Genomic DNA, 72089 nt, shown 5'->3' with positions numbered 1-72089 from the left:
CTTGCTGCGTTTTGAGGAGGGTCGATGACACTAAGGGACCACGTCGACTCCCGGCCTGGCCGAGCGGGTCGGCCGCCGGCGAGCATGCAGGCTAACGGGCGTCGCCATGGCAGCGTTAGCCCTCATGCTGATGGATGCGAGCAGCCGGGGACGCCGTCGCCGCGGCTCGGGCCAGCCGATTGGTTAAGAGCTACGACAGCCATGCTAAAGACGCTCATTTACACTTGAATCTCACAGTACAGAAGCACTGGGGTAAAATGTGCCTTTTTGTACATTCTTTTGATTGTGTTCGGTCTCGTTTCTGTTCATTGCTTTAAAGCTCCTGACGTTTTGCAACGGCAACTGACTGTAAATGGAGGAGCGCTTCGCCACGTTGATGTGTGTGTGTGCGCGCGTGTTGGATTCCACCTCATTACCAGAGTGTGTGCGCGTATGTGTGCGTGTGTGTGTGTGTGCATGTGTGTGTGAGTCATTTCCACAGAGACACACTGGATGGAGACTCTTAAGGGCAAAGCCCGCTGCGAGAGGAGAGGCTTAGATGATCCTGCAAGTGAAAAAAAAATGTGGCTTTACTGTACAGCTCTGGGTTTATCTGACTCCATCAGAAATCACCAAACTCCCAGTGTGACAACACACAGCTCGCCGCTGCCAAGGTCAGACAGGAACACACCGGCTGACCTTTCAGACGTCCAGGTTCTGTACTAATCAGCGCTTAAACACTTATTGGATGACTAACTTAGCTAGAGAAAATGTGAAAATTTGCTATATTCATACATCAATATATCAAAAATTGATTGCTTTAGTCATTTAAGCAGCAAACCTTATCTGATCCCAGCTTCACTAAGATTGTGTCACTTTTCTTCATTCATATCAGTATAAAATTAATACGTTGAGCTTTTTTGGCTGCAAGTCAAACTAAAGAAACAAGTGGAAGGCGTCACTTTGGCCTCGGCTCACTTCCAGTGAGACTTTGTGATTATTTTCACTCTCTGTAGACTAATTGACTCATCGATTAATCAAAAAACAAAACGAAAAAAAAAAAGATAATAATTACAGATTAGTCAACAATGAAAATAATCAGCTGCTGCCGTAATTCTACCAAATTAAAGCGTGATGTGTTATTGATGTTATTGAAATTCTCTTTTCCAAACAGATTGCTGCAATACGGTTTAGAATTACTTACTGGACGACTTTTAATTAAGGAACCAGATGTATTTTTAAAGCCGGGCTGAGTAATTATACCTGTTATACTCACGCGGCTTTCTGAAGCATTCGACTGTCACGTTGAGATATGTCTATTCTGAGCATTATGGCTGATCAATACTGCGCTCATTTGGCTGCATTCCACTGACGTTACTGTGACTGGCTGACTGTATTAACAAAGCCTGCAGAGAACAGAAATTTTAATTTCCTCTCTGCTCTCTCTCTCTCCCTCTCTCTCTCTCACACACACATACACACACACTCTCATCATTCATTCTGTGTAACCTTGATTTAATTGCCTGAAAGAATGATTGCCTTTCCAATCAGTTCAATAGTAGACGGTCGAAGTGAAAGACCTGTAGAAACAGTATTTTTTTTTTCTGTAGTACATTTTAAATGTTGTGTGGCAGCGTCCTTGCTGGGTTTCTGAACATGAGCCTCACTCATTTAAGATCTAGTTAAGTTTCACTTGTTCGCACAGTGATAATATCTAGAAGAAAAATGATAAAATAACACAGTGATTAGCTAAATGAGAGCAAACAATAACAGCCTGAAAGTGAAGATGAATAAGAAATAGCTGGACGGGATGAAAGTCTTAGCGATAACAGCAACATGGTGGTGGGAAACAATAGGAAAATTCCCTTCATGGAGAGAAAAAATAGAAACTCAGTAGTGCGAACAGTAATAAATGTGTTTGTGTGACTGAATTAACAAGGGTGAGGATAAATTAATGTGTTGAGCTATTGAGGCAAAACGTAGGTTTTCCCAATTAAATGAGATATAATTTTGCACTATATCTTCTTTTTGCTGTGAAGATGTGAATGTGTTATATATGCAGGGATAATTTGTTCAGCATGAGTCATCTGGAGGTTTTTTTTTTTTTCCTAGGCCAGAAGTAAAGAGAAGGGTTTTTTTTTTCTTTTTTCTGTTTTTTTTTTAATGTGACAGAGTCAGTTTGACAGCAACAGTAGCGATGCAGCAGCTCGATCATTAAAGCGCATCAAAAAAAGCAGAGGCCCGAGCATGGAGCCCTGAGGGACGCCGCATTCCTGTCACTCTAAATGATGCCCATGCTTTTACAAACACAGTCTGTCAAGACCAGCACCACGCAGCCATTTAGTCGTAGCCTTTGTTATTCACTCTTTTTCAAGCTCGCCATCAAAATCTGTGGCAGTTTTCTAGCAGTTGCATACGCAACACAGCGGCTCACTTCAAATGTTTGAATTATTTTGGTGCAAGAAATCATCGGTAGACGGATGCCAAAACAAAACCAGCGTCAAAGACAGTGAAAGATGCACTTGTTAAATGTCTCCACCGCTCCGTGTAAATCCAATTTCTGTGTGCTTAGCTTCACAGACATGACTGATCACAGTTACTTTTTAATCAAAAATCCACTGGCTCTCACTGATCTGATTATTTTTGAAGGATATCAGTATATTGCAGAGTAGCTCAGTATGGTGGAGGTTTACCCCGGCCGGTGTTGCTCCTCTTTTTTATTTCTGTCAGCTGAATGTGATAGGAACAACAGTATCACCAAACCTGTAATCCACATGCTAAAAGACTGGTGAAGGCACAGAAACTGCTCACCACTTTGGAAGGAAGGTGCTTGTTTCATTTGAACTAACATCAATAATGATGTGAGGAACGATCTGAAGTAATTATTAATAATGGAATTACTTTTTAGACAGAGTCATTCGTAAACTAGTGTGATCAGAAATTACAGAAAGTGCAGAGTAACTTTACTAAGGTCAAGGTAAACTTTATTATCCCCGAGAGGAAATTCATGTGGTCACGAGCGTGCATAAAGAAACAGAGATTTAATGAAGACATAACGATCAAGAGCTTGCACCACATGCTTTTTTTGAATAACTCCCCCAACGTTATCAGTTACATACATGCTGTTGTGGAGAAGCTCTTGCAAACAACGCCGTGGGTTGAATGCGCTCATATGGACGCAGCTTGTAATTGCATCACATATTATATTTATTTAACTTGACAACGCACTCAGAGCGAGCTTTGAATTTGCTGCAGGCCATTTTGTTGTGGCTCTTTCAATTTTTGTATTCTGATTCCAGTGACAACACTTGACCCAACCCAGTTTCCTAATGTCCCTTGAATTACCACCATTTATTGCATTAGGAGAGTAGCTGGATTTCTGATGCAGAATTGGACCCTGGTTACACCCAGAGCTGGACAAAAAAAAAAAAAAGCTGCATATTTTTTTTTTTCCTGTTTGGTTTTTCCTAAGCCAGTGAGAAGACATGTACAGTAATGCTAGACTCTAGATAGATCCCTTCTGTTTTTTGTTTTCGTTTTGCTTTTATCACAATGTAATTTATGCAGTCGATTGCTAATAAGGGAGACATCAGTCCTTGTTTTGTAGCGAAGATACCTTTTGTTACTCTGCTGAGGTGGATTAAACACAAAAAAGGTAATGTTTCTTCTGTCTGCTGATGATTTGCCTTAGTGTTCTCTGGTACTCTCCAATTGGCTATTCACTGTAAACTGAAACATGTACAGATTGTATTTTTTCTCTTGTTGTTCTTTTGGCTGTGGTCTCTGAAAAATGACATGCTAATATCCTGAATCCTTGTATATGTATAATTTGGATTACAAATTAAAAAATTTTGCATGTTTTTATCTTTTCATTATGGGAAAACGGTATTTTCCAAATCTTTTGTAGCAACAACAACAAAAAAAAAAGCATTAATTATTAATAGCACACACTCACACACACACAATTACACTTGCTGCAAGACTTGAGGCTGTGCTCGGGCTCAAAAACTGCTGCCAAGCCCAGAGGTGCAGTTAGGCACTTTTCCAAAATGTGCCTCGGTGACGTTTTAAAATTAATCCTAAAGAACTGGCACCCAGCTGAAGTGGAGGCAGTGCCCTGAAACGATAACTACTACTGAGAGTAAGACCCATCCTATTAAAATATAAATTTGTGTTTGAAAGTAACATTGTATTTGACTGTCAGAGGCAGAAATGCCAGGTCATTTTGTGCAGAGCGACTGAAGCTGAAGGGATGGGCCGCCTGCTTCCTGGGAGCGGATCACTTTGATGGTCACAGGTAGTTTTCAGATGACATTTACGCTATTATGGAAAAGCAACACACTCTATAGGGGGATGTGTGAGGTGTTAATCTCTGAAAATGGACTCGAAAAAAGGGAAAAAATAACTCCCTATCTCAAACTCCTGCTCTGTGTATATTTCTGTTCTGGGATTTTCAGCCTTGAGGCTTTCTTCAAGATCAAGAAAAAAGCCCTGGGGCTGAAAATGCAAATAAAGACTAACACATATGGAGCAGGAGTGTGTGGCACTTTTTTTTTTTTCCTTTCACCAGTTTTCAGATGACGTTACATCCTCTGTGCCACAGCGGCATGAATAGCAGATGGTGGCCTGGAAGACGAGAGTACTGGAGCATGTTTGATTAGATACCAAAACGCAATTTGTCAGCAAGGTCTGCGGCGGCTGAAACTGATCCAGCACAAAGAGAAATTGTAGGTTTTTTCTTTTTTTTTCATGTTCTAAAGGTGCAACATCAAAAACGGAGATAAATGCCACAAAATTACAAAGCGCCGCCAGGAGAAATTGCTTTTAAATCGGTGACTTCTTTTTCTTGGACGAGCAGTCGGCGTGTGTCCGTGAATCAAGCATCCATTCTGAGCGCCGTATGTGTTAACCACTCTCCGAAATAACAATGGACTGTACAGTATGTTCAGTATGTAAATGTTACGCATCATCAAACGCCCCTCAGCAAAAACCAGATGACACTTTTCACAGCAGCTTGGTTCCCAAAATCATTCGTCAGCCACACACTGGCCTTTTCCACCAGCACAGTTCAGGATGGTTGTAACTGAGGTGCAAACTGAGGAACCGGCCCGCGTTTCGGCCGGTGTCTGGTCGCCTGCATCGTCGCTGGCGGGCGTGCACCGCAGAAGACCCCTGCAGCTCAGAGCCCGAGCCCTCGTACCTGTTGGAAAAATGATGATTCTTAATCTGAACCCTATCAGGCTCAGATTATGTAGGTTAAAATCTGAAATGTTTTATGTTTTTATTTGTAGACGTGAACACAAGTGTGAGGGAATCTCTGTTTGGTGCTGGCAAGAACATGTTTATCCAGACCACAATTTTTTTCTTGGTGGTCGTCTTCATCTTTCCTTGTAAAATAATATGCCCATTCGGTTCCCACTTGAGAACGACTATTTTCTGGTTCCGGCTGAGAACCAACTTTTCCGTTTGGGAACCAACCTATGTTTGGTGGAAAAACAAAGGACGGTTCAGATTTTGATGGACGAGCCAGAACAGAAGTGGTTCTTTGTAGGTGAAAAAGGTGTTCACAACATGTTTGCATCGTAGATAAAATCGTCATTTTAAATAAGTCTTGGTTTTCTGCAAAAAAGGAAACAAATCTGCCAGTGGGATGAGATAATCCCACTTGTTTCCAGTGCAATTTCACTCGTTTCAGGTTTGTTTGTTTTTTTTTGTCTGGGAAAAGGTATAAATGTGTTGAAACAAGGCAGAATGAGGCAGATCTGCCGCTAGGATCAAGAAAATGACACTCGATTCAAGAAAATTATGCAAATAAATTGAGTAGCATTGGAAACAAGTAGGATTATCTCATCCCACTAGCAGATTTTTTACCTTGTTTGAAGAAGATTTGAACACTGAAGATGAAACTTTTTTGCAGTGGAGGGTATTGAGGGCAAAAACAAAACGATACCGAAAAATAATACAGTAAAAGACATCACATAAAACCAAGTGTATAAAAGTTAATTTTGCCTGAAGCCTGAACATCTCCCAAAAAAAAAAAAAAAAAAAAAAAAAAAAAAAACATTCTGTTGGAATACATGAATATGTTTTATATGTTTTGTTTCGTGAGTTTGGCTGCTGCTTAATAATCCAGCCAGAGAATGAATCCCAAAAACACAACGCTGAGAGAGAGAAGGTGTGAACACGCAAGTGACAGGCTAAAAAAATGCTGTGGAAACAAGAAACACAAAAGAACAACCTACACACACACACACACACACACACACACACACACACACACACACACAGACCGGGCCCCGGCATTGGTATTCAGTGTGTGTTTGTGTCCTGGTCTAGTCTTCAGCAGTGTCTTTCTTCGCTGTGGAAGCTTTAAACCTCCTTCTTCCTCTGGCCTTTTATCTGCAATCCAACGTGAAACACACAGAGTGTCTGCGGTTTCAGGCCCAAGGGCACGTCAGCAGTATCTTTACCCAGCAGCCTGCCAGCCACACAGGCAGAGCAACAGCAACCAAGATGAAAGGGGGGGAAAAAGACGGGAAGAAGCCCAGCTCTCTCCCTCAGATCAGACACAATTAGACAAACACACTCGGCGTGCTGAACGGTTTGTGTGTGAATGCGCCGTAGTGAGAGTGTGTTGCAGTGTGTTTAGAAACGCTCTGAATACGCCGAAAAGGTACATTTGGTTTTCAAATTTACCTTAAGTGTGAAACTCATCACTCCAGAAAGGCCCAGAAGTTTGTTTTTAATAAGAATAATAATGATAATATGTTTGTATGAGACACTACCATTCCTGGATTTTCACCTCTTCACTCCTGGAATCAGCCTCAGTGTCACTATTCATTCTTATAAATATGATCTGATATACATACACACTCAGTGTCCACTTTATCAGCTCCACCTGCACAGTCTAATCTAATCTAATCTAATCCAGCTGTTGTGCCATAAAGTTTCCTCTCCTGCTGCCTGTAACGCTCAGCTTGTCTTGTTGTCACGGTAACAGAGGTGTTCATTCACTTCTATGTTTGGCATTGAGTTCATAGTTAGTGCTGCTGTTGGACTGGACTGCACTTTACTGACAGCTGTTTCCACTATTCTGTCCCCCCTCATTGCATATAAACAGGGAGGACAAAAAATTGGAAACACCTCTCAGTATAATGCAGTCCAGTAGCAGACCTCTGCAAACTACAACCTCAGTAATAAACACAGAATTAAAGTGACACATTCTGCACAATGTCAACACAAACTGAACACTATAAACTTTGTTAAAAGGTGGAATTTATGGCAGAGCTGCTGAGCTGAACTGCATCAGACTGGACAGCTGGACCACTGAGTGTGCGTGTGTGTGTGTGTGTGTGTGTGTGTGTGTGTGTGTGTGTGTAATGACTGAAATGATGAATCCCATCATGTTTTCTGGAGAGAAATTTGGCCAGACGTCGCTGATTACAGTGAGAGAGTGGGTTGATGTTAACCACAGTAAGGATGGTAGCTCGTGTTGATAAATCCAAAACCAAATAAATAATGCATATATGGAGTGAAAACTGAATACCCAGCTCATTGTCTTTGTCATCAAATTAATTATTAAGAGGAACAAAGAAGTAACTTACATTTTTTCATTCAAAACAGGCTGACATGGAGAGCTCACAGACCCTTTTCTATTTATGTTGAAAAGAAAGCACGTGGTGTTATCCCGTCCCACTGGCAGATCTTTCACCCTGATTTAAGAAGAACAAGATTTAAACACTGATTATGAAACTAAACAACTTCTTAAGATGGAGATTTATTTATTTAACAGTGTAAAGTTTAAGATCCTGGCCCGGGGACCAAATAAGACCCACAAGTCCAGGGGGAGAAACAACAGATGAACAACACATGATTAAAATCAAAATATTATTATTGTAATTGAAATATTTGCATCCAGTTGTCATCAACTATGTGAAGGTTTCTAGATGAATTGATAAATTAATGATTAAGATAAAACATGATCAATCATGATTATTTGTCTTATTTCAAGTCAAAAATGTCTTATTACTGGTCAAAATATCTCATTACACTTAAAATAAGACATGATCACCTCAGAAGTAACTTGTTTTTAGACATTTGTCTCTTGTTTCAAGTGAAAATTTGCTTGTTTCATTGGCAAAATTTGTTTCTTGTTTCTAGCTAATTTTCACTTATTTCAAGTGAATTTTCACTTTTTCCACTGGCAAACTTTGCCAATGAAACAAGCAAATTGAAACAAGTGGAAAATTGTCTAAAAACAAGTTACTTCTGAGGTGATCATGTCTTATTTTAAGTGTAATGAGATATTTTGACTAGAAATAAGACATTTTTGACTTGAAATAAGACAAATAATCTTGGTAAGATTTTGCGTTTTTGCAGTGAGTTGCTGCTGCTGATGTTAGTTTATCAAACCTGCTGTCAAAAAAGCAAAAGGTTGACATGGAATGTAGATTTTTTTTTTCCATTAAAGATGGAAAGAGCAGTTATTTTATTTTTTCCAAGGAGATAAATGGCAAATCTGTCTTCTGGATCTTTGTTGCATGTCTCTCTTCTGCTTCATTCATGCAATCTCTCACTGATGGGTCAGATACGAATTGATTGATTTAAAACAACAAATCAGAAAGCAGCCTAAAGTATCCATATGTCGAATCAAGTCTTATTGACATTAGCAAAAAATTATCCGGTCTCTTATTTGAATGAACACAACCCACTGCCTGATCTGAGTCTGCCACCTGTGATCTATGCGGTCTGGTCGAGTAGTTTTTAGCAAATGTTTGCACACACACACAGTACAGTTGCTTCAAGCTGTACCTGAGTTTCTGTGCATATGAGTTTCAGCAGCAGGGGTTGATCAGTCAGTCAGTCAGTCAGTCATTTAGGGACATCAGATATTCTTGGTGCTGTTTTATGCAGGTCTAGTAGGTGAAATGTCGGTGAACTTGCAGTGGAAATGACTCTTAGGAGCTCCAAAGCCTGCGGTGTAACTGAGGGCGTTTCAGGGCCTAAATACCTGGAGCTGCTGTTGCCTTTGATGCCTCCGCTTTTCCTGACAAGCTGAAGGAATCAGACACGGCTTGCTGGACCTTGAGGACGATGATGAAACAGGCGCAGCAACTGCACAACACAAAATCGATGTTCTTCAGGAGAGGGGGCTCGGTGCAGGAGATGTCTCCTCTTGTGCTGGTCACGATGCATCCGTGAACCGTTTAAATCAAACTCACTGCATCAGAAACTGGACAAATGAAATCCAAGGTTGATTGTGTGAACAGGTTCAGTAAGTACCTGTGGAGTAAGTAAGTACCTCTTGGAAGCTTCTCAAAAATCCTGGAACCTCCTTGAGGGTCGTGAAAACCTCCTTATGCGCTCCTGGGCTGTTCTGAAGGCCCACAAGAACCTCTGCGACGTCCTTGGAGCCTCTTTAAGGTCCCTGAAACCTTCTCAGTCCCTCTAGAACAGGGCCACTCAACCCGAGGCCCGGGGGCTGCATGCGGCCCGTGCTTCATTTTTATGCGGCCCACCACTGTCATATAATAAAAATATTATTATTCTATCTAATTATCAACTTTCAGTCTGTGGACAATCTATTTCTATCTATAAGGGGTGATAATGCATAGACTGTTGTGCTGATGTCATGAACCTGTTTTGACCTACTGACCAGAAGTGGGCGTGTCTCACCTTACACTCCCACACCGGTCACGGTAGTGTCGGGAAGTGGTGTGTCAGGAAGTGGTGTGTCGGTGCTTTCCACATTCTTTTTTCTTTTTTTCTTCAATCAAAAACCAATACTGTTGTAAACTGAAGCAAATGATTTACTACAGGGACAGGAGGTGTATGGATTTAGAAGTGCGCCCTACTCTGCACGCACGTGCACGCTACTCTGCGCCCGTCTGGCCGTACCCAGCTCAGATCGCGGCCCAAACCGTGCTCTGTGTGTAAGGCCCTTTAACCTGTGAGCAAGCTGCCCATTCTGTTCACATTTTGGGAATGAAGCCTCATTTTGTTGTAACTTGATCATTTCATCATTAATCATCGCATGACAATCTTTTATTCAGTGAGGTTTGGCCTTGGATGGAAATGGAGCTGTCTTCTGTATGTTTCATTCATTTTTAGACTAGTCATGTAGCCTGTGACAAAATTATTGTTTACACGTCCAAAACAGGACAGACATGTTTAGCTTGCGGCCCTTGGACACAGCTGAGTTTTGCTGAGGGGCCCCTGAGCCGTCTGAAGTTGAGTGGCCCTGTTCTAGAAACTCCTCAGGGATCCTGGAATCTCCTTCGTGAACCTGCAGCAGCATCCTTACGAGCCCAAATCTTTTCAGCATCTTTAAATTTCCCTTCTTTTATCTTCTGTGTTTTCCCCAGAATGATGTTCTTGTCACGGCAGCAGGAAAAGCCTCTGAAAAAGCCTCTGAAAACTCTGCATGTCAGAGATTGATAATTGATGATTTCTTCAAAAAAGCTTAAAAAAAAAATCTGCCAGTGGGATGAGATAATCCCACGTGTTTCCAACACGGTTTCACTTATTTCAGGAATCTGTTGAAACAAGGCAGAATGAGGCAGATCAGCCCACTAGGATCAAGAAAATGACACCTGACCTGAGCAAATTCTGGAGACAAGCTGATTAGCGTTGGAAACAAGTGGGATTATTTCATCCCACTGACAGTTTTATTTATTTTTTCTTTTACCTTGTTTGAGGAAAAACAAGATTTGAACACTAAAGATGTGACTAAGGGAGTTGTTCTGCTTTTTTTTTGCTGGGTGTTGCCGCCTCCTTCAGCAGGATGAACTCCTCAGGGGTCGACCACAGAGCATCGCTATCTTAATCCTCACTCCTCCTCTCTATCGCTCTCCTCCTCTCCTCCACCTCTCCGTGCTTCAGGCTTGAACCGATATGGCTTGTTGAAGGCCGATGCTGATGAATTTGGAATAAAAAACAGCCAGCAGGAGATATTTTGCACCCAATATTCAATGTCTTTCACCAGCACCGGAAAGAACATTCTGGTTTGCATGGCTGGTTTAGTAGTACACAGGTTATTAGCTGACAAATGAGCTGTTTCTCCAACTGATTTTCCTGAAAGCCTTGGCCAGTGTTTTATTCTTTCTTTGACTGACACACATCACTGATTCTTGGGAATTTGGATAAAACAGGTTTTAATTTTGAAAAAAAAAAAGTGAGTTAAATTATAAAATCTGAAGGTATATCATTATAGGTCAAGGTCTTGGCTGTTCAGCAATGTACCGGTGCAACCTCCTCATTTTGCATTTTTTTCATAAAATAGGTTTTTCCAGTTATTAGGCTACTTTGTTTTTGTCAACACCATCACCGTAATGTTTTTTTTTTTTAATTTGAAAAACATATTTATGTATTAAAGAGACTATTACTTTAATAACTCAACAGCACCAAAGAAACATATTGTAAGCATATTCATTTAAAACCAATATAACTGCCTCTGACGGTGGTGACACTAATCTGACGGTGGTGACAGTCGCCTCATTAAAACATACATTTCCAAAATTTATACCACTCAAGTCAATGGCTTCTTGCTTAACAACTTTATTTAACTATTTGGTACAAAAAATAACAATCCTGAGCTCTGTTATAAGCATTTTTCAGACTTCAGTCATCACCGTCACACAGAAAACCTGACGGTGGTGACGTCTGACGGTGGAGACAAAAACCTGCTCTTTCACATGATAAGCATGAGTTGTTCACATTAGCCAGCTTGTTTTCGCCCTGTTGCTACCTGCACCAGACCTCTTCTTAAAAAGTATACATTTATTCCATAATCTAATTTAATATTTTTTATACAGAAGTGACGGTGTTGACATGTTATGGTTGTGACAGTAGCAGTGTCCAAAAATATGAAGAGATTTAAGAGAAAATAGAAAACTTCCAGGAGCCTGAGCGGTCTTGAAGCATGCAGTAGAGCTGAAGGTTTGAAAAGGGCTCCTCAGGAATGTAATTGACCTTGTAGTTTTTTTATTATTATTTTTTAAATAAATATCTGACGGTGGTGACGAATATCTGGGACACATTTTGAGCAACCACATAATAATAGTAAATATTGTTCAAAACCCATCGTTTGTAGTTTTTAATACATATTATGATGTACTCTTTCATGTGGTAAAGATATTATTCAATGACATTATTACTTTTTGTTGTTTTAATCAAGTTGAAATGATTATCTCCTATCCGAGGACAAGTGGTTTTGTAGGCCATGGGCCAACATATAATCATTAAATTAATACAAATTAAAAATAAACCTATAAAAGAACCTTACAAATGTGCAAAGGACCCCCTGATTATGCCCTTGATTCTTTTTATTCATTAAAACATTGTAAATTTCCAACAGAAATAGCATTTTTCTTAGTGGGACATGATTTATCCAAATTCCCAAGAATCAGTGACATGATAGCAGTACCGCTGTTTGAAGCTGGATTGAAGCCGCCTGTGGCGAGTATTTGCTGCTGCTATTCATCATCTTTAAAATTTTCCTCTTTTATCTTCCATGTTTTCTCCAGAATTTTATCTTTAATCTTGTCAAAATAGAAAAGAAAAAAAAAAAACATTCAGACCATCAAGGACCACCAGAACTCTAGAAATATGACTGACTTGATGTTAGGAGCACAAGCTTGATTTATTTTGGAAATTTTCTGCATGTCAAAGATTGGTACTTGAGCCTTGCATCCTAACAAGCCAACAAGCCTTCAGCGTGAAAGTCTTGTTTTTCTTGGAGCAAGGTAAAAAATCAGCCGGTGGGAGGAGATAATCCCACTTGTTTGCAATGCTAATCAACTGGTGTCCAGCTGATTGTTTTTTGGATCAAGTGTCATTTTATTGATTCCAGTGATGAAGTGGAGGCCGATCTGCCCTGGGGTCCATTCACACACAGCAGCCCTTTGCACATGCAAATGCGTTATTTTTAACGGTGGAGTGCAGCAGGTGCTCTCAAAGTTGCGATGCAAATTTTTTTTTTTTGGAAATACAAAATACGCGTTCAGGGCACAGTGAGATAAAAATCCTTCCTTTCTCTCCTGGCACATCACAGCATCCTGACCGACGGTTTCTGGCTCAATAGAGGAGCGACTCATGATGGGCAACTTATTCCTGGAGTTGTATGACCTTTCAAGTTCAGGTTCCTTCAGTCGCTTGAGCTCTGAAGTTGGAGCGCCTGGTGAGGACACCACATCGTATTAAACAGTGGGTCTGTCTCAATCAAAGGGCCAGATGACTACTAGGTTTACCGGAACTAAAAGTTTAGTGAATTGGGACGGTGTAGCCTGCGGAGGATTCCTACGTCATTATTATCGAGGCTTCGAAGTCGGTTTGGGAGGTGTGTCAGTGAACACCTGTGCATGAAACAAAACGATAAGCAGCTTCAACGCTCTCAAGATGGACAACATCGATTCTGTAATTTTATGTATTTTATTTTATTTTGTCGTCGTGAAGATGCAGAAAATTAAGATAATTGTTACACCTCACAAATTGCAACAGACTATCCCAATTAAAGTAATTGTACACATGGCTACATTGTAACGTACCTGATGTGCTGATGGTTGCTATGGAAACATCATGCAAAATGCCTATCTAACTCGCCGTGACGTAAGCAGCCTACAAATACGACCTAGGTAGCATACAACCTTTGAATTGGGACAGAGCCTTCGTGTTAGCTTTCTGCTTCCGTCTACTAGTTTACATTTAGTGTGAGATAATTACCTAGTGGGCACATTAATTACAATTGTAGTTCAGTAATAGCTCCCCTCTGTGGGAAGCCGTTGCGTGGTGATTTTTTGATTTTGATTTGAAAAGTTTATTTTGAACAACAACGAAACAAAAACAACAAGAAGAACAACAGACAATGAAAAGTTATGTTCAAAAAGGAATGGGAAGAAGTCAAAACTGATGTAATCCCACCCCTCCTCCCTGCACAAATAGCTCAACTCAACTCAAACTTTATTTATAGAGCACATTTAAAACAACCGGGGTTGACCAAAGTGCTGTACAGATTAAAAGCAGCACAGATGATAGCAATAATTACAATAAATAAAATAAAAATACTAAAAATACAAAAAAAATAAAATAAAATAAAATACTAAAAATACATAAACACAGTACTATAAAACAGAATAAAACAAATTAAAATTAAATAAAAATTAAAAAAAAAAAAAAAAAATAGCTGATGAACTTATCCTGCTTCTTGAGAATGACTACTATCAGACTTAGACTTTCTTTATTGTCATTGCACAAAAAAAACACAGCAGTGAGATTTTGGGAACGAAATGTCGTTACAACAGAGATGGAATTGTGGGGCAGTTTAAATAATTAATATTAACAATTAAAAATTAAAATTAAAATTAGCCATCATAATAATGATAATAATAATAATACTAACAATACTAATACTGCAACTGCTACTATCACTACTACCAGCAGCAACAACAATAACAACAACAATAATAATAACAATAAGAAGATGAAGAATGAGAATAATAATTATGATAATAATAATAATAATAACTATGAACATAATTTATAATAAATATACACCAGTTAATCCATTTACATTTATAGAAAAGGACAAAGACAAAGGGACTTAACAATAACAAAACACAACATAAACGAGAAGAATCAACTATTAATGAACAGAAATAAGTATAGTCTCTGTCTCTGCGTAGTGACACAGAGACAAAGTAGTTCCACCAGTTAGCAGGCAAAGAGCGCTGATGATGCTTCCCAAACCAAAGTGTTGTTGTTGTGCATCCTTTATCATGTTTTTGCAGCTTTGGGTCGTCGCTCAGCATCGTGTTGTTTACTGGTCCAGATCCTCTTCATTCGTTCTCGCCACAGGGAACGAGCTGACAGGTCAAACTTTGCCAGAACTGGCTGAGACCCTTATTCTGCTTTGTTTAAACATATTTTACTCGTTAAGATGGAGATTTTTTTTTTTTTTTTTTTTTGCCGTGGCGATGCATGCTGGAGGCCAGTATCCTACCCGCGTGGTCAATGTTTGACCCTTGCCACCTCCCCCGTTGTTCTCCTGCTCAGAGAAGGCCTGCAGCTCCTCATTCTCTATGTAAAGCACAGGAAGCATTTCTGCAGGAGATGAAACAGACACTTCATCTCACTTGTGGCTTTTTCCGCTGCCTGTGAAGTGGGAGGCTGATAAGAGGACACGGAGGCCTGGATTTCGGGGGTTTTTGGGGGCCGCTGTTTCCTCTCTGCGCTGTCTGCAGGAAGGTTTGAGAAACACTCATTAGCATGTTAAACTGGAGAGTCGGTCGATAGCCTCTGTACTTCAATAATCCTCCCTAAAAAAGAAAAAAAAAAAAAGTTAAAAAATCCCCTCTATCTCATTCCTGTTTCCTTCCCTCGCACTTCTCTCTCATGTGATGGTCACAGGATTGCTTGAAGGCCACCGACTGACCTTTACACTTTCTGATGCTGTACTCACTGTATGTAGCTCAGATTAATGGCCAAAATGTCAAGGAAAACGTGAGTCTCACTCCTTACTGAGTAGGAGAGTCATCCCATGATTTTGGAAAGAAAGATACAGACCAGTGAGAAAATGAGACAATGAAACTGAGAAAATTCAGACACGTTCGACCCTAAGATCGGTTATTTTTCCAGACTAGAGATCAGCCTGTGTGATCTGGACTCTGGACCTAAATGTTTCAGTGGTTTCCAATATTTATTTTTTCAGGTGTGTAGCCCTGTTTCACAAAATACCTTTCCCTCTGAGCACCACAAGGGTCACCGAATCAGGTGTCAAGAACTCATGCGGACATTTTCATAATTGACTTTCTTTCATTGTTGACGGTCGGAGCCTCATTTGATTCTTGTAAAAACAGAGGGTATCTCCAAGGGACATCACAGGTACGAGGGGAATTAGCTCGTTCCTTAGCAAACAGTTAAACCAGTAAAGTGTTGACAGGCTCTGGAGTTACTGTGGTCTCTCAGGTCTGCCTCTCTCCTCCACAGTCGAGACAAAAAAAAAAAAAAAACGCTTCAGAGAGTCCGCACTGCAGCACGATGGTTGTGCAAGACGTTTGCCTTCGGGGCTCTCTGCCAGAAAGCCTCTCTATTTCTGTCAGAAAGCCTTTATTAGGGTTAGGGTTAGGGTTAGGTGTTAGGAGGCGATACACTCGATATCTCACACCTACCCCCATCTCCAATTTCGGCAGTGCAGGCGGCTCGCGAGGTGAGTTTCCAAGAGAGAAAAGGCACTGGCCCATGTCTGTGCCTTATTTCACCTGATGCCCGGGACTGGGTGGCAGGAGCTGTCAGGCTTGGTCCAGCCTCATGAATCACCCCCTCACCTTCATCTTTACGTGGTGCAACAAATTGGTGTCCTTTGTCCTGTCAGATAAGCTTGGTGTGTTGTGTGGAGTTACTACGGGGCTGTTAGGAGGAGCGGGCCCGTGGTGAGGGCTCTGTGTGGACCACAAACCCTGCCAGCCCTCCCCTGCAGCCCCAACACCACCACAAAGGTCAGAAACCATTATAAAGACTGCAATTTATTATTAGAGAACCTATTAGAGACTGTTTTATAGAGCGGGGCGGTCATTTCTAAAGTCTGGGTTTGGTTAAGGTTAGGGTCAGGTTACGGTTAAGGTCTAATGTGTCACTTTAATCCTGTTTTGACATGTTTAAAGTCAGGGTTTGGATTGGTTGGTGCATAATTCAAGAATTATCTAGGGTCAGAGTTTGGTTACGGTTAGTGCCAGGTTGTGGTTGAGGTCTAATATGTTATTTAATTCTCTTCTGACATGGTGACGGTTAAGGTTTGGATTGTTTAGGATCAAGTTAAGAACAAAATGGGTGGTTTGTGCAAGATATAATTTGAGAGTTTTGACAGGAAAATCAAATTTACCTTTTTTTTTTTTTTTTTATCTTGTGGTCAGGTTGGCTTGTTTTTTATTATCTTTGCTTTCAGGTTGCTCCTGTTTTATACAGGTTTTCAGCAAGGAATATTTCACCCGTGGTGTCACCGTGAAAACCCTGGAGTGTTTACATTCACATTTCCACACAAAGCCTCTCTGCCAGGAAGCCTTTCTCGGGGTGAGAGCGAGGGTGAGAGCCCTGCAGGTAAATAAAATCTGAGAACGAGACAAAACCGGATGCTGTCACGACGCAGCGTTCACGAAAACGTGTCCCCCTCGGAAAACAAAACCCAGGCAGGTGATTGCAGTGCCAGCTGTGCATGACTAATTTATTAGCAGCACCCCAAAGCGTGACGGAATGTACATGTAACGGTGACAAAACCAGTCCGAGAAGAAATCGTGACACATGGAGGATGCATTTGCAGCTGGCATTTACAGTATGACTTATTTACACGGCTGCAAAGCGGATGCAAACGTGGGAAAATGACCGAACATCCACGGTCAACTCCTCTATCGGCTGCAGGCTGCAAAAATACAGAGAAGTGGGTGGAAGCATCTGGAAACTGCCTGGTCTGTCTTTTAAAACATAGACGATATATTTGATGTATAGTTTTTAGATTGTAACTCGGTTGATATGGCAAAGAAATTATGTTAAGATAAAAGAAATGGAATTAGCAGATCATAGGAACAACATTTCACATAAGATTACAATAGAGGTCTAATCCAGGAGTCAGTGGTGAACCAATGGGGACATTAGCTTTCAACATCAGTGTGACACACACACACACACACACACACACACACTCCCGCTGCTGTGTTCCTGCTGCAGCAGCATGATGATGTAATGAGTAAAAAGACTGTCTGACAAGCAGAAGAGCCGCTTTAAAGCCCCGTGCATCCATCCTGCTGAAGCCGCTTTGTTCAAGAAACTGGGTTCCCTCAGGCTCCACTGGGGCCTTGTGTGTGTGTGTGTGTGTGTGTGCGCGTTACATTCTCTGCAGTGTGTTAGGCTATATGTTCTGTACACACTCCCTCCTCCCAGTGATCATCCGAAACAGAAAAGGCTTTATTCTGTGATGTTTTGTCATATATTATGATGCAGTTGGTTTTAAAGTCGTGTTTTTTTGTTTTTTGTTTTTTTTTTGTTTATTTTTGATGAGCATGCTGCTGCAATATGTTTTTCATCTTGAATATTTTGAGACATTGAGGATGGGGGAGATAAAGACCGGGACAGCATGCTGGGATTTCAGCTGTTTCATGGTAATTTAACTGGTTTCAAGACTAATTTACTGGCATTTTCTTTGATTGAATTTCCTGTTTTAAGTTGGCTTTTTTTTCCCTATAGCCTATTAAAAAAAAAAATTGTCGTGTGTATGTGTGTAAACTGAATAGAAGCAGAGCTGTACATGTAAATATTCATTTTTTTGTGTGTATTCTGTATGGGGACAAATTCCCATGTTTCCTTTATATTGTCAAATTCCTGCATTTGGTCATATCTTGCATGTATCCTGATTTTCTTTTTTATATTGTCTCAGTTTGCTCTGCTGTTATTTTTCACATCTTCATAATGCTGTAATCTCCATGTAACACATTCTGCTGCTGAAATTGTTGGTTGTATTATGTTAGACACCTTCCATTTGCTCTGTTTTTTTTTTTTTTTTAATTATTATTATTTATATTCCATTTTTCTTATCTTTGCTGCTGCAACACCCAAATTCCCACTTCCTTAAAGGATCGTTAAATGTGCATTATCTTAGTTTCAGTTCAACTTTATTCATCTTATCTGCTCAAAATGAATCATACTGAAAACAGATAAACTTCTCAACTGGCCAAATTTTGGCCTTTTATTAGCTGGCCAAATTGCCTCCTGCTCCGCTGAGATTATTTCAATTAAAATGCAGCAAAGTAAGCTGGGTAAGTCTGAATACAGGATAATAAAAAAAAAAAAAAAAAAAAAAAATCAACTCTCTTGTCATTTTCTGCAGCGTAGCATGTAGCTCACTCCAAGCAGCTCAGCTCTGACTTCCAACACAAGGGCTTTGCATCTCATTAGCGGCCAAAAACAAGCCTGTCTTGGTGGATAATTAAGAAAGGGATTCTCACAGTCACTTGGCCTGCTAATGATTTTTAAAGACTCACGTTGGCTCGCTCTCCTTCATCCCCCTCTCCTGTCCTTAAAAAGTTTTGCCTCAGCCGAAAAACTTTGATGACCTGCTGAATTCGTCCACGGCCAGCGCCAACTGTGATGCCTACTTTGGCTGGCTGGCTGTTTCCAGCTTCTTAATTCCCAGTTTCCTTCCTTTGTCCTGATATCCGGGTCACATCGCTCGCCCACACACACACACACACACACACACACACACACACACACACACACAGACACGCACGCTTTAAACCAGCAATTAGCAGCACCTCTGCCTCTAATTGGCTCAAACACTCTGCTGTCCCACATTTCGGGCCCTTAATATTGACAAAACTCCTCGCTCTTCCCTCACACACTTTAATTAGACTGATGTATGCACCTACTTTGACTGTTATCACATCATTGACAAACGGATTGATGATGGGAACAGATGATAACAGCCCCCTGAAGGTGCAGTGGGGGATTACGACTGATAACATCCGCTCACTGGTGTGATAATGGACAAACTGGGTGATACGTGAGTTTGCCGATAGAGCACACAGGCCTCAGAGTGGCTCAGTTAACACGGGAGCTGCACTGTCTATTCCTGATATGACAGGTGTGATAGTTTATTCGATTCCATGTTTACTGTACAAATCATCAACACTACCCTTACGGAAAGGAAATATATTTACCAATATATTAAATGAAATATATGTTAATATATTAGAATATATTACATTTAATATATGGAATTACAAAATATTGAAATATATTTTATATTTGAAAATGTCTTAGCAATACATACATACATAATGCAGCAACATGCAGCATACATAATATATTGGTGAAACATATTATGCAATATATTTATATATGCCGTCAATATATTGTAATGTATTTCAATATATGGAATAATACATAAGTAATCGCGCATTTCAGATATTGTAATATATTGCATATAAATATATATATGTGTGTGTTTAAATCCCGTAATATATGTCATTTTATATTTATAAATATCCTCCATTATGTATTTAGATTTATATGCGATGAATACTGGGTACATATATTTAAACATACATGATCTATGACTTTCCAATTATATGGGAACATGTATTGGAAATATATGTACAGATATATGCCATGCATGGTCCATGCATATGTCATGGTTGTTTATTGGAAAATATGCAATGTTAAAAAAAAAATCTTAATATATTTTTATATATGTTGCGATATATATACATAGATGGTATATGCGTATATTGCAGTATATTTGAACATATAAAGACAAACTATTACATGTAAAAATATAGTGCCGTTTTTGGTCTTCATTGCAAAATATTTTTTTATATGTATCAATATATAGACATGTATGGTCTATGTATATATTTCAGTATATTGGAAAATATAAAGATTAGTTCCCATATATGGAAATGTATTATCCAATAGATCACATGATATTTTCCAATATACTGCAATATATTTTTGTTAAGTAAGGGTATCTTGATTGTCGATGGGAAGATCTGAATCTAATTAGACACTTTGATAAGAGGCGTGGATCATATTCAGGATGCGTGAATATGATTCATCATCAACCCAAGTTTTTCAATGTTTGTTTTCCCTTCCATATTTTGTAACTTGTGCATAAGAAAACCTAAATGGAGACACTGGAATTTTTAAAAGAAAAAGTTTTTATGCTCGGCTGACATGGATTAGTTGGCGTGTTGACGGATCGTGAAAAGAAACTGCGATAAAGGCTGATGGAAAGAGTTTATCTGAGTAAACGATGAGGAAACAGGGACTCTCGGTGTTTGCTTCCATGCTGCTACACGACGGTATATGACGGTATATGGCGGTGGACGGGAGAGCTGTGCACATGATCTGTGCATGAACAAGGAAACGCGTATTAAAGGGACAGTTCACCTTGTGTTTGTCCTCGTAATACATAACCGCCTGCAGTCGCTTGCTTTTTTAAACAATCCGCACCGTGTAGTTGATGGAAATGGATGTTGATTTGCTTCGTGGCTTTACATTTTTTGCCGATGCACTTGAATATATGCAGGTGACACTAAACAGTTTGAATATGTCAGGAGAAAAACTGAACATTTGTCACCCAACACGCGGACGATACACCTTTACTCAGGTCACCTTTCAAAACTGCAGTTTCCGTGAGATGTCATGATGTGAACGTTTTTCTGTGAAAAATTCAAGCAAGCCAAGGATACTTTATTTTTTTCCCTTTTATTGCAGAAGCATGGGCAAATTTCAAGATAATAAATACAGACGCTGTCTACCTTCTCAAAGACAAGAAGCCGGACTAACGACATCGTCCAGTGAGAGATGAAAAACAACGAACGCCAGGAGGAAATTATTTACTTCACGGTTGCTTGCTCACTGTTTTATTTTATTCTTTATTTATTTTCTTTTTTTTCTTTTTTTACATTGTTAGTTTACACCACTCTGCAAAACATTCAATTTCTGGGACAATAAAGTTGAACTTGAACACACACACACACACACATACATACACACACATACACACAGAGAGAGAGACAGGGGTAAGTCAAGGCCGGGACCTGAGCGGCCGCAGCAGTTTCCAGCCCTCTGAGCTCATTATATTACACACAGCCAGAGGACACATAATACCAAACACAACACAACACAACACACACGCATACAAATAACAGGGCCATACACTCGGGCACTCGGTGAAACAAAACATGTACAGTCACTCAGCACTGAGTAGTGAGGCGAATCCAACGTTATGATGCAGGCCAGTAACCCGGACACATACACAACACTGACTCATACCACACACACACACAGAAGGAATCTCACACACACCTGTACATGTAATACTCCATGCCTCAGTTCAGCTCATTGCAGCACTTTATTACCCGGGACATGTCAGCAGTCAAAACTAATAATATTAATAACAATAATAATTAGAGTTAAATCAATTTATCAGCTGACTGCTCTAATTGGTCGGTATTGTCTCATCACAGAAACATCAGATCCACGTAAAAATAACAGCACATACTGCAGTAATAAAGCACTGGTGATCGTTTAAAATCAGTGTTGGCTTCAATAGATTTGCCCCAACACTGTAAAGCGGTGAGTCGGCTGAGCGGCCAGTCACAGCTGAGCAGACGGTGCTGTGGACTGTGTGACGAAGTTTATTGTTCAAGCCTCCAGTACTGAGCTGCATTACAGCTGCTTCATTATAAAATCTGAGGAATGTTTAATACAAATTGTGTGTTTTGATATATATATAAAAAAAAATGGGTCAGTACATCATTATCACAGGTTTTGACTGACAGATATCAGTACTGAACCCGAAACGCAGCATCCAGACTGTACTACTACTACTACTACTATACTATAATATAAGATAAGATAAGATAAGATATTCCTTTATTAGTCCCACGGTGGGGAAATTTCCCGCATCACAGCAGCAAAGTGGATAGCAATAATATACCATAAATGTAATTACATGTAGATATGTTTTTTCCACACACATATATATATATAGATAGATATATACATATAGATAGATAGATAAATAGACAGACATAGATATAGATATAGATATAGATATATATGTAGTCACTTTATCAGCTCCACCTGTATAATCTAATCTAATCTAATCCAGCTGTTGTGCCATAAAGTTTCCTCTCCTGCTGCCTATAATGCTCAGCTTGTCTTGTTGTCACAGTAACAGAGGTGTTCATTCACTTCTGTGTTTGGCATTGAGCTCATAGTTAGTGCTGCACTTTACTGACAGGTGTTTCCACTATTCTGTCCCCCTCATGTACAATGCATGGGGAGGGACAAAAAATCAGAAACACCTCTCAATATAATGCAGTCCAGTAGCAGACCTCTGCAAACGACAACCTCAGTAATAAACATAGAATTAAAGGGACACATTCTGCACAATGTCAACACAAACTGAACATTATAAACTTTGTTAAAAGGCAGAATTTATGGCAGAGCTGTTTGTTAGAATGGATAGCTGGACCTGAGAAAATGGACACTGATATATGCATATATCTATATTTAAGTATATATTTATGTATACACATATGTATATTTTTCTCACATATATTTTTTAGATATATTTTTATTTTTATTTATTTATGTATTTATTTATTTCATGCCCCTCTGCCTGTGTTCTCTATGTTTCATTTCTCCCATTTTCCCTCCAGAGTTTGATAAAAATTTCAATAACTGCCCATGCGCTATTTTTTATTAGAAATAGTAACACCAGCAGTCTCAGCCCTCTTACTATCTCTGCTGTTTCCCAACGGTCAGCAGAGCAGGTTCCATCAGACATGCCGTCTCCTTGGTTACATTTCCTCGGCGATTGGCAGTTCTCCCTGCGAGTCGATATGAAAGAGCCTCACATTCAAACTCAGTATTTTGTGTCTCCGCCAGAGGATTACGCCATGCAGGCAAAGCAGCGTCATGTTGCAGGTCTTGGTAAACTAAGTGACAGCAGCCTGAGCTCCAGATGGCTACATAAACAAAATAATAAATTAAAAAAAAAAAAAAAAGAAAACTAAGTAATAACTGTGTTTGTTTGAAACTTCCATCCTTCCTCATTGTATTACACAGGGGCATGTTGTTGGTAAATGAGTTTCTTATCATTGAAGCCTCCCTCCCTTTACAATTTGTGCTTTGTCTTTAATATCGCAACTCCATTCTTCCATTACTAGACAGCTGGTAGACTTGTATCCAACATATTTTTTTTTTTTTTACTTTTTTTTTGTCCAAAAGTTGGTGTTTCAGTTGTTTTCCAGATGATCGAGGCAGTTTTTAACCCAAAGGAAACACACGCTGACCCCCCCTCTGCCTACGGGTGGCTGTGTTGGTCAACACTCTCAAAATCTGTTGGGTGAAATGAAATGAAATTTGGAGAGCACAGCCACGCTCCCCAGAGGATGGACCCTGTCAGTTCTGATGACCTTGTGTTTTCCCTGAAACACCAGCCTCGGGCCAAAATGCAAAAGTTGCACACAAGATACAAAAACTGGGTAACACTTTAGAATAAGGGTACAAATCATGCTTAAGCCATTAATATGAGGCTCTTTTTTTTTGTTATCAGAGAGGCTGAAATGAATGGTCCTGAAATAAACGTTTATAAGAGGAATCCAGCTATTTTTGGTTGCATATCAATTAAATTATAAAGTATTTATGAATTAATGTTCCATCACTGATGATCTATTAAGTGTGAAGTAATCCCATAAAATCATACTGACTTGATCATTTCAGGAATTCATGATTCATCCAGTATTAATTCATGCATTAACACATCATGAGTCATGCATTACTTAAACATCACTTAGGCATATTTACCGTGAAATGTGATGAAAGGGCATGATATTTGGTGAATTTAATCATACTCCCCCCAAAGAAAGATTCCTCCCACTCCCATTTCACTCTGGCTGTGGTGACCTGATGACCTCTCATCTAGCGCCACCCTCAGGCCAAGCATATGACTTCTGCCTATCTCAGAATGTAAAGGATGCATTGACAAGGAATTTGCTGAGTCAGCTCATGTTACCCACAGGATGAACCTTGTCGATTTTTGCTGACCCCATGACCTTTCCTTGTGCCGCCTTCAGGCGAAAATGCGCAAGTCCAGTCTCCCAGTACTTGCATTCCCCTGACATGAACCACGCCAGCAGGGCACCAGCGATGGAGAGCTTTTTGCACTTGAAAACGTTAATTCAGACGGGAACAGTCCCAGGATAAGCAGCCCAAAGCAGACAGGTATTTCAGAGGAGATAATCAGAGCTCGCTTAAACTGTTTTTTCACCCAAAAACATAACACTTTTTCATTAAAGCCGTTCTATAGATTTGGCCTTTACTGGGCACACTATGGGCACGCACATGAACATAGCTCATATGTTTTTTTAAAGCTCCCAGGTCCTTGAAAAGACCGAGGGAAACAGGTCGGCTGTTACGATACGCTTGGCTTCACCGGAGGATCCAGCAGAAATATCCCGGGCCGGGTGCGAAGCCAACATCATCCCTCTCCCCTCCATACAGACTCTTCAACATTACAGGCTGACTGCGGGCAGAGCGAGACGGCAGCTCGCTGAACTCTGCCACAGGAGGTCATCATTCTGTCAATTTAATTATAGAAAAACAATGGTGAGTCCAGCAGCGGCGGCCCATCGCCTCCTGCTGCTCCTGCTGACAGCAGCAGCCTGCAGGAGCATCCGCTCGGACCTCAACTCTGACATTTACTAAACTCTGTGTGGGCGTGCATGAGTGTGCATGTGTGTGTGTGTGTGTGTGTGTGAGAGAGAGAGAGAGATGGTGAGAACAGATAAGCCTATTCTCCAGGCTAATGAAGCCGGCTGACAGGCCTTTTAGCTCCTGGGCTCCAGAGAGGCAGGAGGCTGAACACTATGACACTAATTGCAGGTATATAGTCACTGAGCAGACCAATCAGAGCTCATTATCTCTGCTGTGTGTGTGTGTGTGTGTGTGTGTGTGTGCAGGTGGAAGATGGTGAGGTGCTGTAGGAAGCACAGAGCATCATTGACATTATGCAAAGATCTTAAAATACCGGTTGATCCTGTCTCAGATAACAATAGTAATTGCAAGGAAATTGCAACCTGTAATACAAAGTAGTTGATCGTGTTACTTCTTACGTTTACACTGTGGAGGTGGAGGAGCACAGAATCCATTCAGGCTGAGAAATCAGGCGAATCACATGTAGGCAAACAATAAAGCGAGTATATTAAAGCAGTAAATTTTAATGAATTGAGTTTTTAATGTAACCTTAACAAGCCACATAATGGCCATGTAATGTGAATTGGTAGAATGGGCATACTAGATTTATTTATTTATTTATTTATTTATTTATTTAGAGTAAGGTAAAGATTTTTTGCAAAGAGCACAGGATGAATCTCCTGAGTCCAGATGTGACGTGCTGCTGTTAGCAAAGCAACAGATGGTTGCGCTGAGTTTTACTGGAGGCGAGCGAACACTTTTGCAAAAGCGTCTGTTTCGGTTTTGATTGGTCTTTCATTTCCACTTTGGTCCTGCCGGTGACTGGAACTTTTAAATGAAAGTGAAAAAACAGCACATTCACCGGGTTTTAAAAAACAAACATTGTGCAGATTTTTGAATTTTATCCTCTTTAATTTCCACTTTGTTTCTCTTCATCTTCCTCCAGCCTGCTGCACGGTGAAGTCTGAGTTTGACCCTGAAGACGAGTTTCAGGGAAATAAAAAGGCTTCACCATATTCCTGTGGAAAGATAAATTGCTTCAGAGCTGCAGGCTTTCAGTTTGAATTGTGAGCTGCTGACGGTGTTACGCCGCCGAGGTCATGCACTGATCAGTAAAGCTGCTCCTGTTACCCTGGACCTGACCCGGGACCCGAGCTTGATCGGGTCCAGATTACATGGAGTCAAACTGGGTCTGGGTCGGGTCCTTGTTGTCCTTGTTTTGTTGTCAGGTATCAGAACTGAACATCATGTGAATTACAAAAATTGGATCCAAGCCGATGTGCAATGAACTGTTTGAAACATTACAACATATCCTAGAAATCAGCTCATCATGGGAATAGAGGCTGTTTTTTAAATGCGACTTTTCGTTAAGATTTTGTCCTTCAGTCCACATGGAAACAGTATTTTTTGATTGCAGAAAATGCAGCTTTGGCAAATTGCAAATGCGCTTAAAACTGTTTTCCTTTGATGGTGCGGACAGTGAAAACTAAACAATTTGATAATTCTGCAGAGCCACTTTGATTATGCAGTTATTTTCAACAACCTGTATTCATTTGTGACTTCAGGAGGAGCTCAACCTCCTCGTCTGTCCAAATAAACCACTCAGCCTTGTGTTTTTTTTGGCATTTCTGCTTTATTTGATAGTTACAGAAGAGAGACGGTAAAAGCCAGTGACCTGCAGCAAAGGGCCTGGACTCGGATTCAAACCCTGGATGCTGCATTCAGGACTCAGCCTTGGTAAGTGGTGCGCGCTCTACCAGGTGAGCCACCGGGACACCTGACTCAGCCTTGTTTTTATCATTCCGGTTCCTTTTCCATACACTTTTGGATGCTGTTAAGATATTTTGAGGCAGATTTGCTCTTGAATTTGTGGCTCACTCTGGGACGTCAACTCAGGGACAGCAACTCCTCCGGTTTTTGCACATGCTCATATCGCAAAGAGGTACCCAATTTTTGCATTCTCAGGTGTACAGAGATATTTTTGAATTCATCCCGTGTGCCTCTGTGCGGATGTGGCCAATGGAAACATCAGTAAAACAGTTTGAACACAATTCGCCTCCCTGTTGTCCCCTACAGGTATGGACTCCTTACTCCCAGCAGCCAAAACCCGAAGGTAAACATGTCGCACACGTTCAAATCCTCAGGACAAACTAGACTATTCTCCGTTTCATCATTTTATGCTGGCCATTTCATGGAACATGGCAGCGCTGCGGGCCGGTGGCCTTCATCAGAGCGTACGCTGGTTCACCACCACAAACAAACACCTGGCAGGAGCGCCCATTCACCGATCCATGGACCCTTTGCTGAAAATAGAAAGTAGTTCCCCTGCCACACTGACAGCACAGCGGCTCGAGCCATGTCCGTCCGTCTGGATCCTGGTTTGTCTGAGCCTCCGGGCATGACCGGGCCCTGGAACGGTGTGTCCCCCAGGGCCTACAGGCTCCAAAAACAGGACAAGGCTGGTTCTCATACGGGCAGTCCAGGTCTGGGTCCTCTGGGGGTTTGGACGTGTGAAGACCTCTGATGGACAGGCTAACTAAACCGTGGGCGTTTGGTTTGGATTACTTTGCTTAAAGGGAACAGCAAAAGATTAAAAGAGTAATTTACAGTCAACACATTAAGGCGATGCACAAAAAAAGATGCTAAATAATATCGTCCAGCTGAAAAGAGGAATAACACGATGGAAGGAAAAAGTCCATGAAGATTCATAGTGTCTTCACTTTATATCGATCACAAAGTTTCATCTGTATCAGACACGAAGCAGGTTTCTTCTTACCTCACATGTTTCGGCGGTAAGCTTCCGCCTTCATCAGAGGTGTCACTAGGTGGTGTGTGACGTGTCTTCATCAGCTGATGTTGTAGCCTACCTGTCAAATTTGACAGGTCGGCCACGCCTCTCGCCGTCACTCCGCCGCTTGAGTACGCTGTCCCAGGTTGTGGAAAGCATGTAGGCCCCCTCGGCAATAACAGACCACTGCAAACGAGAAAATCACATTATCGACTGGGAAAAAACGAAAGTCATCCGCACTCAAGACAACAAACAGCAGCGCTGGATAATGGAGGCGGTGGAGATCAGAAAACGAGCGCAAACAACAATGAACCAGGACGAGGGGGCCTACATGCTTTCCACAACCTGGGACAGCGTACTCAAGCAGCGGAGTGACGGCAAGAGGCGTGGCCGACCTGTCCAATTTGACAGGTAGGCCACGCCTCTAAGCGTAACATCAGCTGATAAAGACACGTCACACATCACCTAGTGACACCTCTGATGAAGGCGGAAGCTTACCGCCGAAACATGTAAGGTAAGAAGAAACCTGTTTCGTGTCTGATACAGATGAAACTTTATGATCGAGATGGAAGGAAAAGGCGAGTTCAAAGCAGGTTTGGGACGTAAAAGCGGCGAAACACTCGGCTCGACTGATTTTCCAAGGCGGGCCGTTCCACAACTTCTGGCCTTCGCCGCGAAAGCTCTGTCCGCTTCGGTTTCGCCTAAAAAATTAATTCTGTGAGCGAGAGCTGCCTCTTCCGCTCTTCCACTTCTTTCTTTCTTTCTTCCTTTCTTCCTTTGTTTTGTTTTTTTTTTCCTCCCTCCCCCCTTCTCCTCCTCTCAGTTTGTTCCCGGTCATCTGATGTTTTTTTTTTTTTCTCTGCCAAACAGGATTATCATTCCACGGCAGCCGCAGCGTTTGATGCATCAGGTTCAGCCAAGGGGAATGATGTAACTGTACAAACACACACACACACACACTTGCACATGCTCATGTATTTATACAGGCTCAAACCCGCGCGTCGTGCATGTTTGCGGTGCGTATATCCAGAGGACAGCCTCCACAGCAGCGCGCTCACACAGGAGAGCTGCGTCCGTCCGCTCCTCCACAGGCAGACACACTCTGATAAGCAGCCGGCTTCCACCTCCAGCAGCCCTCTGCCGCGCTCACAGCTGACTGAAGCTTTGAATAACACACATCCTATGGAGAGTTGCCACGACGTCTTGGAGCTGTCTTCTCCCGCCGCAGAGAGAGAGAGAGAGAGGAAGACTTTCTGCCAGTTTTATATTCACACCATGCTCTTCCTCCTCCTCCTCCTCCTCCTCCTCACACCTCCTCTTCCTCCTCCTGCCTTCCCTTCCCTTCTCTCCTCGTCAAACACAACGCCTGGCTGCACAGAGACGCTGGCAGCCTGTAGAGGAGGCATGTTCGCGCCTTAACGAGGTCTTGATGAACTCGCTTCGTTTGCATGGTCGAGCCGCGGGGCGTCCGTGCGGCGGCGCGCACGAGACAGAGATAAACAGGCCGATGTGGCGGAGGGTAAACGTGTCCACACCGAGCCAGGTAAATTGGAACATGTGTCTTCTTATTACCAACACAGCGTACTCCAACACTGGAAATGTGTATTAAAAAGGTTCATTTGGCCTACAAATGAATGTTAACCACAGCTTTTCTTTTTAAAAGGCCTGTAAGGTCAATTGCAGCAGCTGCAGCCTTTTTGACGTCACGCCAACATCACGTGACACCTCTGATGAAGGCTGCAGCCGAAACTTGTCAGGTACAAACAATTTACCTTACACGCCTTTTAAAAAGAAAAGCTGTGGTTAACATTACTGGAAATGTGTATTTTCTAATATGCCCTTAAAAGTCGATGGCCACTATTTGAACGATCTGAGCTCCCGGTCTGCAGAGCGTGGCGGAGGTGCATTCAGGGCGTGTCCAAGTCCACTTTTGCTATTTTAATGACAGAAAAGAAGCGTTGTTGTGCCAGGTGCCTGGTTCAAAAGGCTTGTGCTTGAGTCTCTTCATTAATCATAGCTGTGTTTTGGGCGTAACATGCAGTAAACCAATCATAAAACTGTTCCGCGCAACAATCACAATTTAAAGTCAATTCATGCCCGTTCAAAGTCCTCGTGCTTTGACAAACTGTGCATTTGATGGAGAGGCCACGTCCGCTGATCCCGCCTCTTCAATCCGTACGTTTTTGATATTGCCCTCAGTATCAATGACAACTGCAGTCTGCTTCAGCTCCTCGCAGCGTGTCTGTCGCTCAGCCACAGCCATGCAGGCAGCCGGCACTTCGTCAGACTCAAAATCACAGTCCTGCTCGAGCTCCGGGGCACTGAGAAGATTCTTTTTGGTCTCCTCTTCTTCTCGTTTCTTCTCCTGCACTGCACACTGCGGCTGCTGCAACCTCCATGCCCACGCCACGTCTCCCGTCCCCTCTAACAGCCAGGTGTGTCACACCTTGGTGGGCTGCTGTTCTAATGGAGGATTCTCCAGGTAAGAAGGAAGGAGACGGAGTGAAAGCTCCCGAGCAGATCATCTACGGCGACGGCAGGACTCCTGGATAAATTTTAATTCAGTGGTCTTACACTGCCGTGTGGACGGGAAAAATGGAGAATTTCTACGCTTTGCTTGCTAAAAGAAACACTGACCGGTCGACCACAAAGAGGCAGCGTGTTGCCAGAGACTAGTTTTGAATATCCTGCGGGTGTTTCACAGTAAAGTTTCTACTGTTTTGTTCTACTGTCTATGTTTTTATGATCAGTATGTTCAGTAATATTATTCCTCATATTATTATTTATTTAGCCAGGGAGATCCCATTGAGACACTAGATCTCTTCTTCCAGAGAGTCCTGGTCAGGGAGTACTGCAGCCTGTGCCAGTGATATCCGACACAGTGCAACTCAAGTCAAGGAAAAGATGCAAAACAGCAGCAGAGTCCAAAAGACGATGTTACCTGCAAAATACAGCCGAAGGTGCTGCATCTATTAACGAGCTTTTCTTTTTTCTGCAGTGATTATTTTCATTTTTAGCTATTTATTTAATTTGTACAAGTTTGTTCGGCAGTTACACTCTTTTATTCTTTTATTTATCTATTTGAAATTTGTTCATATGGTTCTATTCTTAGATTTTTGAAGCCACAGGCAGTTATACTCTTTTATTCCTTTATTTATTTATTTGAAGTTTGATATGAGCTCAGACGCTCATTCCTGTACAGAGATTGTTTTATTGTCCTTCTTTCTCTCCTTAATGATCTATTTTCTTTAACTACAAGGTAACTATGCTTAGGAACCATCTGAAATCACCATGCACCATCATCACAATGCAAAGTATAATTAGAGATGGAGTAATGTATATAATCATTATTAATAATATTGTTATTATCCTAAAAATGACTCTGGTGGCCTTTTGGATCCCAACACAGATCCTGCTGCTCAGAAAAGTCTTTGTGTCCATTTCTGTGTTTGATTAAGAGACTTGACTCGACATCAGAAAACGTCCCTCGCCCGGCCGGAGCGCCGGAGTTCAGCATGAGGGTCGCGTTCCGCCCAGAACTCTGCTGGGATCCATAATGAGGTCGCCAGGCGGCTCAAATGAAAAAGAGCGACTCGGCTCAGACCAAAGAGCCGTTCAAAAGATTCGACACGACACTAAGATCTTCCTGCGGCCTGACACCGCTCCTCTCTGGCAGAAAGAGTTAGAAATACTTTTTTTTTTTTTTTTTTTTTTGATCCCTGACAGTGACAGCGGTACAGTCTGCTTCCTAAACACAGCGAGGCTTCATGGCTTCATGACAAATCTTTCTCCCCAATTTTAATTATCTGATCAGTCAGGGAAAAAAAGTCTGGCTTTGGTTTTGTTTTTGTTTTAAGAGGCTTCCCGTGCTTCTGTAGGTTGATGTAATCTCTTAAATAACTTGTACTGGCTTTCCCATCAAGAATAAAAACTCAAGGGGAAACTATAGACTAAAGATATTGACTATTGGTGGAAAAAATACCATCTACTGGCAGCTTCAGTCTTCAGAAGATATCAGTCTGACCCTAATCCAAAGGCTGAGCACCACAGCGGCGCTCAGTTGGTGAAGTCAGTCAACCTGCCGTCTGAAAATCAGAGGAATCAGAGGGAATCCACGACCTAAATGAAGCCGCTGAGAGCCGGGATTTCAAACTGATGCCTCCTTTCAGAGCGAAACCCTGCAGCCTCGCAGCACAGAGCCGCCGCCGCGCCACAGCCGGAGAGGAAAACAACACAGTGTCACTGCCATCACTGCTAAAAGAGAGCCTGGTATAAAAAAAAAAAAAAAAAAATCCATGAAAATGGGGGAAAAAATGGGTATATTGCATCATAAATGTGAGGTATTTTGTTGTGAGTATATGATATTGTGGCAAATGCTCAATAAAAACATTAAAAAAAATTAAAAAAAATATCTCGGCCGTGATACAATATATGATACGATTATGGGTTGACACTTTGAGATTTTAAGTGCAGCAACAGTGAAAACTGAGCATTCTACAAAAACAGTATAATAACACAAAATGGACGTAGAAAATGCAGATACTAACCCAAACCCTAAATTTGGTATCGTCCATATTGTTGCCTTTTGAGATATTCATATCTGACATGCTCATGTCTAGATAAAGGTTTGATAATGAATTTAATGTAATTCACAGCACATAGTGCAACTTTTAAAATAAAACAGACCAAACGCAGCAAAATAAAAGCCAAGCTCACTTCGTCCTCCTCCGTCTCTCTTCAGTCCCTCCACTTGAATTTAAGTTGTAGCAAATTGATTTTTTTGGACTCTGCAAACTTCCCCTCGGGACTCAGAATCAAACATCTGCCTCTTGTGTTGGACTCACAGTTGCATGTAAAAATCCCCAAATCCTAAATCTGGATCACCACCAAAATGTAATCAATGGTTCTGCGGCCCGGTGCCAATCGATCCGGCGAAACATTCAAGGAAGTCTGTTCATAAGTTTTTGAAATATGCTGCTGACCAATAAGCAAACAAACTGACAGAGATGAGGAGCCTCCTTGGCAGTGAAAGCACAGCGGCGTCCAAAAAAAAAAAAAAAAAAAGAAAGAAAGAAAAAAACAGCCTTAAATCCAAAAGTATAAGTCCTGGCCTTCAAAAACCCGTATTGATTTATTGTAAGTCTGCTGCTGCTGCTCCCAGGAGCCTCGGCTCCACCGCCGGCTCCGGCCTGCAGGACACACAACAATACACACCACAATGCACACAACAATACACACAGGATACACACAACAGGACACACCACAATACACTCTTCACTACAAAAAGACAACACAGGCTGACAGGACAATCGGAGCCCATACATTCACTGACATGATGTCTTTTAGCTAAAATCTGTTAAAAAAAAAAAAAAAAAAAGAAAAAGAAAGAAAGAAAGAAAGAAAAAGAAAAAGAAAATAAAAGAAAAAGAAAGGAAAAGACAGAAAAATAGGAATTTCCCATTTCCTCAGCTCTTAAAGTTTTAGGAGCCATTCAGCCGTTACCCCTCTGAAACTGAAATAAATTCCCTTTATTTCCTTGAAAAATAATGAAAAATATTTAATGTACATTAAATCACTACTTCATCCTATGAAGAACTCTTTTGTTTTTTTGGGTTGGAAAATGCAGTTTGCAATAGCAATTTTAAAATTTCAAAAATTTTATGTATTTACCTTCATATCTTTATCTTTCATATTTTAATATATATATTTTAAAATATAGATTTTTTTATGTTGTTTTTGTTGTTCACTTTTACATTTTTTATTTATTTAGTTTTTATTTACTTATATACTTTTTATTTTTATTTTGCTGTTACATGGATTTTTCTTAAATTTTATTTATTTTTATTTTTAATTATTTTATTGTTAATTTTTTTAATATATATATATATATATTTAGAAGAGAATCATCTTTCTATTTTTTTTTTTTTAAAGAAATAAAGGAATGCACTAGCAAGCATTACGTTGCATATTATTTAAAGTGCATAACTCAGTCACTGTCACTTTTGAGGTTCATAAAGCGACAGCCTCAGCTGTGAAGCACATGAAACACCCGCATGGATCACCTTGGTACTTTTCACAGTTCGGGCAGAAGTGAAATCCTTTCACCGGGTTCACAGAATAAAAGAATAAATGATGAAAAAGATTTGATCACATGAGCGCCACGTTTATCTGCGTATTTAATTACAGCGACCTTGAAAGACGGAGCGTGTGCAGAGTCGAGACTTCATTCAGGCCACGATCTCTGCACCTGGAGCCGCGATCCCACGTTTAACAGCAGCTCTGCAGGGAGATCTGCTCTGCTCACATCACATTAAATAACATCACATCACATCACATCAATCAGTTTATCAATCAGACTGTATTTGTATAGCCCTTTTCATACAAAGAAAATGCAACACAGCGCTTTACACAAAAAGTGAAGATAAAAGAAACAAGATCAATCAGTCAATAAAACTATAAACAGTGGGGAAAAAATCAGTAGATAGTAAACTGTTGAAAGAAAAACGGTCTAGAAAATACCAATAAATAGCCGAGTTAATAATAATAAATACTTGGGATAAAATTAAATACCAACTGACAGTAAAAACATTAAATACATAAACAAAATACTTCAATAAATGAGCTTTTAAAAATAAAAAATAAAAACATCACGACATGATCACAGCAGGTCATGAAATAGTGACGTCAATTGATTCGTGTACGTACGAATCTTCTATTTTTTCATGTCTAGTGACGCAAATTTTGTATTTGTTTCGTGAGACTGACATGAGCTAGCGTTAGCTTTAGCCACTTTTGACTTGGTTAGGGTTAGGAAAAGGTCGTGGTTAACTTCAGGAAACGCTGGCTAACCTGTTAGTCAACATACACGACATACAATTTTTGACTTTAATCTCAATTTTTTTCCCCCTTGGAATACACCCAACACACACACACACACACACACACACACATACACCTCCCCTGACTTGGTAACTTTCCTCTAGAGTAAACCCCTTTATCATAGGGGTACAAAAGATTTCACAACATTTAATCAAAATCTCTTGATTTTTAAAATGTAAATTTTTGTTGAAGCAGCCGCCTCATAATTCTGTTTCTGCAGCTGGCAAAGTCCTCAACATTCAGAAACCACACAGCTGATAAATGTCTGTGGAAAGTAAGTAAGTAAATAAGTAAGTAAGTAATTTATTTATATAGCACTTTTCACAGATAAAGTGCTTTACAGGGCATACAAGGAATAAAAAGCAAAGGCAGAGCATCAGGTCCAAAAAAAAAAAAAAAAAGGAAAAAAAAAAGAAATTCCAGAAAGCAAACATTTCCCCACTGGGACTAATTTTCCTGGTGGAGAGACAAATTCCAGCGCACGATTTTATCCCAGTGATGGAGTAGGCTACTGGTGTGAAGAAAGTCTGAAGTCTCTGAAAGTTCATTTTCATATCGTAGTGGAATGAATGGGAACCAACAGCTGGAGAAAAGGGAGGAGAAATGAGATATCAGACTTCTAACATATAAAGGATGAAGTATATAAACTTTGTAGATCTTACATGAAACACACACTGGGGTGGTCCTTTAATATGAGGGAGACATTCCTGGTTAAATATTGGCTAAAAAAAAACAAAAAAACCTTAAGAACTAAAGAAACTTAAGCTCTTGGGTTCTTTCTTCTTTACTGATGGATTCATTCACAGCATCGGTTTCAGTGTTTTCCTCAGGATCCTCATGGGTTTCCCATTAGCAGCCGCCCAGAACACATTCATCAGGTGCCAGACTGATTTACATCAGCGCCGCCTGCTTCTCACAAATCACCAAGCCTCTCTCCTTTTTGCATCGCTCATTTTTCGTGGACAGACGGGAGGCACGAGGCGCCGGGAACGCCACGGCCACGCTGGAACCACAGCTGCATCGAGCGTTCGCCGAATGGCCTCGTTTCCAAAATTTCAGCACCCTGATGGTCGCAAAGGGAAGCAACGAGATGAAATCCAGCGTAAAGTGTCAGTCGGCTGTTTGCCCGTGTGTGTTTGGCCATCACACACAGCCTGCGTGGATTATTCCATGTATTGTTGCCAGGTTTGAGTCAAGCATTTATGCACTTTACCTGCCTTTCACAGAATCAGTGTTTTGATCCCGAGTTTTCTTCACGTCGCTTCAGAGAGCTGTTTCTGCTTATTCCTGGTGGTTGGATGTCTCTCGCTCAGCTCAAACACATCATTTAGATCAATAATAAGGCGATTTTTCAGGGATGTTATGTAATGTAACATGAAGAGAGGCACATTTGGACGTTGCGGAGTGAAGTCAAAGTGTGTGAACAATGTGTTTGGTCGGACTGCCGGCGGCGCGAGAGACTTCGATTACATCCACGAGCCGGCGTGCAATCATCATTTATTTCTCTCCACTTTGGTATCGCCTCTCATCACGTTTACATCCTTGTGATGTGTGAGTGTAGCTCGCAGGGAAGCACTAATTAGGCAGCATTGATCGCAAACAAACACAAGGAGCTCGATAAAGCGACTTCACAACCGATGATGGATGGAACCGTTTTTTCCAAGCGATGTTTTCGAGGCGTTCAAAAAAAAGTTGCTGAGGAGCGGGAAGCCGTGGATTCCCGGTTCATGTTGCACTTTCCAGCAGGACGAGCGTTCATTAAACAGAATCCTAAAGAAATCTTTCACAATCGCTGCGAGTTGCCATGGGTGTAATTTTACTTTATCCTATCCTATTTTATTATTATTATTAGTAGTAGTAGTAGTAGTAGTTCTTTATTCCGAGTAAGTAAAACAAATAAACAAACAAAAAAAAGAAAAGAAAAGAAAAGTAATCACACAGTAATGGACAGGCATAAAATAAATAAGCATAAAAATGAAAACAACACATAATGATTTAATTGTACCTATCCGGAAGGGAGTGGGAAGAAGTAAAACTTATCTAGTCCCACCCCTCGTCCATAAGTTAATTACATATTATTATCCTTTTCCACCTGAAGCATACTTTAATTCATTATTTATTTGGACTAGTTCTGCTATTATATCCTAATTACCAATCATATTTATCTTTATATGCAAATAACTTGTTATAAACCATGGCCAGAAATTACATCAAGTATTTACTGTCACATTAATCTAATCATAATCATCCTAATATTTTTCATCCTTATCTTGGAGTTATACATAATCAGTTATTAATACACATATATATACATTCATATATATGAATATATACACATAATTATTTGTGTGTGTATGTGTGTGTGTGTGCTGTGCAGTATCTGAGACATCGCTGGTTGAAGCTTGGGGTTTCTGTGGCCTGTTGGTGGCGCTGTGGTGGACCAATCAGTTTCATTTTATGAAGACTGTACAGGTTCATCAAATTTTGAGATTTAGTCCTCACAAGTCGTGTCATCATTCGTCTCTGATTGGTCAGCATTTCCAAGACAAAGCTATGATCAAACAAAGAAATGGGGTTTTCCAAATTCCTTCAAAATATTTACTGACATTTGTACGTTTGCATATGAAATAAAGGAAAACCTACCACACATTTTTTTTTCCTAACCTGAACGCAATTTGTCTAATGAGTAGCTCATCTGGTAGAGCGCGTGCCTCTTACCAACCACAGGGGGGCGTGGGTTCGAATCCCTCGCTGCATGTCTCTCTCTCTCCACTATAACTGTTAAATAAGGCAGAAATGCCAAAAAAAAACTCAAATTGCTGACATCTTAATGTTGAAACAGGAGTGACCTTATAATTTGGGGTGGATAGTGGCGGCAGAATTCATTGGATCCAGTCGTATTTAAGAGATAAATGTGTGTAGATTAAAAAAAAAAACATGGATTTTTGCTTTTTAGACCAGAACACATTCAAAAGGTTTGCAGTAAATACTATGTCTGACCTCTGAGGTCAAATGAGCATGAAGCCTTGGGCCCTGTTGGCCTGGTGGTGGCGCTGTGCGAGGGTTTTATAATCATGATGCCAGATCCCAGAGTCAAAATCCATCTTTCCCCCAAGTTTCATCCATAACAGGAGCAGAGACTCAGAAATCGACTTGACAGATGGACGCAGGCCAATCCACAGCGCCGTCCCTGGTCTTTATGAGTGCGTTTTGTTTTCAGGTGGAAAAAAAAAAAAAAAACCTCTCTCACATGATGTCTGCTGAGTACTTCCTGCAGATATGAGAAGCGTTTGTTTTTTTACGGGCTTCGAGCCAAAACCTCTCACACGCGGCACACAGGAGATGCGGTGTGTTTGCACTGGCAAGCAAACGCTCGAGCGCTCAGCTACGAGCCGCTTTCAGAAAGAATTTCTCTCACTTCTCACTTCTCTCCGCTCTGTTTTCCGCCTCGCATAAAACTCTTTGTTGAGACGGGCTCATGAAAGGGAGGAACGCTGAAGCAGGAGCTTAGCAATTAGGTTTAATTACCAGGAGCCTTCAAAACGCCGTGGAGTCCCTCTCGGATCTCGGATAGCGTTTACCGAGTTGAGAGTGAAGACAAGCAGAAGACTTTAATTAGCGGCAGGGACTTAGCTGTAACATCCCGACTTGACTGCTCCCTGTCTGAGCTGTTTTATTCCCACGTGTGGATTATTCACATGGTATCCGCGGTGGAGCACCTTCCCAGTGAGCAGGCGCTGGGGTGAAACCGGTTTTCTCTGGAGTTTCAGCTTCAGCAAACACACGCGCGAGGCCCGCGGCGTCCCGCGGCGCCGCCCGAGGGCCGCCAGCACGGCTCTGCTGAAACATTGATGCCCTCCTCCGTCTGCCCCGCCGAAGCAAACAGAATGGACGATGTGTGAACGCAACACACCGCTGAACAACCTCGGGATGGGTCCACCCCCTCCGGCCCAACCACACACACATCTGAGCTTCTCTCAGACCGACGTGTCTGATCTGCGGCCGATACACACACTCTGTCTGCTCACTGGTCTCACCTTACTTAAAGTCCTGCACAGAGGTGGGGGGCGATACATATGCAAGTTCATTAGAGCCACTATTCATCAATCAATCAATCAATCAAACTTTATTTATAGAGCACTTTTCATGCCAAAGGAGCAGCCCAAAGTGCTTCACATAAAAACACATAAAAACAATGCAACACATAAAAACAATACAACAAACAATAGACACAGGATATATCCCCCCCTTCTCCCACACATAAATACACACACACACACACACACACACACACACACACGCACACACACAAATTTAAAAACACTAAGAAATTAAAAAACACTGAGGAAACGCTATCCTACACTCGCCACTTCGAAGTGAGGAAACACTAGAGAGAAGATAATCCATATTAAAAATTAAAATTCAGTAAATATCAATAAAAAATAATAAAAAAAATCATACTGCAAAAAAAGAGCCATCAGAATCATTCATCATGCCGGTTATCTTGAACACACCAATCCATTATTCATCGAGTCTAAAATAACAAAATTGTATGACACTGTAGAATTACAAACAGCACAACTTCTATACAAAGCCAGGAACAATTTATTACCGAGTCACTTACAGAAACTGTGTCATGAAAGAGAAGGAAGGTACGATCTAAGGGAGCCATTAAATTTTTAAGATCCAGACATGTCGAACTACAGTGAAAAAATTCTGCATAACAAATAATAATGGAGTAAGTCTGTGGAACAGACTGAGTGTGGACCTGAAGCGACGTCCAACCATCCACCGGTTTAAAAACAAATATAAACAAATGATTTTTGCAACATACAGGGAAGAGGAGACATGAGGTTGTGTGTATGTACATAGGCTATTGTGTATGTGTGTGTATGTATATATGTGTATATGTATATATATGTGGATGTATGTGTGGATGTATATGTATACAGTAGCTATATATTTTTATTTTATTTTTTATTTAATCCATTTTGTGTTTTTTGTACAGAAATTACAAATGAACAAATTATTTTCTGACTGATTATAATGAAATAGACATTATAATGAAATAGAGATTAGGGGGTAGGATTAAATAAGTTTTTACTTCTTCCTACTCCTTTTCGAGCATGTTAATGATGATAGATGCATCTTATTTTATTTTATTTTTTATCTTACTTTATTTTTTTGGACCTTATTTATCTTTATTTAGTATTGATTTTTTTTTTTTTATTTATTTATTTTTTTTATTTTACTGCTGTTTATGTTCGAAATAAAGATCTCAATCAATACCTTCCATTCACTAAAACACAATCTCATCTTCAGTGTTTAAACCTTGTTTTTCCTCAAACACGGTGAAAAAAAATACGAATGAAATCAGGCCCAGCCAAAACCAAAACCATTTTCAGCGTGTTTCAGTATCCTCCTTTCCAACGTAATAAACACATCCGTCTTTCAGTCTCATCCTCAGTGTTCAAATCTTGTTTTTCTTCAAACAAGGTAAAAAATCTACCTGTGGGATGAGATAATCCCACTTGTTTCCGACGCTGATCGGCTTCTGGTTGGGCTTTTAAAATGACTTCTTTGACTTCGGCGGCACTCAGGTTATTAGCCGGCAAATGAGCCGTGACTCAAAACTGATTTCCTGATTTAAACCGAATTATGGGAATTATCGCAGGATATTGGTAAATTCCTCCCAGACAGTGAAAACACATTTAAACATTCGCGCCCATGCTTATGGATTTTTCAAGGCTGATCCTGATGAAGCTGCCCGTCTTGTGTTTTGTGTCGATATTTTCTAACTTTAAAGGAATACCAGTATGTTTGAAGACTCTGACCGCTCCGGGTAAATATCGCCTCTGGTCCTGCACACTGTTCAATACATCAAACAAGCTAAAAAATAATAATAATACTAAAATCTTCCAATGGGATGAGATAATCCCAGCTCTTTCCAATGCTAATTTGCCGGCTCAGCTTATGTCCAGAGTTTTCGTCATTTTCTTGGTCTCAATGTGGCTGCTCTGCCTCATTCTGCCTTATTTCAACATATTTTGACTTATTCCCAGAAAAAAAAAATCCTGAAACTGCATTAGAAGCAAAATTGGATTATCTCATCATACTAGAAGATTTTTTTTTTTTTTTTTTTTTGGTAAAAATTGAGTAAACTCTGATTGAGAGAAGTGACTTGTGATGCTAACAGCCAACTCCAAAAAATCAATAGAAGCCATTAGTTTTTCGGCGTTTTTGTCTGGACTGACCGTCGTCGCTGTTCGCTCAAATATCGCTCAGTTTGTCTCATCCTGCCTCCTGATTGGTTCTTATTTCGTGCTTGGTGAAATTGTCTGGATCATATCTTGTTTTTCTGGGTTTTTTTGCAGTGGGTTTGTTATGATGGAAATGATGCAGTTTGACCGAGGCTTTCCAAAAACGTGTCCGTACGAATCGCGGGGCAGAAAACCGAATCGTGATATGAACGACATTTTATTCTTCCGCTGTAATCACAAATGAGACGGCTCGTTCAGCGGCACTCCACTGGGATTATATCATTTACACTTTGTCAAATTTTTTTAAAATTGCTTGCATCCTAACAGGTCGACTCAGTGCCACTGTTAGAGATTTGTGACTCAGAGGTAAACATAATTCTGTCATCATCGTTTATCAAATTATATTTGATGTAGAGCTGCTCAGCACTACAATGGTTGTCTTTCATTATTATTATCATTATCATTAGTATTATTATTATTATTAGGAGTAATAGTAGTTGCTATTACAGAAGAATAACAAATGTGGGAGAAGCACTGAATAATAATTTTGCAGATCTTTTATTTTGAAGATCAGAATAAACAGACAGGCAGTTAGGAGCTTCAATCCAAAAAATGTCTGTATCATAATTTACCATTTAATTTATCGCTGTCTCATTGCTTGTAACACACACACACACACACACACACACACACACACACACACACTCTCCAAGACAGACAAAGCGAGAATGAATGAAGAGAACAATCCCGGCTGAACGCAGGCCGCGGCCCAGAGCTGCAGTTCACATGAATTAACGAAACGTTAGCAGTAAGTAACACTGAGAGCAATTCTCCTCATTTCCATCCTTTTTAGACGGCGTGTTAAAACGCTGAGCGATGGGAGGAATGGAAAATAACAAGAATATCTTATTTTAATGGTGGAATTAGGAAATATATTATGCTATTGTATAACGAGAACGATGAGATAGTCTCAAATGCTGAAAATCGTCATTAATGCTGAAAAATGGATCTCTAACTGTAATAGAGTAATTCTTCCCCTGAAAGGTCCATTTAGGAGAGAGAGAGGAGGGAGAGAGGAGGGAGAGAGGAGGGGGGGAAAGAGGTGAATCTGTGATTTTACATGGCAAGAGAGAGACGCAGAGACAGTAGTTTCCACCTGACTGACGGGCAAATTCTGCCAAAATGGTGAAATAATCAAATGCTAATTAAACGTGTTTCTATCAATCAAGTAACATCATCATTGGTAAAGGGATAGTTCAGAAAAAACTATGTCCTTACCCTCAGTCAGAGCGCTGGTGAAGTTTGCAGGTAAATATAATATACAACGTATTAGCTGAGCGTGGTTCTGTGTCAGTGTCTGCAAAACAACCGAGGAGGCCAGTTTCTGCTTTTTTTTTTTAGCTTCAAAAATGATTAAAAAAATGGCTAAGTATTTATTAGCACTATGTAAATGATAGTAAAAGTAATTGTAAGGCCTGCCGCAGACTTTGAAGAATTTAGGAAGGACAAAAGCCGAGAGGACGGACGACCACAGAGAAGCAAAACCTCAGGATGCGGCTGTAGATTTCCAACACATGAACTGAACGATAAACCACGAAATAACCAGGTGAGACTCGACATAAAGTCAAGTTTCAACATAAATATATCCACAGATTCAATTAGGGAATAACAAAAAACACGAAACAAACCGAGGATTCGTCAAAGGCTTGGTAAGAGTCACAGCCGTCACTCCAACCCTGCGAGGAAACGAAGAAAAGTGTGTATGCTGTGTGTGTCTCTGGAGACGTGTGTGTGTTCTCTGACACGCCCACCTCCTGAGAGAAAACACACCTCAAACCCGCTGAACACCTACAGTGTCCTCGAACCGGCGTCAACCCTCAGCCTGTGCTGGAGGTTTACTGGTTTTTGTCGTCTGATCTGGTGCCGCCGCTCGGCTTGTTTGTTTTCTCCGGCTCTGACCTGCACTGTTTTTTTTTGTTTGTTTGTTTTTTGTTGTTTTTTGCATTATGACTTTTGTCTGTTAATGGACTGCATTTTATTGAGAGCTGTTTCCGATATTCTGTCCCTCCTCGTGTATATCAATAGTGAGGGACAAAAAAATGGAAACACCTCTCAGTATAATGCAGTCCAGTACAAGACCTCTGCAACCTACAGCCTCAGTAATAAAGCTGAGTTCATGGGTGTGTGTGTTTGGTTTGAACAGCAGGTGTGGAAAGCAAAATTGTTGTTCATTGCGCTGCTAGAGCGGGGGTCACCAACGTCACCCAGCTCTAACAGCACAATACACAACCACTGGGACAGAATTTTACTTATTTTTCTATATTGTGTCGTGCAACCGACTGGCTTTACAGTGTGCAGGTATTAAATAAATATAAAAGTTTGATTTACCAACTGCCCTGTAAAGTCGCATTCGTCTGTCCATATTGAACTCCTGAAGGACAATTTTTTTGTGTCTTTGAAAATCTGTTCAGGGAGTGTGTATTGGAGAGAGTTGCCTATAGCTGTAAAAAAAAAAAAAAAAATAAAAAAAAAAATAAAAAATGCATTTCCTATTGATTATAGTGGCAGGTGTTTTCTGACCTGTTCATTGGTGCTTCCCTTATTTTTTTTATCTTGTATCTTTCCAAGTATAAAGCCGCCGTAAGCTCACATTTACCTCGTGTGCACAAATTAGTAAATTGTGGGTTTGATATAAATATTTTTTCTTCTCATTGTGCCTCCAGGGCTCTGACATTTTGACATTTGCCGGGGAACCATGGAGTGAGGGTGAAGGCGAGAGCAGGGTTGGATAAGTGGATGGATGGATGGATGGATGGATGGACGGAGGGATGGATGCAGTTAGCAGCTGTGTGGCTGGAAGCAGCTCTGCAGCTTTAGACTTTACAGGCTCAGAAGACTCTGGCTCTGTTCGCAGCCTCAACACTTATCTCCCATGAGCAGGTGTGTGTGCGCGTGTGTGTCTGCGCATATGCATTTTTGCATGTGTGTGTGTTTGTGTTAATTTACTGTGAATTTGTGTGTAAGTGTGTGTGTGTGTATGTGCGTGCATGGATGTATTGTGAATGGGTGTGTATGCTTGCGTCTCCTCAAATCGGATATGCATGTTTGCACATGTGCATACGTAAGTGTTTATGCAAGTGTGTGTGTGTGTGTGTGTGTATGTTTATATAGCGATGACTGTGTATGCATTAGAGAGTGTGAGAGAAAGTGAGGGCAAGAGAGAGAGAGAAAGAGAGAGAGAGTGTAAACTATTCTGAAACCCTGCAAACATGAAAGAGTGCCTTTGCTCCTATCATGGTGGAAAAGAGGAAAAAGCTGTAGGAAAGAGAGAATAACACAAAGACAGTGAGAGAGAGAGAGAGAGAGAGAGAGAGAGAGAGAGAGAGAGAGAGAGAGAGAGAATAAGAGAGCATGGGGACAAAGCTGTAGCTCTTGCAACACTTTCCTCCTTCTTTTTCCTTTTTGAAAATGTCCCTCTCGCCTGACTCTTTTTTTTCTCCTTCCTCCTTAAAGAAACTCCAGAGTGAGAGCTCTTGCGATTGTCCTCGGCGGACAAAGCGGCGCTGGTCTGTGTCAGGAAAAGTCAAGACACTATTGACTGAGCCGTCTGAGTGCTGCTTCACACCGAGAGGTCTGGATGTCAGCAGAGCCTCTGGAACAACTTTGCTTTTGATGCATGATTTCTCCTTTCGCGTGAAATCCCCAATTCTCACTCCCACCACGCACAGGAGACTTTACACACTGACGCTTTTCATTTAGGATTCTCAGCATGACACCCGCTCCTTCCATGTTGCTCTGAATTAAACTGGCTGGCAGCTCTGGGTAGCATCCGTCTGATAAGGCTCTTTAAAGGCCAGATGTTTTTGGAGTGCAGTTGTTGACACCGAATATTTTGTGCACAAATTTAATGTCTTCAAGTTTGATCATTTTCAAGAAAAAAAAAAAATATTTATGATGAAAATAATAATACAGTTAGGCTGTTGTTTCACCTAGAATTGTATTTTTCTATACCCTCCTGTTACATTCAAATTTACATTTTACATTTTTTATTGGTTGGGGTCAGTTTGACTCCAATGATTTGAACATTTTTACACATTTTAAACATTTTAATAAGAACACGTTAACCAGGTTTATGCATCAGGTAATCTCTGTTCTTGTGGGAATTATGGTTTTCCCTTCCAAATATCACATGAACTGTCAGTGAGTCTCACACTGCTACAGGTGTGTTACTACAGGTGTGTTATGTTACTACAGGTGTTACTACAGGTGTGTTATGTTACTACAGGTGTGTTATGTCACTAAAGGTGTTACTACAGGTGTGTTATGTTACTAAAGGTGTTACTACAGGTGTGTTATGTTACTACAGGTGTTACTACAGGTGTGTTATGTTACTACAGGTGTAGTTATGTTACTACAGGTGTGTTATGTTACTAAAGGTGTTACTACAGGTGTGTTATGTTACTACAGGTGTGTTATGTTATACAGGTGTCTTATGTTACTACAGGTGTTACTACAGGTGTGTTATGTTACTACAGGTGTAGTTATATTACTACAGGTGTGTTATGTTACTAAAGGTGTTACTACAGGTGTGTTATGTTACTACAGGTGTTACTACAGATGTGTTATGTTACTACAGGTGTTACTACAGGTGTACTAATTTACTACAGGTGTGTGGCTATGTTACTACAGGTGTGTTATGTTACTCCAGGTGTGTTATGTTACTAGAGGTGCTACTACAGGTGAACTAATGTTACTACAGGTGTGTTATGTAACTCCAGGTGTGTTATGTTACTAGAGGTGTTACTACAGGTGTGTTATGTTACTAGAGGTGTTACTACAGGTGTGTTATGTTACTAGAGGTGCTACTACAGGTGAACTAATGTTACTACAGGTGTGTGGTTATGTTAATACAGGTGTGTTATGTTACTACAGGGGTGTTATGTTACTCCAGGTGTTATTCCAGGTGTACTAATGTTACTACAGGTGTGTGGTTATGTTACTCCAGGTGTGTTATGTTACTAGAGGTGTTACTACAGGTGTGTTATGCTACTAGAGGTGTTACTACAGGTGTGTTATGTTACTAGAGGTGCTACTACAGGTGAACTAATGTTACTACAAGTGTGTGGTTATGTTACTACAGGTGTGTTATGTTACTCCAGGTGTTACTCCAGGTGTACTAATGTTACTACAGGTGTGTGGTTATGTTACTACAGGTGTGTTATGTTACTAGAGGTGTTACTACAGGTGTGTTATGTTACTAGAGGTGCTGCTACAGGTGTACTAATGTTACTACACATGTGTGGTTATGTTACTACAGGTGTGTTATGTTACTGCAGGTGTGTTCCTACAGGTGTTACTACAGGTGTGTGGTTATGTTACTGCAGGTGTGTTATGTTACTACAGGGGTCTTATGTTACTCCAGGTGTTACTACAGGTGCGTTATGTTACTGCAGGTGTGTCATGTTACTCCAGGTGTTACTGCAGGTGTGTTATGTTACTGCAGGTGTGTTTATATCAGGTGAGGACCCTAAAGCAGAACAAATTTCTTTGCAGATTATAAATGTCATGCTCCAGTTCCTCAGTGTCCAAAACAACTAAAGCAAATGTGTGTAAAATGTTAATATTGTTTTATGAAATGCTGAATGTTGAAGAAATGTTTTATCCAGCTAAAAAAAACCTTTGAGGTCGAACTGACCCACATAAACACACATCTGTGCTAAATGAGTCCAGGACACTGAAAACATCATCCTGTTGATTTCATATTTACCCACCTGCTCCCATCAACTCAGGAAAAGTCATTCAATATGAAGCAAAGGGGGTTAAGGATTTTCTGAGTCTCAGATCTGGTTCTTAAGATCCTGTCAGAACTGGGGTAAAGCAGTTACATAAAAAGAATGATCAAAGTTCCTTGTGGTTTTGTAGTAAAAATCTACCTGTAAAATAAAAAATATCAATGTCAGGATGCATGTACATTCATTAGTATGGGAAAGTGATTATAGACAGTATTTATTTTCTTTTTTTGTATTTTTTTTTTTTTATTTGTATTTTTTGTTATTTATTTTCTATTTTTTGTAAATATGTATACATGTAAATATGTATATTTGGGGAGACCGATAGTTAATTGAGTAGTGGAGAAGGGGTAGGTTTAAATAAGTTTATGCTTCATCCGACTCCTTTTCGGACATGTTGGGTTCATATTATTATTGTTGTTTTGACTATTGTTATTGTTGTTTTGACTATTCTCATGGGCTTTGTTTGCTTGTTTGTTTTTTCAGTTTACGTTCTTGTGTTAGTTGCACATGTTTGAAATAAAGCATTCATTCATTCATTCATTCATAGTGGTGTTCACAGCTGGCACCTGGCGACAGGTAAGATATGGATTCAGACTTGTTTTTGTTTTTGTTTTATTTTAGTCATCCAGCAAGATCTGAGAACACTGAAAATAAAAAATAGTCACATTCTGCGGGATGTGGCTCCTGAATCTGGTGAATCATCCTCCATGTTTGGCTGAAAGTAAAAGGTCTCCCAGTCAGCATCTACGCTGCGAGATGCTCATCAGTCTCATCTCAAGTGTTAAAATCTTGTTTTTCTTCTAACAAGGTAAAAAAAAATCTGCCAGTGGGGTGAGATAATCCCACTTGCTTCCAACACTAAACAACTTCTTGTTTCCAGAAGTGTCATTTTCTCGATCCGAGTGGCTGGTCTGCCTTATTCCTCCTTTTTTCAACATCACACGCCCCACAGTCTCATCCCTTTGGCAGATTTTTTTTTTTTTCAAACCTTGCTGTAAGAAAACCAAGATTTTAACACTGAATATGAGATGAACTGACTTGTTAAGATGAAGCCTGGCTGCAGAGAGGATGGGAGATGGGAATATAAATGGAGCCGTTTGTGTGGCGTCTGAGGATCTGTAAATGTATTTATATAGCACATTATCATACAAATGAATGTAGTTCAAAGTGCTTAACATACACAAGGAAGAAAATATAAAGATTAAAATACATACAGAAAAAACAAATTAAATAAAAAAAATAATAAAATGAAAAAATAAAATGTGCATTCACTTGCAATCTACATAATGCAAGGAGGGATCATTTACATGTGTCAACCAATGGGAAACCAGTTCAGGGAGAGAGAGGCAGTTTTATTATTTAAAAAATGAGATGTATTATTGATCCTCTAGTATAGCATAAGATAATAGGTCAAGATACACTATTTCATCTTTATAGCCATCCAGCAATAATAGTAATGATAATAATCTTTACTTATACAGCACTTTTCAAAATCCACTTTACAAAGTGCTTCACAAAGGCAGCATAGAGTATTAAAAATAACAATAAAACCAATAAAAGAAAATTAAAACTCAAGTAAAACAAGTAAAGTGTGTTTTAAGAAGGGACTTGACAGAGATCAAAAACTGAGCCGACCTGATTTCCACTTATAAACAGTAAAGAATAAAATTTTCAGGTTTGGGTGAACTATCCTTGGCAGTATATCAGGGGTATCTTGTTGCATAATCCCACAATTATTTATAGTCTGTGGCATTTTTTTTTTTTTTTTTTTTTATATTTTCTGTGGCTGATGTTTATGTTCTAGCTGTGTGTTTCCTGTTCCATGCTGAGTTTCTTTCCTCTTGCCGCTGCAGTGACCTAATTTCCCTTTGGGGATCAATAATATCATTTCATAAAGTGACTGACTGTCCCTGTGCAGACGTGCGGCCTGGAGGCTCCACGGCGCTCCATGACGCTCAGCCTGGTGCACACGCCCTTGTGCTCTTCGCTCACCTCACTCCTCTTCCTCTCCAGCTGCTCAAATGCTGCAAATTGTTTTGTCAATGAATGCGTCGCGGCGGCCCGGAGGCTTTGTGCTAACGAGGTTAGCCGTGGAAACAGTCTCAGGTCACTTGTGCTGGGTTTCTCTGTTTGTCTCACCCGGCTGAGTGTGACATCCCTCCCCAGCAGGTTTCCCTTTAAATGATCTTATTTAACATTCACATGTTGCATCCTAACACACACACATGCTTCTCTTCTACTCCATTATTTATATTCGTCAACTCTGTTTTTCCCCCCCTTGTGCACCTGCGTGAAGTATGGAAAGACTGCCTGCTATGTAAATGAATTACTTATTACCAATTACCATATTGCCAGTGCAATCTAATTATTCTGTGCAATTTATTTATGTATTCTGACTTTATTTAAGCGGTCACACACACACACTGGCTGTGTCCTTGACACCAAATGAGCATGTTGAATGCATTGCCTACCTCCGAAGACATCATTTCTGCATCTGATCACCTGAGTTATATGATGCTCTATCATATAACGGACAAAACAGACAATTGTGAATTCTCAAGTAGTAAATTCGACGATTCGTGCACGAGCAGATCCGTTTCCTCTGCAGAGAAGCCTTCCTTACCTGGAAAATCCTCCATTAGAACAGCAGCCCACCAAGGTGTGACACACCTGGCTGTTAAAGGGGACGGGAGACGGCGCTCTGATTGGTTTACTGCATGTTACGCCCAAAACACAGCCAGGATTCATGAAGAGGCTCAGGACAAGCCTTTAGAACCAACCAGCACCTGAATGCACCTCCACCACGGAGCTTAGATCATTAAAATAGAGCCCGAGTAGTTCATTCCATCGCCATCCTAGGAATTCTGAATGCCAAGAAGACAGAATGCCTGCTTCTGAATGAAGACTCAAACCATCCAACCATCCGCTCCACTGATGGCACTGACATCAAAGAAAGTGAGGAATTCAAGAGCCTTGGGTCAAATGTAGTCAGCAGCAAAACGGACTTCCTGACAAGGAAGGGACAGGCCTGGAGAGCTTGCAATAAGCGACATCACATCTGGCAGTCAGACGTCTCACGAGCCACCGAGATCAACCTTTCCAAAGCCTGTGTGGAAAGAAGGTATGTACCCAAACCCGAATACGATATTCGGAAGTACACAAATAATGCTTTGATCCCGAATAGTTTTTCTGTCCGAAGTTTCTCCTCAGCTTTTTTCTAAAGAAAAAAAAAAATGTTTGGATGCTAAGAAACAGCAACTCCCTACATGCATTGCATTACATTAGACAGGAAGTACTCACTGCCTAATACTTCCAGGGTCACCGTTGAACAACTTATTCAGTAGACCCAAGCCCCCAGGAACAGCGCCGCGCATTGAAGCCAATTTTACCTAGTGGCCAAACGTGGAATTGCAGCATCACGTGATGCACTGTGGCCCAAAAAGCATTTTTCTCATAGACAATAACGGTTAAAGAAGCGGCTATAAAATGGTGGAAACATTTCTTTGAGTGTCACAACCCCCACGAAACGATTCGTTTCTCCAGCAGAATTTGATCCATTCAGTCCGATTACGTTTGGAAATTGTAAAAGAGCCGCACGATTAAATAATTTTATTCCCGTTCTAGTTAGCCGAGAGCTAAACCGGAAGTTAGCCGGCGAGCTCGGCGGAAGTCTCTCGTGCGCCCACTTCCGGTTTCTTCCCAAATCGGAAAAGCCCGAAAAAAAGCCCGAATCTGAACCCGAATAGTGCAATGGCTGTACACCCCCAGTGGAAAGCCTCCTTCTCTATGGTGCCGAAACATGGACAATGAATAAGGAGCTTTGGGATCGTCTCAACGGAACATACACAAGATTTCTCCTGCGTGTCCAGAACCTTTCATGGAGGAACCGTCCCACCAGAGCTCAGGTTTATGGCGGCGTTCCTCACATCTCAGTTGTTGTGGCACAAAGAAGGCTCCGCTTTTGCTGGACATCGCTACCGACCCAAAGACCAGGTCATATCGGATACTCTGCTCTGGAGACTGCCCCGCCCATCGAGAGGACGTAGACCACTCACATCTCCAGATGTTCTTCTGAGCAGGGATACAGGACTGACTGTGCATGAACTTGGTGTGGCGATGAACAACAGAGACCAGTGGAAGCAGCGCGTGTCACAGATCTCAAAGGCACTTGAACGATGATGATGATGATGATCCTAGGAAAGGAAAAATTTGTGTCCTCCGCAAATCTCTGGTTAAATAATCCAGTTAATTACATGTTTACCAGTTCTAAAAAGGATATCAGAAGGGTAAAATTTGTCCGTTCCCTATTGCAGTGTATTCCCAGTGGATTTTTCAGAGAATTTGTCTTCTGTTTTTATTGTCATATTGGCAACTCGGGGGTTTCTGACGGATGATTCGACTTGTCGACCTTCAGGGGGGCAGTCCTGGACTTGTGACTTGTGACTCGCCCAAGAAAAGTGCACGAACCTTATTTCTCAAAGGAAAATATTTCAAATATGTCTGCAGCAAAATCAGCTGGTGGTGTCAGCAGCTACAGGGCGAGTCGCAGGAGAAACTGCAAACTTTGTCGCAGAAATTCTGCGGCGTGACTCTAATCTGCTGAGAAGTTCTGCAACTTTAAAAAAAAAAAAAAAAAAGTTAATCAGGTTCTCTGTGGCCCAAGAGAGACCTGGTCAGAGTTTTGTGATGTGCCACGCCCCCTTTTGGCCATAGGGGGGCAAGAAAAGCGATGCCTGTTTAAGAGTTATGCTGCATGAATGGACAAAGTGATGCATTTATGATTTACAGCCCCACACTCCTCAGATTTCAGGAGAAAAATCAGGAGAAATGAAACTCCAGGAGACCAGCAGGAAAATCAGGAGGTGTGACACGAATCTGATGCATATTTGACCGTTATGAATAAGTCTGCGGTGTGTTTTCTTGAGAAATTTGCTCGCGGCTTGTCGAGAAGAAAGGTTAGGTGTGAAAAGTGCTGCTGCAGATCACAAGGGGGCGCTCTGAGCTGCCCGCTGCGTGAACGTGGGCGCTGAAAGGGGGCGGGGCTACGCTAACGTGGCGCGTTTGCCTCGACGTGAGCCATCTTCCCGCTCTCTTTGGATGCTGAGCGGCTACATCACACGCCCCGATGCACACAGCCGGAAGGCGCACAAACAGCATTGTTATGTTTTTAATTTCTTTTTTCTTTTTTCTTTTTTCTTTTTTTTTTTTTTTGAGTGATAAGCGAATGGCCTGAGATGGTTCTGGATTGCGCACGTGATAATAAAAGGCAGCTCTCTATTATTAGTCTCTCTCTCTCTCTATCTCTCTCTCGCTCTCTCTCTACCCCAAGCCCACTGCGTCGCCATGGCAACCAGGCCAATCGGCCCCGCTGAATATGCCAGATAAGGCCGACTTGAAAGCGCGAGTAAATCCTTCCTCACCTCCCCTCCCTCTCTCCTCTCATCCTCTCGCTCTGTGCTCCCCTCTCTCTCCTCTCTCCCTCTCTCTCTCTCTCTCCCTCTCTCTCTCACGGTCTTTACTCCCCTCCCTCTCTCCCTGCAGTTTCTCCTCTCCTATCTCCTCCTGCCTCGGCGTCCCTCTTCGATGCATTGCACATCTCCCTCTCTCTCCTTTCTTTTCATCCTCTCCCTCTCTGCCTGCACGCCTCCTCCGCCTCCCCCCTTGCTGTATCTCGCTCCCTCTCTCATCCTCTTTTAGTCTTTTCCCTCATCTGCTTTGCCTCCATCTCCCCATGCATTTCTCCTCCTTCCTTCCTTCCTTCCTTCATTGCATTAAACCTCTCCCTCCCTTTTTCTGCTCGCCGTCTCCTCGCATGTCTCTCCCCGTTTCCCCCCCCCTCTCTCTCGTTGCTCCTCTCATTCCCTCCCCGTGCAATTTATCATCTCTTTTCTTACCTCCTCCCTCCTGCATTGCATTAAACAGACGCACCCGGACATCCTGCAAAAACATCTCTCTCTCTCTATCTGTCTAAATATCTCTCTCTCTCTCTCTCTCTCTTCATGGCAGAGGCCCATAGTGAGATATGAGGACTGGCATGCTGCTGACACTCACCATCTGTCCCCAAGACATAGAGAGCCACAAAGAAAGAGAGAGAGAAAGACACAGAGAGAGGGAGAGAGAGAGAGAGAGGAGAAAAGGAGGGCAGACTTGAAAGAAGCTGCCTCCTAGACAGCCCTGATGATTTCTGCCTCTCCATTTGCATTAACGCTTCAAGGACAAAACTGCTGTTCCGCTTATATGAAGCAAACCTTTAAATCTAGACTCTCCTTACAGGTTCTTGGCAGTAACAAAGAGGTTGTTTTTTTTGTTTTTTTTTTTCTTTGTCCTTCTTTTATACGTGGCCATTGATGTGTAAACTAGCTTACCGGTAGTTACACCTGCCACCAATAAGTGTCCTGATAAACAATCTAATGAAATCAAATGGCCAACAAAAGCTCATTACTACAATTTTAAAAAAGACGACGCAGGTCCTGGTTTGACTCCCTTGTTAACGGCCTGTCCTAACCTCCTGAGGAGTGGGGCGGGGTGTGTGTGTGTGTGTGTGTGTGTGTGTGTGTGTGTGTGTGTGCTTGCTGGCCTCCTATAGGGTGATAAAGCAGCAGCACTACAGCAGAAAAAGCTTGGCCCTTTTTGGAAACCAGCTGGTTGATAAGACTGATGAAAGTGAAACCAAAACGTGTAACGAGTTACATGTAATTAAGTTACAAAATAAGTGTAATTTTAATCAGTTACAGTAATTAAGTCACAGTTACAAATCAAAAATTTAGTGATACTTAGTGTTACTAAGGGGTTACATCTGAATATATTATTTTTGGATTTAGACATTTTTCAGAAAAGTAATCAAAAAGTAATCAAATGTAATGTAATAAGTTACATTACTTTGATGTAGTAATTAAAATAGTTATATTAAACTAAAGTAACACAAGGAACATAGAGAAACACTGAAAACACACACGGCAAAGACAATGGGCGTTTCTCATTTGGCGTTCTTGTCTGTACTTGTGTTCTTGTGTACTTGTGTACTTGTGTTCTTGTGTTCTTGTCTGTACTTGTGTTCCTGTGTTCTTGTTTTCTTGTCTGTACTTGTGTTCTTGTGTACTTGTGTTCTTGTGTTCTTGTCTGTACTTGTGTTTTTGTGTACTTGTGTACTTGTGTTCTTGTGTTCTTGTCTGTACTTGTGTTCCTGTGTTCTTGTTTTCTTGTCTGTACTTGTGTTCTTGTGTACTTGTGTTCTTGTGTTCTTGTCTGTACTTGTGTTTTTGTGTACTTGTGTTCTTGTGTACTTGTGTTCTTGTCTGTACTTGTGTTCTTGTGTACTTGTGTTCTTGTGTTCTTGTCTGTACTTGTGTTTTTGTGTACTTGTGTACTTGTGTTCTTGTGTTCTTGTCTGTACTTGTGTTCCTGTGTTCTTGTTTTCTTGTCTGTACTTGTGTTCTTGTGTACTTGTGTTCTTGTGTTCTTGTCTGTACTTGTGTTTTTGTGTACTTGTGTACTTGTGTTCTTGTGTTCTTGTCTGTACTTGTGTTCTTGTGTACTTGTGTTCTTGTGTACTTGTGTTCTTGTCTGTACTTGTGTTCTTGTGTACTTGTGTTCTTGTGTTCTTGTCTGTACTTGTGTTTTTGTGTACTTGTGTACTTGTGTTCTTGTGTTCTTGTCTGTACTTGTGTTCCTGTGTTCTTGTTTTCTTGTCTGTACTTGTGTTCTTGTGTACTTGTGTTCTTGTGTTCTTGTCTGTACTTGTGTTTTTGTGTACTTGTGTTCTTGTGTACTTGTGTTCTTGTCTGTACTTGTGTTCTTGTGTACTTGTGTTCTTGTGTTCTTGTCTGTACTTGTGTTTTTGTGTACTTGTGTACTTGTGTTCTTGTGTTCTTGTCTGTACTTGTGTTCCTGTGTTCTTGTTTTCTTGTCTGTACTTGTGTTCTTGTGTACTTGTGTTCTTGTGTTCTTGTCTGTACTTGTGTTTTTGTGTACTTGTGTACTTGTGTTCTTGTGTTCTTGTCTGTACTTGTGTTCCTGTGTTCTTGTTTTCTTGTCTGTACTTGTGTTCTTGTGTACTTGTGTTCTTGTGTTCTTGTCTGTACTTGTGTTTTTGTGTACTTGTGTTCTTGTGTACTTGTGTTCTTGTCTGTACTTGTGTTCTTGTGTACTTGTGTTCTTGTGTTCTTGTCTGTACTTGTGTTTTTGTGTACTTGTGTACTTGTGTTCTTGTGTTCTTGTCTGTACTTGTGTTCCTGTGTTCTTGTTTTCTTGTCTGTACTTGTGTTCTTGTGTACTTGTGTTCTTGTGTTCTTGTCTGTACTTGTGTTCCTGTGTTCTTGTCTGTACTTGTGTTCTTGTGTATTTGTGTTCTTGTGTTCTTGTCTATACTTGTGTTCTTGTGTACTTGTGTTCTTGTCTGTACTTGTGTTCTTGTATACTTGTGTTCTTGTGTTCTTGTCTGTACTTGTGTTCTTGTGTTCTTGTCTGTACTTTTGTTCTTGTGTACTTGTGTTGTGTTCTTGTCTGTACTTGTGTTCTTGTGTACTTGTGTTCTTGTGTTCTTGTCTGTACTTGTGTACTTATGTTCTTGTCTGTACTTATGTTCTTGTGTTCTTGTCTGTACTTGTGTACTTGTGTTCTTGTGTTCTTGTCTGTACTTGTGTACTTGTGTTCTTGTCTGTACTTGTGTTCTTGTGTTCTTGTCTGTACTTGTGTACTTGTCTGTTCTTGTGTTCTCGTGTTCTTGCCGACTCGTGAAACGTCATCAGTCGTGACCCGAGTCCTGTTCCAATTCAAAGTTCACATCTGACCAAGTTCGGTCCAAATTCCCGGATGTGTTCTTGCTCCGCCCCTTTTAGCGAGGATGCATCGGGTGGTGACTTTTGTAGACTTGGAACAGCCAGGTATCCCAGCATGCATTTCGCACCAAAAAAATCAAATATATATCAATAGTAGCTCTCTGAGCTATAGGCTGTAATTTATTTAAATTAAATTAACTAAATTAAATGGAATATATTTATGAAAACAGAGGAGGCAGAGTAGTATTTATAAATTTTTTCCTTTTCATTATAAACACTACAGGATATCTGATTATATTAAATATTGCCAAGACAGTTGAGATGGAGAAGTCATTGAGTCGCTGCTGTTCCAACTGTCCGTCCTCCAAGTCTGTTCTCCCAAGTTGACCTCAACATGTCCCAACTTTAAAAGTTCACAAGTCTGAACTTGGTGAACTTGGTATTGAGAAATGCCTCATGAACAGACAAGGAACAGACCTGAGCACAGGACTTAAATACACCAGAACTAAGCAGGTAACCAGACACACCTGGGGAAGCAAGACAGGAGAACACAGAGGAGAGGCTGAGGTGAACACTGGGATAATTAACAGACTCAGGACAGGTGTGGAGCTGGGAGGAGCAAACAGGACACAGGTGAGATCACTGATGGGAACCGGGCAAAGGAAACACACCACAACACAGGGGAAAACAGTTCAACCAAAAAGTCCAAAAACACAAGAAACACAAAACCATGACAGTAACTTCTAAAGTAACCCTGTCAACACTGATCGAGCATCGCGGGAAAAACAACTTCTCAGCTTCGTGTCGCCGCTCAGAGTCGTCTTGTTTTCTGAACTGAAACGTCTTTAATCGCTTCCAATGAAGCTGACGCTCAGCAGGAAAGGAGTTAACAGAGCAAACCTGGTGGATGTGTTACCCTCACACGGAGCAGAAAACACCAAACAAACAGTCACTTCAGTGCTCTGAGAGGAACCATTCCTCACGATGACTGATGACTTTTCAAACTGAGCCCGCCGAGCGGTGGCCAGCTGTGGACGCCGTGTCCAACTCCGGCCAAACGGTCCCTCACGCAACTTTCAGCCATTTTCATTATTTCATTTTCAACGGGTCGCGGGTTCAAGTTTAGTAATGTTCAATTGGACTTATTTGAGAGGATAAATGCAAAGTTTTATTAAGATATATTGATATTTAGGCACATAAATCATTAACTTATGACCTCAGGTAGGAAAAAGCTGCCAGACTAGGCGACGGCTGTTTTATGTTGAATTTCCTCTGTCTGTCATCTGTCCTCCATCAGTCTTTAAGGCTGTCACTGTCCAGTGAAAAACTCCAGCTCTGCTCTTCCTTCTGCAGTCAGCGACACTGTGAAGGTACAGAAAGGGTTAATCTGCAAACCCAAACCAAACGTCCAGACCTGGATCCAGCATCTGGATGTGGAAACGACATGACAGGTGTCCGTTTGAGAGGGCTGGGAGAAAAACAGCGGCAGGTTGAGGTAAAAACTTGGTTGCATTTAAAATCACACAGATATAACTCAGCAAAACCATGACAACTGAATAAACACAGCAACAGATCAAATGAATGAGACCAAATGTCACAGAATTATGGGATATTGCGTGCTTCGCCGTCCAGAGTAGGACACAACGTTGATATATTTTTACAGTTAATACCATATTTTGCTGCAGGAACACTTTAAATGCATGACTTGTACTCTTAATGTAGTATTTCTGCATTAAGGTATGGCTACTTTTGCTTAAGCGAGGCATTTAAATCCCTCTGCACCCCGTCAAGGACAGGCAGGTGAGGTGGCTTGGAGACTCTAAATTGCCCTCAGGCATCAAGGTGAGTGATTGCCTGTCTGTTTGTTATGGACCGGTGATCTGTCCAGGGTGTTTCCCTGCCGTCCGCCCGGTGCATGCTGGGATTGGCTCCGGCCCCTCGCGGCCCGTAAAACAAACGGCGGTAAAGAAAATGAAAGAATGAATCAAGGGACGGGACATTCAACCTCAAATAGAAATCAGGAGGAGACGTTAAGGCGAAGCAGCAGCTGCTGTCTGCTCCGCTGCAGGTTCGTCTCACCTGCTGGACGTCACAGGATCCTGCTGCTGCTGCTGCTCTTCCCAAAACTTTATCAAGCAACACAAAGAAACAGCTGACATATACATAATCCATCATTTCAAAATGATTTGTCTTTTTTTCATTCAAAATTTTTAAAGGATGCAGTAATAACCAGGTTTAGTTTTCTTAATATTCCCTTCAAAATTCAAACATTGGGCAAAGACAACAGAACTGGCTGCCACTAGATAATAGATTTTAATCAGCCGGTGGTAATATTTTGATATGAAATACACAATCCACCATGAGTGATATGATTAATAGCTATAGAAGTCAAATACATTCTTCAATCTGATTTTATTTCATGAAAAATGACAAAGATACCAACAGCCAGTAGCACAAAATATCTGACAGTGTGCTCCTGGCACTTTGTCAGAAAATTTGATATTTTCATTGAGGACATTCTGCACATTGAATTTGATGCAAACCTTGGAAAGATTCAACGATAAAGCAACAGAAACGCTGCATTCCTCCTGGTGGAAGGTTACTATGCAGAGGCTGATTCAAGCTTAAAAAAAAAAAAAAAAAAAATGATGAATGCACATTCCAGTACAAAATAAATCCTAACAGGTATAAATTCTACTAAAAGCTGATTTGAAAAAAAAATTAACATAGAAGAATGCATGATAAATAAGATACACAGTTATTAAACCCCATGTGCATTTATTAATCCTCAAGTCCATTTATTAAATATCCAATCAAAGACATAAAGTATTCAAAGAAACGGTCCAGATCTCAAGACGCTCCCAAACATTTTAAGCAGGAAAATAAATCGGACTGATTTTTTTGTGAGCATGTGGGCGGTTAAAGACGTCACGTTCAAGTGTTGGTCTGATTTTATTATCAGAGACTGAACGTCGGGATTTGTTTGGTTTTTGAGTTATCAGAGTCTTTGCATGGTGTTGTGAAATTCCCTCCTAAGAGGTGAGTACGTTATGAGACGCTTTGTTCTTTCTGATGTCTGCGTGTTTTCTCTCTGAGCATTAAAACATGTGACTGACTTTCATCTGGCACGCGACACGGCCTGGCCCTCGGTCCCCTGTTGAGCTGATGTGCAGCGCGGGGGCTAAGAGTCACAGCCAAGGAAGGCACTTCTGTCTGGAAAAACAAATCGGCGGTGAATACGTCACTGTCTTTGATTTCCTTCACGTCGACTCCTCTCTCTTTTATGTCTGCTCCGAATGGGAAGTGAAAATGTTTATTCACTTCCTTCTGGTATTCTTGGAATGTCATGTGGAAGGGCACGAGTTTTCCTGCAGACGCTACCTGCCGGATCTACTTTCCAATTCAAACAGGGAAAATAAAAAGAAATGATGAGACGTTTAATTTCCTCACAAAATGGGTACCAGACTGTTTTTTTTTTTTTTTATTATTATTCGCATAGTCTGCTTTGATTTTCATTTCTGTTCCTGCTAAAAGTATTATTTTGGGAGATGTTTTTTCTATGGAAGTGCTAATGAGGTTATTTCACCACCGTGACTCATATCACACCCAGGGAACCAGACAACCCAGCAAGTGCAATTTTGCTTTAAGACAATTGTGAGGTTGCGTTTTCAACACCGTTCTCCAAAATTACATCTTTTCTGTCATTTTGCACTCTGCACCGCTCCTTTCCCCTTTATGAATGTCTAACACTTTGCTGTCAGCTATTGCCACTAGATGCTTCCCTGCCTCGTTGTTTTGCCAGGGGTGTCGTTCTTGACTCTTTTTTTTTTTTTTTTTTGCATCCTGAGAAAAACAGGTGCAGGAGGTGCAGCGCCTTCCTTCCCCTCTGCACTTCCCCAGTTCATCCCCTGGCCCTGGGTTGCATCACAGACAAACAGCCTGGGCTCCTAGAAATACACGACATGACCAGGACTTTCTTAACGTCTCTGTCGTCTTGTCTTTTAAATCACACATAGAAAAACTTGTGTCTAAGCTTAAGTTGAAATTGGGTTTCTTTTTTTAGAAATAAGACTTGTTTTTCCCTACAAGTTAGTAAACATCTGATCTTGACCACTTCCATTCCATACCTTGATTATGGAGACTTGCTTTTTATGAACGCACACTTATTTGAAAAAACTGGACACTGTATATCACTGTGCCTTACATTTTATTATGGGTTGTGGAAATCTTGTTCCACCACTGCACTTTGTATGCAACGGCAAACTGTCCATCTTTATCTGCCCGAAGACTTTCTCAATGGATGGTTTTTGTATATAAATCTCTTCTTGGCCTGGCTCCCACCTATTTGTGTTCTTATACACTACTCACAAAAAGTTAGGGATATTCGGCTTTCGGGTGAAATTTCAGGATGAACCTAAAATGCATTCTAACCTTTACAGGTGAACTTAATGTGACCTTCTGTAAACTTTTGAAAGCACATGTCCAACTGTTCAGTGTTTCAGTACTTTTTGCACAAGTTGCTGTTCTCTAACAAGGAGCTTAACGGCAAAATTCACATCAGGTGTTTGATGCTCCAGCTCATCGAGGTCGTATCATTAGGGAACGGCTGCTGGAGACTGGGGTACCTCAAATGGAGTGGCCTGCACTTTCTCAGATCTGAATCCCATAGAAAACCTATGGGATCAGCTGAGTCGCCGTGTAGAGGCTCGGAGCTCTGTACCCCAGAACCTCAATGTCCTGAGGGCCGCCCTTCAAGAAGAGTGGGATGCCATGCCTCAGCAGACAATAAGTCGACTTGTGAACAGCATGAGACGTCGTTGTCAAGCTATAATTGATGCTCAAGGGCACATGACAAGTTATTGACACTGACATTTTTTGTTGTGGTATATCCACCACTGTTGTTGGCTTTTGTTTCAAGAAATTGTTTGAGATGAGGAAATCACCAGTGTATGCTTCTACTTAAATGCCCTACTTTCATGATATAATATCACTGTAGCATGAACTTTTTATATTTTCCATAAATTTCACCCAAAAGCCAAATATCCCTAACTTTTTGTGAGTAGTGTATGTGTAGAGACTCCAGTCATTACAGCCTACGCTCACAGGCCTACGCGACCTGAACTGATCACTTTGGCGGAATTTCAGTCCATCTTAAAGGATCGGGAAACCAGTTCTCTTGGGCAATGTACTTGTTGTTTTTAAATTGATTTAGTGCTGAAATGTTTTACATTACTTTGACCTGTCATGTGTTCTTGTGCTTATATTGTAAGTAATTTGTGTTGCTGGCTACAGTGTGTGACTGCTGTTGTTTTGTTGTTGTTGTATTTATTGTTGTAACATTGTTCATGCTGCCCTCGTGGCCAGGTTGATTGAACGTGCTACATGGTGGCGTCACGGAAACAAATCCAATGCAAAGTCAATTGGGATCTGTGTTGGGAGGCGGGTTGGGGTGGCAGGTGGGTCGATCAATACGACTGTGAGGATGGTGGAGAGGTGGAGGTCTTTACTCTTTTCAACATGCAAAGTTCTTTATTTTTTGCTTTTATTTTTCCTCACAGCCGTGGTTTAGTGCAACATATTTACAGTGCAGATTCAAAGAAAAGAAAACCTGAAAAATATGAAACATAACTGGAGAATCTCACATTTAGAAAATGAACTAAAGGAAACCAACAAGATAAAAATTCTGCACCGGGTTTAAGTTTGGGCCCCTGGCAGTCGACAGCCACTCTGACCCGCTTGGTCTGACAAAACTCCCCGGGAGGAGCTTCACCTCCTGTTTATATAGACAGTAGCTCCTCCCACTCCAGGACACAAAAATCAAACAATCAATTAACTTATATCTGTGATTGATCCACTGCCAAACAGACAACTTCAATAAGTAAATAGTAGAAAAGCAAGACTAAAGAGTAAACATGATCTCAAACTGCTCTGAACCAACGAGAAACACAAACATTAATCCATTGAAGGGTTAAAATATCCAATGTTTTTGCACGCTTTTTTTTTTCCAAATCCCACAAACAACACATACCACAACTCCAAACTAGTGATAGTTCCCTAACATCAGCTTCATATTTGCATACATGGACACACTTTTGCATGGTGTGGCATTTCATTTTTCCTGCAGTCAGGTCATTTTAACCCATTCTGTAGCACCGCCTTGTAGCCTGTAATGCACACAGTGTAGAGGCCGTGGTTACTTCATGTTTTTCTTTGGCCTTTGCACGCCCTGATGCTTCCTCCCTCTGACGGAGCCGTGTTCCTCCTCCTCAAAGAAAGAGCTGCCTTCCTCCATGCAGGTTTTCCTGATGCCTCGCCTGAATATTCCCTGCCCTTGTTCATCCTGAACCTGCTCCATCCCCGGGCCTGAATGCTGACTGTGCCCGCTGAACTGCTTCCCTTTGGTTTCATTTACAGTCGGCAGGACGCTCGTAACTGATGACTCCGGGAGCATCATCTTTCCTCTGACCTTTGCACATCTGAGCCACTTCGGTCGGCGTAGATATAGAAGCAGTTTTAAGATCCCTTTCCCATACAGAGTTACACTGCAAAAAACTCCCAAAATCTTAAATCATTCAGACTCATATTCAGTTAAAAATTTGCCAGTGGGATGAGGTATTCCCACTTATTTCCAGTGCAGTTTCACTTGTTTCTGTATAAATGTGTTGGAACAAGGCAGAGTAAGGCAGATCAGCTCACCAGGATCAAGAAAATGACACTTGATTCAAGGAAAGTCGGGCAGCGATAGCTTCAACCCAGAAGTACAGAATGAAATCTGCGCCTTCCATCAGAACCCACTGGTCAAACCGGGATGTAGCCTCGAGTAATTTCCTGCAAAGATACGGCTTTATCTAATATGGCTCAGGCTGATATTAGTCTCAAAATACAAGACTCGTCTCCTGCCCTTCATGTAATCTCCGTCAAGACATGCAGGCTCATACTCGGAGCAAAACTCTTGCTTTTCTTCAAACACAGTAAAAAAAAAAAAAAAAATCACTTGTTTCCAGTGCAGTTTCACTTTTTTTCAGGTTTTCTTTTCTGGGAACAAACATCAATCTGTTGGAAAAAGGCAAAACAAAGCAGATCAGCCCACTAGGATCAAGAAATTGGCTCTTGATTGAAGAAAATTCTTGAATAAGGTTCATTAACGTTGGAAACAAATGGGATTATCTCATCCTACTGGCATTTTTTTTTACCCTGTTTGAAGAAAAACAAGATCTGAGACTGAATATGAGATTTTTTTTTTTTTTTTGCACCACCTAGCCCCTCTAACTCCTCTACGTTTGATGTAAGTATCTCATATACTTTGAATGGCCACATTAGCCTGAACTCGCCTGGTACTCAAGAGAAGCTGTCGTTTGCAGCAGCTTGTGCGTGAGCAAATGGCTTCTATTACGCTCAACTACCGTCTGAACAATAAAAACAATAACAATAAAAACTCCTAAACGGCCGGCGCGCCCCTTTAAGTAATCAGCGATTTCCGTCGACCTGCATCAGCGATCAGTGGGAGCTGATGGGTCCCTCGTCTCCACACTGAAACTCCAGAAGTAAATTTTGACAGCCAGGGATCTCAGCAGCTGGGAAAGCCATCGCTCAGTCACCGATATTGACGAATCAACAGAGCTATCAATACCAGGAGGATGTATTATGGCCATTCAGTGCTATGGGGCAGCATGCTTTGACTTATTGGCTCTTTAAAAGAAGGATTTCACGTGTTCATTAGCACGAGATGGAATAGACTGAGTTATTTTCACACATGGATCAGGTTTGCACTTTAGGCGGGTCGGACACTTTGACACCTGCAGGAAAAACTCTGTCTGCACTGCAAAAACGCAAAATCTTACCAAGATTATTTGTCTTATTTCTAGTCAAAATATCTCATTACACTTAAAATAAGACATGATCACCTCGTTTTTAGACAATTTTTGCTTGTTTCATTGGCAAAATTTGCCAGTGGAAAAAGTGAAAATTCACTTGAAATAAGTGAAAATTAGCTAGAAACAAGAAACAAATTTTGCCAATGAAACAAGCAAATTTTCACTTGAAACAAGAGACAATTGTCTAAAAACAATTTACTTCTGAGGTGATCATGTCTTATTTTAAGTGTAATGAGATATTTTGACTAGAAATAAGATATTTTTGACTTGAAATAAGACAAATAATCTTGGTAAGATTTTGAGTTTTTGCAGTGTTTAAACGAGAGGTGGGATTTTAGGGACAACAGTGAAGCAAATGAATATTTTAATATAGTATGTGTTGTCGGTGCAAACGAGTGAAAATGCACTGGAAACGTGGGATTACTTCATCCCACTGGCAGATTTTTTTTTTTACCTTGTTTTGTGTAAAAATATACAGGGTGACCCAAAAAAACGGGAACTTTTTAACAATCCAATAAAACCAAGAGTGATGGAAGAAAAATATTTTATTCATAGTAATTCAAACCTGAAAATATGCCATTTAAGAAACAATGATGGAATTTTCATTTTTTAAAAATTGTGCTGCCACTTGCTCATGTCTGCCAATACGCACTTCAAAAATTCCCGTTTTTTGGGGTCACCCTGTATTTTAGTATAGACAGAGGGAGGATTGCATGCAGTAAAGGGCCCCGATCTAAGACTTGACCGCTGCCCATAACACAAGTGTCCTTGGGTGTTTTGAAAGGCGCTATATAAATCTAAGTTATCATTATTATTATTATTATTACCATGTGGTGTGTGCTCCACCAGGTGAGGCAGCGGCGCACCCCGAAAAATGTGATTTTAAGACCGAATTTAAGACGAAATGACTCGTTAAGAACGCGATTTTGCACAGTCTCGGAAAGCGTTTCTGGAAAGCTCAGCGCTTGCGAGTGGAAAATGTCGCTTTAGTGCGGGCGGAGGGCAAAAAAAAAAAAAAAAAAGGAGACAAAGAAAAGCCTCGATGTGCATGTGAGGTCTGTGGCTTTGAACCCGCAAACATCAACGAGAACAAACTGATCCGAGCAAAGTGGTGTGAAAACAGGGAATCCCGAACGGCCCTGCACCCCCAAACCGCATCAATCTTTTTCAAATCTATCTTTCTTTACAGTTGGGTTGTTTTTATGTTTTGACTTTATTTGTGCACTGGCACCGGCTCTCCCCCCCCGCGGACGTGCAGGCGTGGCTGATGGGAAATTTGCGAGGATCGAGCCTGTTGAGAGCGAGCTGACCCTGACCGAGGGAGGAGTGCATCAGCCAGCCTCTGTGCCTCTCTCTCAGTCCACACCCTGCTCTATTTGTGTCTCTGTCTCTCTGTCTGCGCTGTGATTTGGCCTGTAACCTCTCCTGGCGTTAAGCTCTAATTACTGGCATTTCTCCTGAGAGGTGCTACTGCATTGTGGGTATTTCAGCACCTTTCATTCCATCAGTGGGAGCGCTTGGAAAGGTCACACTCCACAAAACACTCTGTCTACTGAATCAATGAGCCTGCCTGCCTTCGCCTGCCCGGGTGTGTGTGTGTGTGTGTGTGTGTGCATAAATCCGTTTCTGTGTGAAAGAGAGACAAGTGCATGCATCCATGTGTGTCTGTGTGTGTCTGTCCATGCCTCTCTCCCTTTCTCTCTCTCTCTCTCTCTCTCTCTCTCTCTCTGTGTGTGTGTGTGTGTGTGTGTGTGTGTGTAAGAGAGCCATGTTTTGTTGGGTCTCAGTTGAACTCATCACCACTGAAGCTTTTTACGACATTAAATTGAATTCAAAACGACGGCGAGGGTTCACTTCAGCCCAGTTCTCCCCGTCTCTCTCCCTCCAGCCAAAGGAAATTTATAGAAATGACGATTTTAAAAATATTGTTTGTTTTTTTTTAATAAACACCTCGCCGCAGTAAATGGTCCATTTATATCATTAACAGCCTCATGTTTGGGCAGATAAATGCCCACATCAAATAAACGTGACTGCACATATGTAAGACTGATGCATTTCATTGGAATATCTTTTTAATAACCCATGCTGTTTCATAGGCACAGCTGGATTTTTGTGAAATTTAACATGAAAAGCATCAAACTGAAAGATCCTGAAAACCAGCGCCATTACTGTCAAAAAAAAAAAATCTAATTAAATCAGTATTGATATCCTCCCACAAAATGTCTGTGGCAGTGAAGTGCTCATTAAGATGCTGATACATAAAGTCATTTAGCAGACATTTGTGCTGTGTGACGGGTTCACCTGCCACGTCTCGATTTAACATGCAGGACGTTTTCCTGACAACGTGCACTTACATTTTGGCTGCTGGAGAGGACCGAAAACAAACGCGTTGATTTTTTAAATGATTTATGGTTTCGTTTTTTTTGGGGGGGGTTTCTATCAACTGTATGAATTACAAACTGTACGCAGGGGGACCGGCTCCCTGAAGAGCGGAGGAGTGACGGCGCCTGGTAGCTCAACCGGTAAACCATTAAAGCTGAGTCCTTATCGCGGCGGCCCGGGTCTGTCCTGAGCCCTCTGCCGCACGTCACCGCCTCCCTCTGCACCGGCTCGCCCCGCTCTCCCTCTCTCTCTCTCTCTTCATATATATATTTTTATTTTTTAAATGATTTTTTCCCCCCATCGGCCCTTCACTCCTTCCATCTGCCAGAAGCTGCCGGCAACTGTGAAAGCTTCAGCTCCGTTGGCTCTGGAAAAACTGCGCCCTCTACCTGCTTTCTGATGTAATTAAAGCAGATTTTCAACTTCTGAGCTTCTGCTGCTCTGTTTGGGATGAAATTTAAGGGAGTGATTGGATTTTTTTTAATTTTTTTTATTTATTTATTTATTTTGTAACACCTTACAATAACAGTACAACAATTAACGTTACTTAATGTTAGTTAATGTTAGTTAATGCCGTAATGGTTAATTAACTGTTAGTTAATGATTATTATGGCATTTACTAATGTTAATAATATCTACAATAACCCTTAAATAACATACAAATTAATACCTTGAACAGCATTAGCACATGATTCTTAGTCACATTAGTTAACGGTTAGCTAACTGTTACTTAATGTTTATTATCTGTTACTTAATGTTTATTACCTGTTACTTAATGTTTATTACGGCATTAACTAATGTTAATTGTTGTACTCTTATTGTAAAGTGTTACCTTTTTTTATTTATTTATTTATTTATTTATTTTTTGGCCACTGGGGGTCCAGCATTTTCAATATAAACCTGATTGGTCCAGCACAGCGCCACCACCAGGCCAACAAGTTCCCCAAGATTCACGTTCAATATCTCAGACAGCGCTGGGTCAAATATGATGAACCTTTTGGGAATGATGCGTTTTTAAACTGATATCCAACTGATTGGCCCAACAGCGCCACCTACAGGCCAACAAGTTCCCAAGCTTACAGCAGCGACTTCACACACTCCAAACATCCAACAAACAAATAAAATAATTAACACACACCCAGGGCGACTTGGTCACTGTCGATTGGTGATCGTAATCGTGGTAATTGTGTCAAAAATTAATGGTGTTTCATGGTGCCTTGATGCTTACAGTGATGCACACAGCAACTCCTAGTGCCTGTAATTTAGTAAAACAAGTCATAATCCTGTTCATAGTGGAGGAATTTAATGTTAACATCATTACAGTGTGTTACAGAATCATCAGAATCAGAAATACGTTATTGATCCCCAAGAGGGTAAATAGATATTAGATAGTTTCCTCAAATCACAATCTGTGTTTTGAAGCTCATGCTCATTGCACAAGATTTGATCCTCTGTCCTTCTGTGTTTATCTAATTCTTTTTTTTTTTTTTTTTTTTTTTAATGATCATGTATGCATCTTTATTTTCATATTGCATAAAATAACACACGTCAGTTTCATGGTGTCTTAGGCCTCAGTGATGGGGAATCAATAGGCTGTTCAGGTAATGCTTATATTGTCTTTAAATTCAAAGGGAAGCCTAAACACCACAGTGCAACAGATTACTTTTTCTTTTCATTACTATTATTAAGGAACCCTTGTACTTACAGTAACTGCAGTGTAGCCTCATCGATGATATTTTTCATGGTGTCTGCAGGTCTAATTGCTACCATAGAGATACACTGAGAGGGTTATTAGAGGACTTTGTTTCCCAATACAACAACAATGGGCCAACCAAACCTTCCTGTTATATATATATTTTTTCCGTCCAATTAAAGAGCAAGATGCATCACTTTGTTGATCTGATCTCTGTCCCCCTTAAAAAAAAACCTCCTCTCTGTAAGTGCTTACGAGCCAGACTGCACCGCAATTTTATTTATTAGGTAGAGTGTTCAGTAGAAGGAACATTAACCTTTGCAGCTTTTAGAACTTTTACTGTTCTATCAGCGAGCTTTTAGTTTTAATGAAGTTTGCATTTACTTCTTCCGTCGCTCTGGTCGTGGCAGTAATGACTGATCTGCAGTGAGAGCGTGTTTTCTGGTACAACACAGGAGAAAGTATTTATATATATATATATATATAAAAGCACACACTAGAAATCAGTCATTACCACCCGGCCACACCTTTATGGAGCTGCTCTGTGCACTGGGGCTCAGTCATACCTGTCAACATTTGAGTAGTAAAATCCGGGAGATTTTTGTGTTGGGCGGGTGGGGGGGTGTTGGAGGCTGTCGTTTCCCTCAGCCATCATTGTCAAGTTTGGGCCCATATCGTGCTAAAGCCAAAAACCCCAGTCCCCGGCTGGCCTGCACACACCAAACGCGCCCAAGCACGATTGCCCCCGGTGTGCACGTCATCACGTTGAAATACACAGGCATGGCCCGACATCATTATAAATCAATAGTTCAAATACATTCATCATGTCTTCCATTTAACTAAAAAACATTTTTGGTCCTTTTAATCAGACATGGGATGTTTATTTACCTCGACAGTTTCGGAGGTCAGTTGTCACTCTTCTCTGACAATGTCACACTAACCTCGCGACAACTGCCACCTACAGTACATGCAGTAGGTTACTGTAGCGGGTGGCAGAGGTCAGACTGGGAATGGGCGGCTCGCCCCGGGGTATTATTATTTTTTTTTTAATAAATGCAGGTTAAATACGGGAAATTTACGGGAAAATACTAATACGGGAGGGGGCCGGGAAAGGAGGGTAAAATACGGGAAAATCCCGCCAAAACGGGATACTTGACAGGTATGGGCTCAGTCATGCTGGGACAGGAAAGGGCCTTCCCCAAACTGGTCCCACAAAGCTGGAAACAGAGAATTGTACAAAATGTGGACATGCAATGTGTCACTGCACAGAACACGTTTCCTCCGCTCCAGAGTCCGGTGGCGGCGTGCTTTACCCCGCTCCATCCGCCGCTCGGCGTCGTGCTCAGTGATGTGAGGCTGGCGTGCGGCCGCTCGGCGTCGTGCTCGGTGATGTGAGGCTGGCGTGCGGCCGCTCGGTGTCGTGCTCGGTGATGTGAGGCTGGCGTGCGGCCACTCGGCGTCGTGCTCGGTGACGTGAGGCTGGCGTGCGGCCGCTCGGTCATGAAGCTCCCGGCGCTCAGTTTCTGTGCTGATGTTGATGCCAGAGGAGGTTTGGAGCTCTGCAGGTACTGAGGCGGCAGAGCGTCGAACTCTTCTACGCACTATGAGCCTCGGAGCTCGGCGACCCCACTCTGTGACTTTACGTGGTGCCGCCCCCTGGTGGCTGAGTCGCTGTGGTTCCTAAACGCTTCCACTTTGCAATAATCCCACTTCCAGCTGATGGTGGAATATCTAGGAGGGAAGAAACTTGAGCAGCTGACTTGTTGCAGCGGTGGCTTCCTGTTCCATCACTATTCCAGCAGCATGCTGGAACTCAGTGAGCTCTCTCTCTCTCTCTCTCTCTCTCTCTATATATATATATATATATATAGGGCAGATGTATGGGGCTTATACTGGTCTTTTATTAAAAATCAGATAGCAGCCAGTCAGTGTTGCCTGCCTCAGATAACAATCTTTATACCCTCTAATAAAACCTCCCTTATGGAGCTGCTCACCTTCCTGAAACAATCTCATTAGTCTGTCTTTCAATTATGATTTAATTTCACATGTTGGTCAATGCTATTCCAGAGGATTTCCCGCCCTGACAAGAATAAAATTCTTGCTGAATACTTGGAAAACTTGCAGCTTTTTTTTTTTTTTTTTTTTTTCAGCATTAAATTGGTCAGGTAGTGGCAGATTGAACCCAAAAGTACTGAATGAATCCTGCACCTGCCATCAGAACCCACTGGTCTGACCCGACCAATGGGGATGTAGCCTCAAGTAATTTCCTGCAAAGATACTGGTTTATGTAATATGGTTCAGACTGATATTAGTGTCAAAAAATAAGACTCATCTCCTGCCCTTTGTGTAATCTCCATCTTAACAAGCCATGTAGTCTCATATCCGGTGCAAAAATCTTGTTTCTATTTGTTTTTCTTAAACAAAAAAAAACCAAAAAGAAAAAACATCTGCCTGGAGGATGAGACAATGCCACTTGTTTCCAGTGCAGTTTCACATGTTTCAGGATGTTTTCCGGGAATTAGTGTCAATGTGTTGAAACGAGGCGGATCAAGATCGGGGATCAAGAAAATGACACTTGATTCAAAAAATACTCTGGAAACGAGACTTTCTACTTTGAAGAAAAACAAGATTCTTAAGATGAGGCTAAAGACACTGACCTCTTCTTGTACTTAAAGTAAGTGACTGTTCGCAGATGCCTGGCCCGTGGTAACTGGTTTACGAGTTCGCCATCCTGATGTGTTTGAACCCCCAAATCCCAGTGCGTGAAAACACATGCCACAGATTCCCCCTCCTCTCCTTTGGAGATGGCGGCTGCCTGTAATGTGCATGCTAATGATCTGCAGGTCTTGCAGTGATTTGCAGAACACACCTCACTGTAATTGCACAAGGGAAATTAATTAGGTTACAAGGTAATTACAATCAGGAAGACATGCAAGGAAGCTTGTCCTTACAAGTGATTAACTCTACTGAACCAAAAAAAAAAAAAAAAAAAAAAAAAAAAAAATCACATTTGGTTCACGGGTGTGTGAGTGTGTGTTTGAGAGTGTATGGTGAGGAACTGGCGAGACCCTCGGGGTATCCTCCTAATCCCAGGGGGTTATGGGTAAAAACCCGGCGCTTATTACCAAGACAGAGGCAGCAGCAGCTGTAAGAGCCGTCTCTTCCTGTTGCTGTTTGGCTCCGTCGCCGTGGGAATAGCGAGGCGAGCGGGAGACGGCTGTCCTGCTTTCTCACAGCTTCTGGTTGTGGACGTCCTTCAAACTCCCGAGGGAACGAAAACACCGACTCAAACCCCCCTGTCTTCTCCCGGGTCCCAGAGGCCTGCCAGCAGAGGCTTGGTTTTAACACAGCGGGATGTTTGTCAGCATCTCTGTGTTTCACTGCTCACACACACACACACACACACACCGTGCACACACACACAGAGGAGGAGCACTTGTACTTTGGTTGCACTGCAAAACTTCTTCATCCTCACTGAGTCATTTAGACTCCTAGTGTTTCTTAAAGTCTTGCTTTTCTTTAAACAAAATAAAAAAATGTGCCAGTGGGATGAAATAAAGATTTTTTTTTTTTACTATTTCTGCTTTATTCGAGAGAGACAGGAGAGGCAGGGGGGTGTTTACAGCAGCAGTATTTAGCGTTTACTATTATGAGTTCATTTATTTTTACCATAAAACTTTCATCAGTCAGGTTTGGCTGCACATTTTGACAAATAAACGCCGGTCCCTAATAGAAGCGAGATGCATCGAATATTCAAATCCAAGCTCGGTTTCGTTGTGGGGCGTCAGGCTTGTTGACAAACCACACAGCGGGGGGGGGCAGAGCTCCTTCCTCTGGACAGCAGCTGTGTGAAGTCAGGCCACATCAGCGCTCACGACCCCCGGCTACGCTGTGTGTGATTTAGAGTTTATCATTCTCAATCTGAACCCTGTCGAGCTCTGATTATGTAATTATTCCAGCAGGTATGAGGGGTCGCGCTCGTCTAATCATGTGGAATAAAGTGAAATAAATACAGAGGAAGAACAAGGAAGAGCTAAACTCCTTTTCTATATGCTTCACCTTTTGGTATCTTTTGATGAATTATTCTAGTTGTTGCTGTTTCATGCAAAAGCAAATAAAGGCAGGTCCCAAATGTAGGCCGGTTGCTTTTCATGATTAAAGTAAATGAAAGTTTAGGTAAATACATTTAAGGCAGAATGAGCAGGATTTGTCGTTGTGGTTGGTAAACACAGTATTCAAAGATAACCGCCATAAAGAGAGTTTTCCTTTCCTACGATGGTGACATGGTGAAATGGCGATGGTGAAAAAAAAAGCCCACCAGCCCCTTTGCCCACTCGCTGTTTCTCCTCGTTAGATTTCCTTTTTTCCACTTTTTTCCCATGATTTTCGTGGTTTCCTGTTGGATTTGGTGCTA

At 41.2% G+C, this 72089-nt stretch overlaps 1 protein-coding gene and 1 long non-coding RNA gene across 2 annotated transcripts in view; one reads left to right on the top strand and one right to left on the bottom strand.

Annotated features, from left to right (window-relative positions):
* The window catches only part of LOC115357617 (cadherin-2-like), a 125031-nt gene extending 121192 nt beyond the window's left edge, over nt 1–3839 (top strand). The window contains exon 16 of the mRNA XM_030049184.1: nt 1–3839. This exon is cut by the window's left edge and continues 369 nt beyond it. The gene's annotated coding sequence lies outside the window, so the exon portion shown is untranslated.
* A 39413-nt stretch (nt 3840–43252) lies between these two features.
* LOC115357460 (uncharacterized) lies at nt 43253–53873 on the bottom strand. Its single transcript, XR_003928113.1, has 3 exons — nt 53862–53873; nt 51819–51824; nt 43253–43325 (listed from the first exon to the last, which is right to left on the bottom strand). It is a non-coding gene; the product is annotated as an uncharacterized LOC115357460 (long non-coding RNA).
* Between the last annotated feature and the right edge of the window lie 18216 nt (nt 53874–72089).

Source organism: Myripristis murdjan, chromosome 4, assembly GCF_902150065.1.
Source record: "Myripristis murdjan chromosome 4, fMyrMur1.1, whole genome shotgun sequence".
Classification (NCBI taxonomy): Eukaryota; Metazoa; Chordata; class Actinopteri; order Holocentriformes; family Holocentridae; genus Myripristis; species Myripristis murdjan.
Note: the sequence above shows the minus strand (reverse complement) of the source record. Positions and strands in the feature narration are given on the sequence as shown.